This window comes from Mandrillus leucophaeus, unplaced genomic scaffold, assembly GCF_000951045.1.
Source record: "Mandrillus leucophaeus isolate KB7577 unplaced genomic scaffold, Mleu.le_1.0 Scaffold1090, whole genome shotgun sequence".
Classification (NCBI taxonomy): Eukaryota; Metazoa; Chordata; class Mammalia; order Primates; family Cercopithecidae; genus Mandrillus; species Mandrillus leucophaeus.
Genome location: NW_012099099.1, coordinates 165,899 through 237,987, shown reverse-complemented (window position 1 = coordinate 237,987; position 72,089 = coordinate 165,899). Strand labels below are relative to the sequence as shown.

Genomic DNA, 72,089 nt, shown 5'->3' with positions numbered 1-72,089 from the left:
GAAATGATAAATATTGGAGGTGATGGATATACTATTTATCCTGATTTATTCATTGCACATACGTATGAAAATATCACTCTATACCCCATAAATATATACAGTTATTATATATCAATGAAAAATTTAGAAAATTTTTTTAAAAAGAGAAGAACAGAGGGAGCAAGATTTTCTGGCAAATGGAGTTGAAATTAAGAGCACAGAATTGAAGGGTTGATCACCATTGAAGATGTAATATCAGATCCTTTGATGCTAGAAGGAAGGAGGGAATTGTTGGCATTTTCCACTTCCATGATGGTATGCAGGTGTTTTACTGTTATTTTTCCCTTTCTGTTATAGGTCCTGAATCTGTTCCTCCTTCTCTTCTTAAATTAGTGATGAAACCCATAGCAACTGTTGGAGAAAGCTACCAATATCCTCCTGTGAACTGGGCTGCACTTCTCTCTCCACTTATGAGGCTAAATTTTGGTAAATATCATGTGTTTTTAAGTCTTCAGACTTTGATTTTAGTATTTGACCTGAATGGAAAAACAGATTCTGTGTCACAATGTGTAGTGACTGGATAGACTTTTCAGATCTTGAAGTTTGTCATGTTGGATGGGATGGTTGGTTTACTTTCACTCAGTCATTGAGCCCCTGAGGGTGAGGAAGAAGAGGTCTAAAGACACAGGCCAGATACACCTGCCAAAATCAATGCTTGACTGAGGTTTGCACACCACTGGGAATGTGGTACAGGTTCCATTAAGCTTGGCCTTGTGGTTATCAAACTACATTTCCAGAGCCATAGGTTTCGAGAAGTACCATGTGGGATGCTGTATTAATTTTCTGTTGCTGCTGTAACAAATTACCACAGTGGCTTGAAACAATACAAATTTATTCTCTTTACAAGTCTATAGGCCAGAAGTCCAACATGTTTCTCACCAGACTAAGATCAAGGTATCAGCAGATTAGAATTTCTTTCTAGAGGTTCTAGGGGAGGATTCATTTTCTTTTCTAGCTTCTAGAAGCTGCCCACATTTTTGACTTGTGGCCCCCTTTCCCCATTTTCAAGGCAAGCAATGGAGGGCTAAGGTCTTCTCACACCATCATCTTTCTGGTTCTGTGTAGCCAGGAAAGGTTTTCCTCCTTTAAGGACTCATGTGATTAATAGGCTCACTTAAATAATCCAGGATAATCTCTCCATCTCAAGATACTTAACCTTAATCACATCTGCAAAGTTTCTTTGCCATATAAGGTAGTGTATTCACAGGTTCCAGGTATCAGGATATGGGCATTATTGGGTACCATTATTCTGCTTACTACAGTTATTTTGTGGTGAGAAGCAAACAGAGTGCACACCTCAACACCTTGAGTTCATCCACAGCAACCTATTTTATACAGAATAGAGTTACACATGCAAATATAATTTAATGTACTTTTTCCCCACCCTAACTCGAAAAATAAAAATAAAATAAGAATGAGGGGATGAAGAGCAATTTAAACAGTGTTGTAAAATTATGTGTGTTTGTGTGTGTGCCTGCCATGAGTGCTCTATCATTTATAGTAGAGTGCATATGATATGCAAAACATATGATATATAAAACAACTTGTATACTGTAATTTATGTGCAGTTTCAGAGATAAAGATAATTTTGACTATATACAATTTTTCACTTAAATGCTTTCATATAAACCTAATCTCTATGTAAGATATAATGTCACCATACTGGGTTTCCAGAGATTTCATTTGAAAAATGTGTTCCTCTGTCCCTCTCCTTCTTTTGTGTGCTATATTGAAATGTTTGTGTTTCAGTTAAGTCCTTAGAAAAAGGAAGGAAAATAAGGTGCTGACTGGAATCTTACTACTAGAAAGGCTCGATGACTAGAGAATGTGACTGTATCTTTAAGCCATTCCTTACCTTGATATATTTCTTCATGGTCTGCATATGAGATGGAGAGAAGGGAAAAACAGAGATCAAGAGATTACTAGCTAGAATATTCTCATATTTTAGATAGTGTTTGAGTGTGTAGGTTCCTCTGGATATCGTAAGAGAAATTCCCCTATCTAGTTCAAGGCTCTTGCTAGTTCCAAGACTTGGGACTGTGATGCCTTTGGATACGTTATTTTGCCTCATAATTAACAAGTCTCTTGAAATATCTCTTCTGGTTTACTGAAGTTCTGTTACCTGCAGAAGTCACATAAGCAGATGCTTTGATTTGAGATATTAAAGCCTGAAAATGAGTCAGGAAAGTAACTATCTATTCAGATTCTTTTCCTTTCTTGCCTTTCAGGTGAAGAGATTCAGCAACTGTGCCTTGAAATTATGGTGACCCAGGCACAGTCATCCCAGAATGCAGCTGCACTATTGGGCTTGTGGGTGACGCCACCACTGATCCACAGTCTGAGTGTATGTAGTAACTAAGGGTCTTGGCCAACAGGAAGATATCATTCTTTAGGAGGAGATTAACGTTCATTTGGGTGTGTGTTCTCAAAGTCAAGAGGAGACAGATGAGATCTTAACAAAAATTGAGGGTTTGATAGTAGCTGGCCTACATACTGGAAAATTATATAGTTCAGAACCCTGCCATAGCCATTACTATTCATGCTTTAGCTACCATTTATTACAAAAAGTGGAAAATGATGATCAGAGGTATTAAAGTTCATTTCTCAAGATCATATAGCTAGAAAGTTGTGGAATTATTTGTACTTATGTTTATTTGATTATATAGTATATGTAATTATTTCAGTACATATTAAGAGAAAGGAAATCCATATGTACTCGACTCATCCATGTATTATCCTTCCCTTTTCCCAGAGGAGGCAGCAATTAAACTAACCGAGCCATGATTCGGTTAGGTATCGCATCAAGGGGACCAGGGGATGTAGGTGGGAGAGTGTAGGTGGAGAGAATAAAAGATCTCTACTAGGCTGTTTAGCTTGAGCAAAGCGTTGAGAAAGAAATGACCCAGTCTGCTGTTTGTGATAGAGGGGCTAGCACCTTTCACATATAGACCAAGGACAGATAGGAATAATAGGGCAAGAGATTTTAAGATGTGAAGTTAGTAAAGATGTATAATTTTGATTAGGTTTCAAACTAGAACAGAAAAGCATATTCCATGATTCTTTAGAGGTTTACCAGTTGATATAAGTTAAATGCTGTCATCTTTTAATTGTCTCCGTAATCTGGCCTGTTCTTCTGTCCTAGGAGGCTTTAATTGTTTGAGAATAGTGCAAAGCCCTCTTATCATTTCCTCAGTCTCTTGGCCTTTGTCCCTGTTCAGCACTGTTTCTGTTTTTGTTGTTGTTGTTGTTTTTGAGACAGTTTCTTGCTCCATGGCCCAGGCTGGAATGCAGTGGCACAATCTCTGATCACTGCAGGCTCTGCCTCCTGGGTTCAAGTGATTTTTGTGCCTCAGCCTCCCAAGTAGCTGACACTATAGGTGTGTGCCACCACGCCCATCTAATTTTTGTATTTTTAGTAGAGACGGGGTTTCAACAATTTGGCAAGTCTGGTCTCGAACTGACCTCAAGTGATCTGCCCACCTCAGCCTCCCAAAGTGCTGGGATTACAGGTGTGAGCCACCACGCTAGGCCTGTTTTTGTTTTTTTAAACCTTTCCTACTCCTCCTCACTGTCTTTAATTGAAGGTGGATGCTATCAAGGTCTGCATCTTTCTGTCAGCTATTAACTTCACTCCACCTGTCTGCTCCAAGTGGCTCCCAGCTGCCTGCCACTTACTGAGCCCTTGCGGTGTACCTGGTACCTGCAAGCACTCAGTAATTACAGAAATCAGACCTAATTTCTCTACAGCCTGACAGAATAATTTTAAAATAGCTTTGTTGAGTTATAATTTATATAGCCTAAAATATGGCTGTTTTAAAGTATAAAATGTGATGAATTTGAGTACCTTTATAGGTTTTTCAATCGTCACCAAGAATATTTCCATCACCTGACAAGTTCCATTGTGCTTGTTTGTAGTCAATCCCGACTCCCAGCTTCAGACCCAAGCCACCACCAATCTGCTTTCTATCTGTAGCATTGCCTTTCTGAAACAACCTTTATTCTTATAATTTTATATAAATTATATATACATTTCATATCAATTTTAGAAATGCTTTAGAATGGAATTTTATATGATATGAATTTTTGTATGTCTGGTTTCATGTCTGAGAGATACATTTTATTATTTCCATTTTAACAGACTTATAAACTGAGGCAAATGGAGGTCAAAGCAAAGTTTGCCTAGCTAATAAATGAGAGAGCTGTATCTATCTGACTTCAAAGCCCTGTTCTATTCACTCTTTCTTCCTTTTGAATCAGACCCATTTCCAGCCTGTTGGGTTGGCCTCCAAAATTTTCCTAAATTTTACTTACCCTTTATCTTTTAGATCTGTGCTACTCTGTGCATTTGTCTTTGATTATTTGCCTTTATTGTTATCTTGGTTAATTAACAATTAAGTTTGTGAATTCATTTTCTTAAATATAAAATGATCTGAGATGGCATATTGTTTAGAATGAGGTCTTGAGAAAACTCATGCAACTACACCGATCTTTTTAGAAATTTGCAGAAAACATTGTTCTTCTGTCCCTCCCCTACTTTTGTGTGTTACCTTGAAAAAAAATAGCACACAAAAAAAGTTTTTGCCAGATTTTACTTTTTAGATCGCTTATTTTGCCAGATTTTATGTTTAGATCACTTATTTTAGACTTGCTGCCCCTTTAGTAGCATGCTTATATTCCTAAGAATTTTCGAAGCCCACTTGGTTAAAGTCTGTCGCATAACAGAGCTGTTGCTGACATGCCCTTTCTTGGCTCTCGTGAACTCTAAGGTGCCTGGGCAGTTCTACTTGCTCAGCTGGTGGTTTTACTTTGGTCATAAATGGTCCCAGCATGTCACTTCTCCTTATTACTTCCTTATTTTTCTCAGAAGAAGAAATTAATAGTATCAGATGCTCTGTTTAGTTGATTTTCAGCAGATGAGCCTTTCATCTTCTAGAGCTTTTCTTGCCAGAGAATGTGACCTTTTAAAACTGAAAAGTAACTGTCATGTACTTTCAGAAGTAGCATTTTATTCCCATCACTGAAAACATCCAAGGTTTAAGCTGAGTAGTTCACAGATGGGTTGGCAGATCCATATAAACACATGATTCACCCTGGATCAGAAGTAACTGCAGCAGCCAAAATTACATGCATTGGTGGCCCACTGGACCATGAAGCTGTGGGAAAATGAAGAGGGGAGGAAGTAACCTGAACCTTTTATCTCTCAGTCTACCCTCAAACACAGTGATGACCTACAGGTTTTGAACATTTCAAAACCAGACTTGCCTATTTACTTTCAACCTCTTCTGTTTTACTTCCAGCTGAATACCAAAAGATATCTCCTGATATCTGTACCTCTGTGGATAAAACACATCTCTGATGAACAGATCCTGGGTTTTGTTGAAAATTTAATGGTGGCAGTTTTTAAAGCAGCTTCCCCACTTGGAAATCCTGAGCTATGCCCTAGTGCCTTACAGGGTCTGAGCCAGGCCATGAAACTGCCCAGCCCTGCCCACCACCTCTGGAGTCTGCTCTCTGAAGCTACTGGGAAAATTTTTGACCTCCTGCCAAATAAGATTCGGGTGAGTAACAAAAATATTTACATTCCTGACAATTTATGTTTGGGATATTTTAAAGACTTTTTGGCAAAGTGGGGAGGTGTATGTTTTAAGAATGTGGGTGGGAAGGCTAGCAAGAAATAACCACATTCTTTACTAGGAGTGTGTTTGTTTCCAAGATCTAAATTGAGGTTGAATTTTTAGAACCAAAGTTTTGAGCAAGCTTAGAAGCAGTTTAACTAGTGCTGCACCAGGAAATTTGCTATTAGGTGTTTTTATCAAATGCCTCTTGTAGAAGACCAGAAAGCTCAGAAGTCCTTACACTTTACACCTGGAGAATCCTTGGGCATCGTTTCCCATATACTGTTTATATAAAACGATTTAGCATCAGCCCTTCCCGTTCTCCAAAAGACCTCTGAATTGTAATTTTACAAAGAGGTTAGAAATTTATTTGGGATAAAGGGATTTTGATAAGGAGAAAAAGGTATAGCCAAAAAGAAAAAAAACACACACACACACACAAAAACCCCCACAAAGTATCAGGAAATATGTCTTCAAAATGACAAAAATTGGCCAAATGTTTTGGTTTGGTTAAAATTAAAATCTCATCAGCTGCTGTTCATGGGGATAAGAAAATCTAATAATTTGTCAGAACATTTTGACCTGTTATTTTACACTGTTTGTTGACATGTTTGGCATTTTCCTTTATCAGAGAAAGGATCTAGAGCTGTATATCAGCATAGCAAAATGCCTCTTAGAAATGACAGATGATGATGCCAATCGGATCGCCCAGGTTACTAAGGTAATAACATATCTTTCTATACCTTTTTTCATTATTGAGGCAGAAATTACAATTGAAGAATTGATTTCAGTGTCCTTTTGGCTAAAGCAAGTTGTGCTTCATTTTTGTTATTGGTTAATTTTAGGAAACGATTTCATTTATATTGTTGAACCTCTTGTTCAGCCTACTGATATGGTTGGTGCTTAACAAATGTTGTATGGATGAATAACTTTTTAACCCAATTTCTCCCACTTTGTCCTTCACCTGATCCTGTCCTTTGGCGTGAAGAAGGTAGTTGATTGAAAAGCAAGCACTATTAGCCCTGACACAGGATAATTTATCTCCCACACCCATGCCCAAGTCAAATGATGAATGAGCAAAAAGTAGCATGTCTGTAAAGTTGCCAGATTTAGCAAACAAAATACAAGATACTTTGTTAAATTTGAGTTGCAGATCAATAATGAATCATTTCTTAGTACAAGTACATCCCAAATGACACACTTGCATTTGAATGGCATTTTTGCATACCAGCTAATACCAATGGTGTAGAGAACTGTGAGCTCCCTTACAGCTGGTGGACTTCGTGTCATTTACTTTACTTTATGGCAGGTTTGCCTATTCAATCATATCCTTGAATATCTATGTCATATTGCATTGGTTCTCCGAATGTGGTCTTTGCATGAGTAGCATCAGCATCGCCTTGGAAACGATTAGAAATGTGAGTTCTTGAGCCCCCTGCTAGACCTACTGAATCAGAAACTCTGGAGATGGAGCCCAGGAGTCTATGTTTTAATTGTCTCTCCAGTGATTCTGGTGTAAACTAAGGTTTGAAAACCACTGTTAAAGAATATTTGGGGCCGGGTGCGGTGGCTCATGCCTGTAATCCCAGCACTTTGGGAGGCTGAGGTGGGTGGGACCATTCTGGCCAACATGCTGAAACCCCGTCTCTACTAAAGGTACAAAAATTAGCTGGGCATAGTGGCGCACACCTGTAGTCCCAGCTACTGGGGAGGCTGAGGCAGGAGAATCGTTTGAACCCGGGAGGTGGAGGTTGCAGTGAACCGAGATCCCACCACTGCACTCCAGCCTGGAGACAGAACGAAACTCCGTCTCAAAAAAAATATATATATATTTGGAATATCAACATTTTGGAAGTTTGTTTTAAGCAAGGAGAAGCAACATAAGGAAATAGTTAAGAGGATGGACTCTGGAGCCTCATTGCTACAGTTTGAAATCCAGTTCTGCAATTTACTAGCAATGCGATCTTGGTTAAGCTTCATAAGCTCTGTGCCTCAGTTCCCTTATCTATAAAAGGCAGATAATAACACCTACGACTTAGATCTGTTTTGAGAGTTCAGTGAGTTAGTCCATGTTGAGTATTTGGAGTACTGCTTGGCTCAAGATAAGGACTCAGTATTTATTATCATAATTACTACATATATGTAACAAATTATATCCTATTATTACATGCATGTAATGTAATTGGAAATAAAGTATGTCATTTACTTCTTAGTACCTAGAGCTGAAAGTTGCTGTTACTCGCTTGAGTTTCTACCTAAAATACCATTCAGAACATTGTCACTGGAACATACTAAGTAGTGTTCTGATGTCCCCTAAAGAGGTAGTCTACTTCAGCAAGGTCAGAGTTTGTTTCTGAAAAGAATAGAGGTAAGAATAAGATAGTGGTAGAGAACACAGACTCCCGCAGTTCTGTTTCTTACTCTGCCACCTGTAGCTATGTGACCTTAATTTAAGCAAGTTGCTTAACCACTGTGCTTCAGTTTGCCCATCTGTAAAGGTGGGATGATAATAGTGATCTACTGCAGAGAATTGGTGTGAGAATTAGTAAATACAGCAGTTCTCAAATGTTTTAGTCTCAGGAACACTTTAGCTTCTTAAAAATTATTGAGGATTCCAAAGAGCTTTTAATTATAAGGGTCATATCTGTTGATATTTACCTTATTAGAAATTAAAGACTAGGAAAACTTCTAAATATTTACTTAAAAGCAATAATAAGAAAACCATTATATATTAACATGATTAATAAAAACATTTAAAGCATAAAAATTTAGTGAGAAAAGTGGCATTGTTTTACATTTTTGCAAATCTCCTTAATGTCTGGCTTAATAGAAGACAGCTGGATTCTCATGGCAGCTTCTTCATTCCATCTGTTGTGAGGTTGTTTTGGTGAAGTATGTGAAGAAATTCCAGCCTCATACAGATACGCAGGAGGAAAGGGGAAATGTGTGCTAATAGTCTTTTCACATAATTAACGGATATACTTCTTTTACATTTCACCAAAAAATTCAACAACTTGTAGTTCCTTTTTGTTAAAAATTTTTTTTAGACCGAGTCTCACTTTATCAGTCTGGCTTGAATGCAGTGGCACGATCTCAACTCACTGCAACCTTCGTCTTCCGGGTTCAAGTGATTTTCCTGCCTCAGCCTCCAGAGTAGCTGGGATTACAGGCGTCCACCACCATGCCTGACTAATTTTTATATTTTAGTAGAGACGGGATTTTACCATGTTGGCCAGACTGGTCTCGACCTCCTGACCTCAAGGTGATCCTCCCACCCTGGCCTCCCAAAGCGCTATAATTACAGGTCTGAGCCATCTTGCCCGGCCAGCAACTTGTACTTCCTTAAAGGTTAGTTGCAGTGTAAACTCTGAAACCATATCAATGAAACTTATATACTTTGTTACATTAAATTCCACTGGTCTGTTTTGTACTTTGGGTCTTTTACCCATGCAGGGTTTTGTAATAGCATACATTAGTCATTTGGAAAATATTGAATCACTGAGCTTTGAAGATCTTCCAAATGTTGACAATATAAAATAATCATACTGTTAATATCACTACCAGTCTCATCAGAAAAGCTTTTTACATATTGGGAAGCTGCCAGGCTCATAGAAGCAGAAACAAATTTTCCAAAAATCTAATTTTCTCTTGAAAGTTCAGATACTATCAGGTATTTTTCTTGAAGTGACAGGTTCACATCCTTCAGTTTCAAGAAAATAATCTGTCAAATACCCAGGTTGAATAATAGTTTTTCCATCAATTATTCTTTCAAGTAAATGGTGTTCTGTGAAAAAAGTGGCTATTTCACAGCCTAATCTTACAAGTGTTCTTCCTTGGCTTGAGACCACCATCATACTTGGGTATGCAGCACAATTCCCTTATAAGTATTTCTCAGTTTGTCCCACAGAATATTTTTAAAAATATTTATTCAAGGGCCAATGTTTAATGGAACTAATAATTATTTTTGTTTACAAGGATATTTTAAGTGAAATTGGCTTGTGAAAAAAAAATGTCAGTACAATATACAATGAATACTAGTACACTTTGGTGCTAACATAAAAATAGTTTTGACCTCACGGAACCTCTTACGCACCGTGGGGTTCCACAGAAGTTCTGTGTACCATACTTTGAAAACCACTGAATTAACACATGTTAAATGCTTGGAGTGATGCATGGCACACGGTAAGTACTGTATTTTTTAGTCATCATTTTATTATTATTTGTGTATGTTTACTAAATATCATCATGGACTAACTCCTGAACGGATTTATGGTTTTAATGAAGGAGCCAGGAGATGGCATTACAACCCTCTATTGTATGTTCATGTTAATTTAGCACACAGGCAGATGGGTCATGTGCTGTAGGAAATGAACAGAATAATGACATCCAACTCACCTTTTCTGTTTTGCCCATGCCATGAAATTCTGTAGCTACTTCAGTTAATAGTAACTAAACAATTTTTTTTTTTTTTTATAGAGCAACATAGAAAAGGCTGCCTTTGTCAAACTGTACTTAGTCTCTCAAGGACGATTCCCCCTGATGAACCTGACCGATATGCTGAGTGTTGCTGTGCAGCACCGTGAGAAAGAGGTGCTGGCCTGGATGATTCTGCACAGCTTATACCAGGCACGGATTGTGAGCCATGCCAACACGGGTGAGGACACCCTGGGGTGAATATCAGAAACAGGAATAGATCTGCCTGCTGTTCTTTTAAGTTGCGCTTGTGTTCTCAACTTAAAAATTAGTTTAGCGCTTATTGACACAGGTTAGGCCTTCTGGTGCCAAATGAGGAGTTACTTGGATAGAAATGAGCAGTTACAGCTCACAACATCCACTTTTTAGAAATAAGGATGGATTCTTTCGAGGGATTTTGTATTGTATTTGGCTCTGTAGACCCTCAAAGATACAAACAAATTAGCTGCTTCTGCCTGTTTAACTTCAGTTTCCCAAACACACAAGATGTCAATTGATTCTGCCTGATGGTTTCATGAAAATGGCTTTTGGGTAGTCATTTACCAAACAAGAGAAAACAAACAAAAAAAATTAGCTAGTTATTTTACAGAAGAACTTCTCTGGGGTAAGAATAATCAAATCCTGCCACCCTACCCACAGTAGCAAGCTTGAAACTCTGCTAATGAATCACATGATGCAATTTTTAGACCATTTTCTACGTTATGCTTTAACAATTACTGAATAAGAGAGCTCCCCCATTGCTCTATCCAGCTTGTTGGTCATATGCTTACAATTTCTGGAGACTACATTCAAGTTCTGAATGGCACCAGGCTCCTGAGGGGTAGATGTGGCTGGGACGCTTGTGTGACTCTGGACAAATTGCTTATGCTTATGTGCCTGGTTTTCCCCATCCATCTCTTGTATTATGATTTTGAAGAAAAACTGACAAGCATGATTGTAATACTCTGCAAGACTGTATCGCCTGTAATATCAGCACTTCAGGAGGCCAAGGCAGGCGGATCACCTGAGGTCAGGAGTTTAAGACCAGCCTGGCCCACATGGTAAAACCCTGTCTCTACTAAAACAACAAAAATTATCCGGGTGTGGTGGCGTGCACATGTAGTCCCAGCCACTCAGGAGGCTGAGGCAGGAGAATTGCTTGAACCCAGGAGGCAGAGGTGGCAGTGAGTCAAGATGCCACCACTGTACTCCAGCCTGGGTGACGGAGCGAGACTCCATCTTGAAAAAAAAAAAAAAAGAGAAATTTTGATTCATCATCCTCTGTGGCAGTCTGAAACAGTTTTTATGTCTGCATTAGTGCCTTTCCACTGAAAAATGAACCTATGATGAGAAACTGGACTTTTTTACTCTAAGCCAAAAGTGTATGTATCAGGAAGAAATCTAGTAGGGGTTTCAAATGAAGCATGAAGTTACATGCAATAAACTGAAATAAGTTTGATGTTGCCTTTGGTTCTAACCAGAACCAGCCGGCTCTCAAATGTAGTTCCTGTTTTTGAAACCCGTCCGTAGTAGTCTTTACTGTGCTAGGAATCCTGTTTTTAAAAAAAAAAAAAAAAATGAAAAGGGAAAAAAGTCAATATTTCTGCTAATGGAAATATAATGGCTGTATTTTGCTTTTCTTTACGTGTCTTTGGATTAGGTTTCCTCTGTGAGTTGGCATAAATTGGGAACACTTATGCAAAGGAGAACTGTAAAAACAACTAATCGTCAACAATTCAACATTGCTAGTTAGTTGGCATGCCAGATTTCTCCTAGTGTATTTAATGTGGAGAGAGAAACTCCAACAAATGCATTTTATCACTAGTGGTCAGGGAGATTTAAAGAATAAATTGGCTTTTGAAAAATCAAAGACCAAAATACCGTTATCTGATGTGAATAATGTCAAAGAACTCTCTCACAGGCAGTCACAAGTCTCGGGTATTGCAAGGGAACATGAAACTGGGTAATGGAGTCCTCACCCGGTGTTCTGCTTTGGTTATGATGGTTGTTACTGATCTGTTTTACATTTCAAAGGAAAACCATGGTCTAGTAAGAAAATACCCTTTTCATTTCAGGCGTTTTGAAGAGAATGGAGTGGCTCTTGGAACTGATGGGTTATATTAGAAATGTTGCTTACCAGTCAACATCCTTTCAGAATATGGCTCTTGATGAGGTAAAATCTAGAGGAGTAGTTTATAGCTTCCTTAAAATATAGAACTTATATTAGGTTGGTGCAAAAGTAATTGCGGTTTTTGCCATTACTTTTAATAATATAAAATATACCTAAAATATATGCTCCCAAAAGAGGAACACGTTGCTGTTTGCAGCTTTTCTTTCCCTCTTTCCTTTTATTTTAGACACACTTAATGATTCTCTGATGCCAAAAGGAAATCAGTATTCTTGCCAAGCTCTTGGAGACACCCAAGGCTGCCCTTTGAGAAATATTTTCAGCAAAATATGTTTCTTGACAGGCAGAACACAAAGGATACTCGGGAGAGAGAACCCAAGCTCCTATGTAGCTGGGATTGATCCCATAAAGCATGTGGGAATATAGGGCTCTGGCCTCCACACTGGCCCAGCATATGGCTAAAAATGCCTGCTTTGAATAGGTTCCTGGAGTGTGTGCAGATAATCTTATGTGTGCACATATGGAGGGGAGTTTTTATCACACCTGCAAAATTACCTATGACTCAAAAAAAGTGAGAACCACTAGTATTAGGTTTGCGTGAGTTTAAAAATAAAGGATTAGTAAATAAAATGAAGATAGCCCTTTCCTGCTTTCCTTCATTGTGTTGTCTTAGCTGGCAGCTGTGCATTTTGTAATAGTAGAATTTTTTTTCTGTAGGCATGCTTCGTGAGTATTCTGTTTACTATGTGAGTCAAATTTGCATAACCTGGGGTGTTTTTTGAAATTCTGCCCAGTTTTTCTGAAGAGTTGTATGTCTTGTTGAATTTTAATTTGTGAGTTTAGGAATTTTAAGAGATTAGGAAGTACTTTTTAAACTTTTTTTGAACTTGCATGATCTGTCCTCTTTCTTCTGATTTCCTAAATTTTTATTAACTTTCTCTGTTTTCTTACAAAAACCTTAAAACACTGAGAAAATACAGATAAGCAGAAAGAAGTGTAGTTTAAATCACAGTAATCGAACTACTCAGAGGTGGCTTCTGTAATCACCATTTCTATAATTGTCTAGATTAGTCTGAAATCTAAATGGATAGATCCTGGACAGGTTTTTAAAATGCTTGAAGAAGCTGGGCACAATGGTACATGTCTATAGTCCCAGCCACTTGGGAGGCCGAAGCAGGAGGATTTCTTGTGCTCAAGAGTTCAAGACCACTCTGGGCAACATAGTGAGACCCCATGTCTTAAAACACTTGCCTTAAAAAAAATGAAGACTTGCTCAAAAGTAGAATCAGAGTATACATATTTTTAAAAATTAGTTTTACCTACATAGCGATAAATATTTCTTCATTTTGTAAGCTCTTTGAAAACATTAAAACAGGAACGTTTGGATCTTGATGTGATTAGGAATTGAATAAACGATGTTTCTCCTGAAATGTTAGAGCAATAATAATGAAACTGTTGGGTCTTCTGCCTTCACATAAAGGTACCTCAAAATCTTCTAACGCCCAAAAACATCTCTTCATTAAACATGGAAACTCAGTTTAATGTTCAGTTCAGTTCCTCTTCTGGGTAGGGGTAGGGCAGGAGGGACTGGTTGGGTGAAGGGGAAGATGACATTGCCTCACGATGGGGGCTGTGTATGTGAACATGTGTTACTTTGAATTGTTAAAACATGTGACCTAACGTCATTTCTATTTTCATCATAGGCTTTGGACTTCTTCTTGCTGATATTTGCAACCGCAGTGGTTGCATGGGCCGACCACGCTGCCCCTCTCCTCCTCGGTCTCAGTGCCAGTTGGTTGCCATGGCATCAGGAGAATGGCCCGGCTGGGCCAGTACCAAGCTTCCTTGGCAGGAGTCCAATGCACAGGGTCACTCTGCAGGAAGTTCTCACTCTGCTTCCCAATAGCATGGCTCTGCTGCTGCAGAAAGAGCCATGGAAGGAACAGACCCAGAAGGTGAGGCTGGCAGCCAGCTGCTTAGCAGGGCAGGCAGCCATTGTCTCTTCAGCAGTTTCTACTGTAGAATTGAGGTGGGAGTTAAGTACATCTTGAATCACACCACAGGCTTTCCTACTCAGTCCCAAATCTCAGCCAGATGCAGAGTCTCAGAGTTTGAGGCTAGCCCAGGCTCGGGACAACTGCTGATTAAAAACAACAGTAAGGTGGCAACTTGCTTATAGCTGGGGGTGAGGTGGAGGAAAAGCCCATACTTTCGTTCATTTATTGAAGGCACGTGTTTTCTTGATCCTGGAGAGGAAAGGGTGAGTATGTCTCAGAGCTCAGAATCTCAAGGTGAGGGTAGACAGGAAGGCAAATTCAGAATTGCAAAGGGTGTGATAAGTAAGATACGGTAGTGATGAGCAAGGGAGGGAGTTGATCAACAATGCCTGGGTAGGTCAGGAAGTTTTCTGCCAGGAAATGTGGGTCGGGAGCATCCATCTTCTTGTAGCATCTTTAAGGTTCCCTGTAGCTTATTCCCTTGCACAGATATGCTCCAGGTACCCAATGTGCCCTGGTCTGTGCTAGATGCCAAACAGAGCTTTGTAAAGGTCTAATAGTGTCATCCTTGCCCTCAGGAAAACCCAAATTGTTTAGTTTGCTGTTCAGTCTAGTTCCTCTTCTGGAGTAGGGGTGGGGCAGGAGAAGGAGTTGGGTGAAGGGGAAGATGACATTGTGTCATGTTGGGGCCTTTGTATGTGAACATGTGTTACTTTGAGTTGTTAAAACATATGACCCAAAAGGAAACATTTTTTGGTTTTTAATATTGAGGTTCCCCAGGCTACTAGCTGTTCTGCAAAGCATGTGGTAATACTGTATTACTGTACTTCTCATTATATGTTTCTGACCTGTCCTTAATACAGTTGGTTGGAAGATTGTTTTTTGAATCTCATTTAATCAAAACTGGCTTTTTATGAAGTTGAAAGCTTAAAACTAACTTTTTGTTGCTTATTCTTGAAATCTGAACATTAATCTTTAAAAGCATTTCTGAACTGTAGACCCACAGTTTAGCTATGCACAACTCCACCAAGTGTCTCAACTAAAATGCCTCTTGTTTTTCTTAAACCTAATAAGCATTAGTATTGCTGCCCCAAATTTTGTGCTTTGTGTCCCATTTAAAATCAAATTTTGGCTGAGCACAGTGGCTCACACCTGGAATCCCAGCAGTTTGGGAGGCTGAGGCAGGCCGATCACCTGAGGTCAGGAGTTTGAGACCAACCTGGCCAACATGGTGAAACCCTGTCTCTACTAAAAATACAAAAATTAGATGAGTGTGGTGGCCTGTAATCCCAGCTACACAGGAGACTGAGGCAGGAGAATCGCTTGAATGAGGGAGGCAGAGGTTGCAGTGAGTCGAGATCCCTCCATTGCTGTCCAGCCTGGCTGACAGATGGAGACTCTGTCTCAAAAAAAAAAAATTTAAATGTGGTCTTCCCTTAAATTATTTCTGGACTGGGATACCACGTTTCCTTTGGACTACAATGTAGACCTCTTGCATTGATTATACATTTGTAGTGCTTGATTTTTTTGCTTACCAATAGGATATTATAGCACAAAACTGAGAAAAAGAAAATCAACAAAGAGAAAAAATTTGAATAAAGCAGGGAATTAGGAATATTTTCTTTTTCTCCCTATTTTACTCTTTCTTCAACCTAGCTTCTATATGTGAAACTAAAATGCCTATTACCTATCACCAGTATATGTGTTTCTAATGAACCAAGATTGGCAGCATTCAGTCATTGATAAAAGTACCCTGTATCCAATTCAAAAACAATTCTGGCTGCATCCTGAGAGATCAAACTCATAAATACTATGAGTGTCTACCTCATTTGCAGGATTTATTCATGGTTAACATGCTTGGCTCTTCCCAGTGAATTATTTTATGCCATTTCTCTTGCATTTCAACTTTCTGTTTCATATCCATTTGGGCACAACTGTCCTCATCTACAGAAACATATTTTATTTCAGAAACGGGGGCTTATATCTGATGTGTTTTCCATTTACTGCCCAGCGTAGGAGCCTAGACCAAGCTGCACACAGAACCAGGTGGGAGGCAGTATGATGCAAAGAAAGAGCATAGGGCTCTGAAGCCAAGTGTACTTGGGTTCAAATCTTAACTCGGCTATACATTGAGAGTGGACTTCGGAAAGGTTTTTAATCTCTCTGGGCCCATCAGAGTGATAAGAGATAATGTTCCTGGCACACAGGAGGCCCTCTGGGCCTATGTTTACCGCCCTCTTAAAACCTGTATCAGCAACTGGGCGTGGTGGTTCACACCTGTAATCACAGCACTTTGGGAGGCCAAGGCAGGCAGATCACAAGGTCAAGAGATTGAGACCATCCTGGCCAACATGGTGAAACCCTGTCTCTACTAAGAAAAAACTACAAAAATTAGCTGGGTGTGGTGGCATGCGCCTGTAGTCCCAGCTGCTCGGGAGGCTGAGGCAGGAGAATCACTTGAACCTAGGAGGCAGAGGTTGCAGTGAGCCGAGATTGTGCCACTGCACTCCAGCCTGACAACAGAGCAAGACTCAATCTCAAAAAAAAAAAAAAAAAAATTCCTGTATCAGCTCTCAAGGTATTCAGCAGGGATGTAGGTTTGACTTTGCCAGGTCATTTAACTAAATGGGAGCTGTGTCCAACTTTACCATATCTTATGCTTGGTTCCTGTCTCATCTGCTCCAGCTGGGGAAGGTATTGCCTAAGAACTGTAATCCCAGCTACTGGGGAGGCTGAGGCAGGAGAATTGCCTCATCTATGTAGGTCCAAGGGACTAACTGTTCTTTTGCTAATGGTAGGATTCTCTTCTTTGACTATTCTTCATTTTTACCCTAGTTCATTGACTGGCTATTCAGCATCATGGAAAGCCCTAAAGAAGCCCTCTCAGCAAAGTCCAGGGATCTTTTGAAAGGTATTACTTCCATGTTTTATGCTCAACATAGGGGAAAAACCATTATTGTTGTCTGCGGAGCAGAATGACATTCTAGTGGTTGCAGGTTGAGTATCTCTTATCCAAAATGCTTGGGACCAGAAGTGTTTTGGATTTTGGATGTTTTTGGATTTGGGTATATGTGAACGTATATAAGGAGAAGCTTTGGGGATGGAACCCAAGTCTAAACACAAAGTTTATTTATGTTTCATACATACCTTACATACATGGCTGCAAGGTAATTTTATGTAATATTTTTAGTAATTTTGTACATGAATCAAGGTACTTGGTGTTAAGTACTTATGTGTGGAATTTTAACACAAGTGCTTGTGTTGTCATATTGAGGCTCAAAAAGTTTCAGATTTTGGAGGATTTTGGATTTTTAGATTAGGGATGCTCAACCTATATTGCTTTCTGAATGGACTAATCTGGAGCTGTTTAGTGTGGCATTTTGAACCAGAAAGTAGACTTAAAAAGAATGCCAGTCCCTTTAAATTTAGCATTTATTTAAATTGTTTTAAAATGTTTTATTGTAATAGTTAAATATTATTTTAATTAAAATTCATAAAATTCAGAAAACTAAAAAGCAGCAAAGAGAAATCCAGAGTCCCATTGCCCAATGACAATTTTTATATTTTCCATAAGAAGTCTTTTCTCCCTTTTGTGTTGTCTTACATATTTATAATCATATAAAATTGAAAATACACATAACTCAAATACTGCCTTTTTAATTTTAACATTCTTTTTCAAACATTTAACCCTGTTCTTATACTGGCTTTATAAGTAGTGTTTTTAATGAGCTTCACAGTATCTTGCCAGGGAAACTAGACACTTCTCTTACTTTCCGGCATTTAGATGATTACTGTATCTTTTGTACTTCTCTATCGACTTTGTTAACTATGATTGTAGGATCCACAAACATGGAAGATCTTTCTGTAAAACTTATGTAGATTATTTTACTCAGATCTGAGAAGTCATTTGGGCATTGGCTGTATGGAATACAATAGCTCGTTCTTGTCCTTCATGTCTGGTGACCTGGGGGTCTGGAGCCTACCAGCGGCTGCCACTGATCTGATGTCTCTGACATGCTGTGAGATACTACACTGAAACTTTCACCTTCAGAAAGTTGCCTGTTGGCCTATTCTGGAATAATTTATCTGGTCAGCCTGGAGTCAGAGTATGATCCATATTTTACCTATTACTATGGTATAGTTTATTGTTTGCCAAACAAGTAAGAATTCATTGATTCTAACCTGTCTCCTCATAGTGGTGGGAGGCATGTGTGTGCTACAACAGTGCTCCCACATGATTCTGATAAACCACAGAACTTCACTGAAAATCAGGGCTATGGTCTGACATGTTTTCACATTATCCATCCCTAGAGACTTGCTGCTAGGGCTTACTCTGTTTGCCCCTGGGAGTTTGTGCTCATTTTTAATGGCCATAATAACGTTGGTTGCTCCAAAGATATACTCTCTTAGGTCACAAAGGTAACAACTCGTACAGATGAGGAAAGCAGTCATTTGGGCCAAGGAAGCTCATATTCACTTGATTATATAGTAGGCTTATTAGATTCACATACAATAATTGTGTAACTCTGGCTTACCTACATTCCTTCATATTATTATATTTCAAATAAAATCTCAATACATTTGTATTAATATTCTAAAATAAAATATATAAAAAAATTACTTAAAGGAAGTACACAGAACTTCCTATTTTAAATTGATCCCTGAGGGACCTGTGACAGATCAGAAATAGTTTGGACTTGGGGATACATGTTCAGATATACTTTAGTATGGTCATACTTGCTCCATTGAGTACATGAACCTAACTTTATTATAGGGTCAGGTTATTCATTGTTGTTTTTTAGCGTTAAGTAAATATTTAATGGAAATACCATATTCAAGTAGAAAAGAGCACAAATTGTAAGTAGATTTTTACAAAGGGAACACAGCCATGTAATCAGCACCCTCATCAAGAAAAAAAAAAAAAACATCACCAGCATCCCAGAAGTCAGCTTTCATTTTAATTCTGCAAAATTTCCCATTAACTGATTACAGGATAACTAAAAAATAAAAAATAAACTTTACCCCCAATATTTATAAATGGTTTTTTGCCATTAAAATTCTGCCAAAATCTTGATGGGACTCCCTAGCCTTGAACATTAGCCAAGTGAGAAAAAGACAAATTCTGTTCTGACACCTTTTTTGATCAAAATGACCTTTTCAAATGCAGCTATACCTATATTTTGTCCCCTTAGCCACCCTGCTGTCCTTGAGAGTTCTCCCAGAGTTTAAGAAGAAAGCTGTATGGACCAGAGCATATGGTTGGTGAACAGTTTTACAGTAACCAGCAGCATTCTCAGCTGGATGAGGAAAACTATATAAGTGGAAGAAGTTTTTCAGAATTCATGCCTGGGATTGCTGAGACATGATGCAGAGAGTTCAAGGTCATGAAAAGGTGGCCACATCACTGACAGCTTGACACATGTCTCCTAAGAGAGGAGTGCATTGCTTTAGTACCTGGGCCAGTTGAGACTGAAACAGGAACTTGGATTTTCTTTATTTGGCTAGAGTTCAATGTGGAGATTTTCTCTGTGAAAACTTGAATAGATTATCTTCTCCCTGCTAAATTCCAGTAAAATAATCTTGTCAATTTTGTGCGTGTGACTTTTGTTTTAAGGCATGGGGGAAGGTGCCGGCACCACTTGGTGACAATGGCATTATGATCTATTTTCCATGAATCTCCATGAGGATATTCATTGATTCAATGAGTCAAACAAATTTCCTTATTGATAAAACACTCTCTTGGAACTGCTATACACATTTAAATAATAAGTATAACATTGAATATTAGCTAAATCAGATTCATTAATGGTGTCTATAATTTCCTTATGCTTTGTTCTCTTGAATGCAAGTGAAAGTTGCGATTCCAAATAGCTTTAGCCAAAGATTAGTTCACAAACTAAGAAATTTAAGAGTAGATCCCATCTGACACAGCTGCATCCAGTGAATCCAGTGATGCCATCAGGCTTTGTTCCTCTCAGGATCATTCCTTGTAGCTGGCAAGATGTCTGCCAGTGGCCTCAAAGGGAAAGAAAGGTGTCTGCCCACATACAGCAGAAGCAACATGAGGAGGACTCTGGTTCAGACTGGATCCCTATACCCAGGGAGGTAGGTCACATGTGAGTCTCTGAGCAAGTATCTGGGCCCAGGGAGGTGGGGAATTCTAACTGTCCAGGCCTGGGTCATATGTCCACTCCTAAGTCTCTGGATAGAGAGGGGCCAAGGCAGACCCGCCCAAACCACCTGAACTGGGGTTCCTCCAGAAGAAAGATGATGGGGTGCTGGACTGGCAAAAAAATGACAGATATCTCCCCTGAAGATCAATTTTTTTAAATAAGTACAAATCTCTGTCTTAATCAGGGTGAGGAGTGGACTAATGTAAATGAAAGTTTGTGACAATATTCTCAAGGGTTGCATTTTATTCAATGGCTTGAGACTCAACCAGCATTTAAATTTTGGTCTGTTTGCTAATTACTCTTCTCACAGCCAGTATCAGGGCTCTGCGTTTAGCCAATCATATAAACGTACTGATGCATATATGGGATCATTGGAAGAAAAATTATGCCACTGAAATAATGTACCTTTGTGTCTGTCATGCCATAGCACAGTGCTGGGTGCTGCTCAACCACCATGGAGCTTCTAGCATTCCCCTGTGGCCTGTACCTTCATGTTGTCACCAATGTACTTGCCACTTAGGTTTAAAATAGCTTTACTAGTTTTGTTTTCCAAATATATTACTTCCTTAGAGGTTGGGCTAGAGGAAAATGAATTTGAAGGAAGCCAAGAAGATAGAAAATTTGCTCTAGAAACCAGCTTCCCTCTCCTTCCCATCCATATATACTTGCTTGTATTTCCTACTGATGAGAGGTTGAAATTCATCTAACATTCACTGCTAGGTGTCAGAAAACAGTTATAGAATATACACAAAAGGAAATGAGAAAGGTATTTAAAAGCTTCACTACAAAAAAATAAGCACAATAGATGACAGTCATGCAGGAAACAAGGGACAAAACACCTATAAAGCAGATAGAAAACAAATATCAAAATGACAGAACAGTTGAGCTTTCAGTTGTATTATATTATTTAACTCTTGCAACAGTATCACAATGAGGCATTTTCTATTTTAAAATGGTGCAAACACAACTAGTAAGTGGCAGAGAACCCAGTGCTCTTTCTATGCACGAGGCTCATCAGCTTCCCCTTTAAGATGAAAACTCCCACAGAGGATGAAACCTTATTCATCCTTAATGTAGATTGCTATAATCAAATAAAGAAACAACTCTGCCTCATATCCGTAGACCTCTGGAATTGAGAATTTTAGGTCTGTAGTGTAAATGAGTAGGTCTTCATGGGTTGAAGAACTTCAGATTCCTGGGCCAGCTTGCAACGTGAATGGCAAACAGGAGTAGTGAAGAGGAAGTGAGCACTGAAGAACGACTCTTTTTTGAGTCAGCAGCCAGAGACTGCCAATGCCCAAGCAAAGGGGTGAAGAATCAGCCTAGTCTTCTAACCCCAAACTGCCCTTTTCAGTTCAGCCCAGTTTCTTCTCATTCAAACCTTTTCCCTGCTTCTGCCCTTGACAAGGAAACAGAAGAGTACAAAAGGGAGGAAATAAGATGTTTATTCTTTTTTCCGCAGCTCCTTCTTTTTATTTTGAGCAGCATTGAGTATAAGATTTATAGTATTTTCTTATTCATGGGAACCTCTAAAGATTCTAAATTAAAAACTCCAAAGGTTCTTGCATCTAAACATTCTAAGATATAGATCACCAGAATAATAAGACCTTTTCTCTTGCTATCTGTATGACCTCAGGTGAGAATTAAATTATGACCTTAGGATTTTTCAGTTTATTCTCCAGAAACCAGAAGTCCCTGCATTTTTAGGCCAGATGTTCCTAACTTTATGGAAAGTTTCCTTACAAGTCATCTTCTGTTAGTTTTTAAAAACGTAAGTGGCCAAGACAAATAGCATGCTGAGATATACTAACAAATTAATGTGTGGGGTTTGAGCCCTGATAGGTTTCTCAGAACTATCTAAACACTCTGACTCTTGATTTGAAAAGTATACATTTGGAACAGATGTTGGGATCCATGCAAGTGCCTAAAATCCTCTTTGTGTTTTATTTGTAATGTAATGGCTCCATGGTAACCAAAAGGCTGTTAATAATCTTTTTTGAAGTTAATCGTAAGACATTAATGTCTCCAAAATGATTTTAACCAGAGATAGTGGTACTGTAATTATATAAGGAGTCAGATTTAAGGATTCAGTTACTATCTTGAAGTAACTTAGTAACGTTGAAAGCAAGCAGCAGTTTTAGAGGTTTAGCAAACACTTTAGTAAATTGCTGTTTTAGAAGAGAAATCAGATCATTTGGTAAAGAGATGGAGCCTTCATTAAAGCCCGAGGGTAGGTCCCTGTTTGGTCAGTTTGTACTTCTGACCCAACCAGCCTATTCATAGGAACCACTTCAAATGGAACTATGGGACAGAGTGTGGCTGGAACCATTCACATTCTTCATCACTTTTGTGGAAAGACACCCAACAGCATCATCTTCGTTTATGAATGTGTGTCATCACTGCTGTGGTCCTGGACGAGGTAACATGCTTTTATGTTTTCTGCGGGAAATACTTTACTGTGATCCTGGAAACTGTAAAATCTCATCTTAAATGTATGATATATATATAGTATTTATAAAGTTGTGTGTTATGTATTTAATCTGTTAATCTTCATAAATACTAAAAACTTCTTTAAAACTACAACTTAGCTCACCTGATTCTTGTCAAACATAGGGAGCTTGTAAGATCATTTCCAGATAAATTATTAAATATGAAACTGAATAAAAATGATTATTCACTGAGGTTTGGTTTTATTTTTTGGATGAAATGATCTACCTCAGAAAGTAGCTGTGAGGGTTAAAATAAATAATACAAAAATATGGTTTATAAATTATAAAATGTTATTGAAATGTAATCACTTTTGTGTTTCACTGCAAATAAATAGCTGTAATGCTTGAACACATTCTTGACATATGTGGGGACTTGGGAAGACAATGGAAGTGTATTAAGAAATTGTTCTTAACGATCAAAACATTCTAGAAGTAGCATGTTAAGATACTTATATAAGTTGAAAGAAAACCAAAACCAAAACTTATTAGTCTTCTAAATATAAGGTACCCTTTGAGATACAATTGAAATTCATTACCTAATTAAGCTGATAGATTTCTTGAAATATATTTCTAGATGCAGGGGTGGTTTTCTTTAAAGAGAGAGTTGCACACACAATTATAGGCATCTATTATGTGCCACTATACAAGTTTCTGGGGTACAATCTGAACCAAACGTGTTATCCCTGCTCTCATGGAACTTACGGTCAGAGAATATAAATCACCAAACCATCATGAAGTAAGAACAGAACATGTTATAAATGTCCTACTTCTGCAAAGCCCTTTATAATTTGCAAAAGTTTAATTTACCATATGTCATTTGGTCTTCATAATAACTTTAAACAGTTAAGGAAACTGGAACTCAGAGTCATTCAGTTAGTAAATACTGGAGCTTGATCTCAAATCAAACCTAGTGCTCTTAATTCCAGACCACATTATCTTTCACAAGACCCCATCACTCAGCTGAATACCATGAAGTAACAGTGGACACCTACATTTATGTGATGAAGTAAGGCATGTTTTTACTAATTGACTTTCATATGGAATTAACTAACCTTATTTTAGATGAGATTTAAAACTCCAGCTACCCTTAGCAAAAATAAACTAGTTAGTAATTCTTATTTGGCATGTTAAAAACATGTTCAGAACTACTATTTAAGGATTTTTAAAGCCATAAAAATTCATCTCTGTTGTGAAAACATTGGTGGCTTTTATATAAGTAGTTCTTATTAGCAGTTTTCTCTCTGTCCAAAGCTGAAATAATTTAGACTCAAAAGTAGTGGTTTTCAAACTTTTCTCTGCATGAGGCTCATTTGAGGAGTCTATCAAAAGGTAGGATCCTGAGCTTATTCCCAGAGCTTCTGATTCAACTATCTTTAGTGGAGACCTGGAATCTGCATTCTAAACAGGTGACCTTGTTAATTGTGGCTGTTGCTCCTTGAACATATAATCTGAACACTACCCTGGTGAAACATGTCATATCAACATTAGCATATATATAACTCAGACCGAGAAGAATATTAAAATTATCTGAACCAATGGGAAACATTATAATTATTACAAAGCAATAATAAATAAGTGGAAGATAGATACTGGGTAAAGGGAGATAATTTTTAGCATATTTTAAACTTAATTTTAAATCACTTTAACACTTTAGTATCATGAAATGTTTTCTCCATATATAAACTTAAATAATTGTAAGATTCTTTCTTTGGGGAAATATTTTGGACATTGAAATTATATCTATTTGTACTTCTGAAATAAATACGGATTCTCACATTTGACAACTTGCTCAAGGCGGGCAAAGTAAGGAATAGTTTAAAAAAAGAAAAACATTAACTTAGGGACCTTAGTGAGATGTAGCTACCATATTATTAGATTGAAATGTCTCGTTTTCAGCAAAAAAATAAAAATAAAAATAAAAATAACAAGGCATGCAAATAAACAGGAAAGTATGCTCCTTTCAAATGAAAACAAAACAAAAACTATCTCTGAAAAAGACTTGATGGTGGATCCGCTAAAGGCTGTACAACAACTGCCTTAAGGATGTTTTTTAAAGAACCAAAGAGCATGTGGAAAAAGTCAAAAAAAAAAAAAAAACAATGGATGAACAAAATGGTAGTATCAATACAGAGAATATCTAAGACGATACAAAAAAATTCAGGAGCTGGAAAGTAAGATAATTGAAATGAAAAACTCACTAGAGGTATTCAAAGGCAGATTTGAGCAGCAGAAGAATCAGTATACATGTAAATAGGACAGTGGAAATTATTAGAGTCTGAGCAACAGAAAAAAAATTGGAAAGAAGTGAACAGCGTATAAGGATCTGTGGGACCCATCAAGCAGACCAACGTACACATTGTGAGGATCCCAGAAGGAAAAGAGAGAAAGAAAGGGGCAGAGAGAATATTTGAAGAACAGCCAGATAATGACCAACAAACTCCAAGTAGAATGAATTCAAAGAGATCCACACAACTATCAAAAGCCAAAGACAAAGAGAGAATCTTTAAAATAGCATGAAAAAATCAATTCATCACATATAAGTGTGATGAATATCAGATTTCTCATCAGAAACTTTGGAGGCCAGAATGCAGTGAGCTCCATATATTCAAAGTGTTAGGAAAAAAATATATCATCAACCACATTTCCTGTATTTGGCAAAACTGTTCTTCAGACATGAGAGAGAAATTAAGACATCCCCAGATAAACAAAAGCTGATAAGAGTATGTTACCACTAGACCTGCCCCTGCCAGAAATGCTAATAGGGGTCCTGCAGGCTGAAATGGAAAGACACTAAACAAAAACTCAAAGCCACATGAAGAAATAAAGATCTCAGTAAAGAAAAATAATGGGCAATTAGAAAATCTACTACTTTTTGTTTTCTACATAGAGACTGTTGCATTTTTAAAAATTGATTTTGGACACACAGTGTATATAATTTTGTGAAACTTAAAGAAGTGATTGACAGAGATATAAAGAGCAGAATTTTTGTATATTTTTGAAGTTCAGCTGGCATAAGTCCAAATTACCTTCAGGATATTAAATGTCACCCTATGGCAACCACAAAGAAAACAGCTACAGAATATACACAAAAGAACTGAGAAAGATACTTAAATGCTTCACTATAAAAAAGTAAACTACACACAAAAGATGACAGTAATGCAGGAAATGAGGGACAAAGAAGCTAAGCTATGTAGAAAACAAACAGCAAAATGACAGGAGTAATTTCCTCCTTATCAGTCAGCTTCAAAAAGGAGGAAAATTCTGACATATACAAAATGGATGAAACTTGAGGACATTATGCTAAGTGAAATAATCCAATTACAAAAGACAGATACTGTATGATTACATTTATATGAGGTACTTAGAGCAATCAAAATCATAGAGACAAAAAGTAGGTGGTTGCCAGGGACAGGACAGATGGGAGAATAGGGAGCCATTGCTTAATGAGTATAGGATTTAAGTTTTGCAAGGTTAAAAAAAGTTCTGGAGATGGATAGTGGTGATGGTTGCACAATATAAATTACTTAATGCTACTGAACTGCACACTTAAGAATGATTAAGATGCAATATTTTATATTTTACAACAAAAAAATTTCAGAAACAAGTTGTCTTAGATATGCTTTCAAAGTATCTAATGGTTCCTATTTCATCTATGTTACTTAAATTTGAGAAAGTAAGCCTTTGTCTACATTGTAGAAAATGAAATAGGGATTTGGTGAACATACAGTTAAGACAGATAGTCAAAGAAATCAACTTTGCGATCTTGGTAACATCCAATTAACCAGATAGTTACTGTCTTGACTTCACTATGTCTGGCTTTCTTAACCTGGGGAACATGTACTTAAGTGGAAAAAGAAATTACATCTTTTTTTCACTAACTGATAATGAAATTTAGTATTCCTTTCCATTATGGATATAGGCAACCAACCACAGTAGTATTAACAATTGTGTCGTCGCCAAAGGAAATGGCAGATCTTTTTATGTTACAATTGTTGCAGATATCTCAAATTACTGTCAATTCTCATTTCTATTTTAAAATAATTATAAATTCACTTGTTTTTTTTGGTTTTCAATTTTAAGAAGTTTTTAAGGTAATCTGGTTTAAAAAAATTAAAGCATTACTTAATAATGAAATTTTAATTTATTATAATGACCCAGTAAAGTGTAGTTTCTCTAATTTTCTCTTCATTTTAGTGATTGATTGTACATGTACTTCAGCAGTGTAAGTAGCCATCTTTATTGGGAGTGATTAAGATTAACCACCTAAAATTTGCAAAGCGTTTCTGTTCTCCTTGCACACTAAAGCTTTTAGTAACTTTTCTAAAATTTAGAAGATAACTATAAAAGCAGAAAAAAAAATGTAGCTTTTTAAAAGGATAATTTTTTAAAATCCAAATATATTTATAAATATTTCAAGCAGCCTAATACTCAATTGTTTCTTTCCAAATGTTTACTTTAGTGGAAATAAGTGACCCGTTTTTTAAATTACATTTTTATTAATCCATTCTCACATCACAATATTTTTAATACCTTTTTACATAGTTACTAGATAAGATCTTTATAATTCTTTACCAAAAATTGAGTGATACATCAATGATACAGCAATGACTATCAGTTATTCACACATTTTTTTTAGATCTTCAAGGAAAGTATTTTTCAAAACTGTGAGAACATATGACTTACATTACAGTAACTAGCAATAATTCAGTAATAATCCAAAACATGAATTTTCCTTTTTAAAAAGTACTTACTATATTTTTATACCTTTTATCTTCCTGTAATGTATGTGTGTGTCGTGATTTTTACAATTAAAAAGAATACAGAATGGGGCATCATTTGTGTATTTGTTAAAGGTTTACTATTTTCATCAGGGTCTTCTCTTTTGAGCTAGAGTATCACTCCGTCACCCAGGCTGAAGTGCAATGGCTCAATCTCTGCTCACTGCAACCTCCACCTCCCAGGCTCAAGTGATTCTCATGCCCCCAGCCTCCCGTGTAGCTGGGATTACAGGCATGCGCCATCACGCCTGGCTAATTTTTGTATTTTTAGTAGAGATGGGGTTTCACCATGTTGGCCAGACTGGTCTTGAACTCCTGACCTCAAGTGATCTGCCCACCTCAGCCTCTCAAAGTGCTAGGATTACAGGTGTGAGCCACCATGCCTGGCCAGGGTCTTCTTTTAAGGCATCAAAGCCTAAATAACTTAAAAGATGTTAATGAATACATGACATTAATGAATACTCTATTAGAGCACTAGGGACTGAATCCTGGTATCCGCCATTAAATTCACATATTAAAGATCTAATCTCCAGCGTGATGGCATTTGAAGCTGGAACCTTCATAAATGGGATTAGTATCTTTACAATAAGAAACAAGGGAGAGATGGTTTTTCCCTCTACCATGTGAGCATATAGCAAAAAGGCATCCATCTGCAAACCATGAAGAGGAATCAGCTAGCACCTTGGAACCTCATCAGGAACTTAATTGTCTAGCACCTTTATCTTGGACTTCCTTGCCTCGAGAACTGTGAGAGATATATTCGTTGTCTAAGCTACCCAGTTTATGGTATTTTGTTATAGCAGCCAAGCTAAGACAGCAATTAGTACCAAGAAGTACAGTGCTGCTATAACCAATACATAAAGATGTGGAAGCAGCACTGACATTAGGTAACAGAAGCTGGAAGAGTTTTGAGGTACTAGAGTACCTGGAAGAGTACTGGAAGAGTTTTGAGGGACTAGTTTTTTTGCTAGAAAAGGTCAATATTGCCATGAAGGGACTGATAGAGGTGATTTTGGTGAGGGCTCAAAGACAAGAAGGTGGGAGAGAAAGCCTCCATCTTCATAGAGAACATGTAAATCACCATGAATAAAATGTTGGTAGACATATGGACAATAAAGGCCATTCTGATGAAGTCTCAAATGAAAATGAGGAACCTGTTATGGGAAACTGGAAGAAAGGTGATCTTTGTTATAATATGCCAAAGAACTTGGATGATTGTGTTCATGTTCTAGTGTTCTGTGGAAAGTAAAATTGTGAGCCATGAAATTAGATATTAAACTGAAGAGATCTCCAACCAGTGTTGAACCAGTGCCTCGGTTTATCTTGACTGCTTAAAGTAAAATGTGACCAAAAATGAAGACAGACTTGTTAACCAAAACGGAACCAGAACTTAAAGATTTGGGAAATTATCAGTTTGTCTGCATTACAAAAAGGTAAGAAAACATGTTTGGTAGAGAACACTAAGGGTGTAGCTGACCAGTCATCCAATTAGATTTGTGTGGGTGCGAACCACAGACCTAATCAGCCACCCTCGCAGGAACACTGCCAGTTTGTCTTGAAAGGAATGGAGATGGGACAGAATGAAGGAAGACTGTTGGACTTCTTGGATTTGGGACCATAGAGCTATTCAGCTGTAAATGTACACTATTCTTTAAGAAAAGGAGAGACTGACCTCAAACGGTGATTCAGAGGACATCAGGGGTACCTTCTCAGTTTCAAAAGGGGCAGTCATTGCCTTGGTTTCAACAGGCCTGACAGCTTCTGCCTGGTGATATAGGGGTCATCCTCCTCCAACATAGTCCTGGGGGCAATACCTCTGCCTCACTGGGTCTTGAAGCCAGAGTATCAGGCCAAAGAGGATTATTCCTAAGCCTGAGATCTCATGGTGCTTGCCTGCTAGGTTTTGGACTTGTTGGGGACCCATTACACCTTCCTTTTTTCCTGTTTCTTGCTTTGTGTGTCCCATCATTGTATTTTGGAAGCACATAACTTGTTTCATTTCACAGGTTCACAGCTGGAAAGGAATTTTGCCGCAGGATGAACTGTACCTTGAATCTCACTCACATCTGATTTAGATGAGACTTTGGACTTTAGCATTGAGGCAGGAATGAGTTAAGACTTTTAAGGCTGTTGAGATGGAATTTATGTATTTTGCATGTGAGGAGGACATGAATTTTGTAGGGCCAGGTACAGAATGCTATGGACTGAATCTTTGTGTTCCCCCAAAATTCATGTGTTAAGCCCTAACCTCCAATATGATGGTATTTGGAGGTGGAGCCATTGGGAGGTAATTAGGTCATGAGGGTAGAGCTCTCATGAATAGGATTAGTGCCATTATAAGAGACACAAGAGAGTTGATCTCTCTGTCTCATGTGAGGACGCAGAAGGACATCTATCTGCAAACTGGGAAGAGGGCCCTCACCAGGAACTGCATTAGCTAGTGCCTTGATCCTGAGTGGAATTCCCGGCCTCCAGAACTGTCAGAAGCGTTGCTGTTGTTTAAGCCATTTGGTTTATGGTGTTCTACTTATAGCAACTTGAGCTAAGATACAGGGCTTGGAAAGATACTTAATTTTCTAAACATATCTAATGTTTAGGGTGAGTATTGAATTATTAGCTCTGAAGACAGAAATCTGTCTATAAAACATGTTATTCTAGGCAACTGTGGAATATCTTTTCCATCCCTCCCCTCCTACAGATCTATTTGGGAACTCGGAAGTGAAAAAGAATACATGTAATTTAGGTTATCAAGTTTGGTTTCTTAATTTAATTGAATCTATTGCAGTTAATCTCCTATTTCTCATTAAACTTACAGGAAAATAATCAGACTACATACAATGTAAGTGTAACTTGTATAAAATGCAAATGAAGCAGGAATTTTGGTGAAGCAGGGTATGGAGAATATATATGTCTTAAAAATACAATGTGTGAAAAACATAGCCTGTTATGTCTACAGTTTTGGGGGTATGTGCAATCTTTTCATGTAATGGATTTTTATCAAACATAAGGTATTTTTCCACCAGAATACTTCCTGTGTTGTATTTACTGCGGTTGAATCCACAGCCTGTCTTTTCTCATGTCACACTGGAATGCTGTACTTCACATTTTCTTTTTTTTAATGGGAAAGATTCCGAGGATGTCTCTTCTTTCTGAGTATAGATGACTGTAGGTAAAATACATGCCTAATATGGAGAAAGAAGTTGCAAAAGTAAGTAACGTTAACTATCTCTCTGGAAGGAACAATGAGTTTAAAATACAGTCAGAGTGCTGCCCGAATCCAGGGAGAAGACACTGGCAAGGGAGATGTGAGAAGGAATGCTTAAAGAAGTGTCCAGATTTTATGCAGAAAGAGAGGTAAATAAAACTCTTCTATCCTACTTTTTTTAATGCAAGGAATTGTCTTCCTTTCTTTAGCATAGCTCTCTCCACCTCCCTCTAAAGTTTCACATTTTTGTCTTTTCTCTCTATATGTTGTTCTTATGTTTGATATCTGTTACCTTCTAGAGATAATCATTATTTTGGGGATTTGTGAAGGTTAGAGCTGGGAAAACAAAAATTTAATAGTGAAAGTTTTTTCCCCAATTTCCTGGAAAATGACTAGGTTTAATGATCAAATTTATTCAAGGGTAAGTTTTTGTTCCATACATTTTTCTTGAGTCTCTAACACCGACTTCCATTTGCCTGATAGGAAGTGCTAGCTTGAAAAGCGAAACAAACAAGAAACAAAACGGATATAAATGGAAAAATCAGAAATAGCCAGTTCTTCTTAGTTTGACATCTAGGTTTTATTTGTAGATACCTGTGCACATGGTCAAAACTTCTATATCTCATACATAATGCAGCTATGTTTTCTGATAGTAAAATTGTTCTTATTTGTACAGTGAAAGGGAAATATATGATCCCATGATGCCCGGCAAAAAGCATTATAACCTCCAGGGGCTTCACTAACAAGATCTAGTTCATCATGTCAGGCTTCCTCTTTGGTCTCTCCCATGTTTACCAACCTGTATATTAAGGTAGATGGCAAGCACTAACCAAAAAGCACAGGAAAAATGCAAAAACAAGACCAAAAAAGTCACTTACCTATAAAGAGCATCATGAGATATATTTTCAGCACATATGGGAAATAGATGGATAAGTCAAAGGGCAGCTTGGTGGAATAAGTGCCAAATGATTCAAAATAAGGCAGCGATTGATAGATGGCAAATGCTGTTAAAAAAGAAAAGCATCATGAAGGTTTTCCTCAAGTTGTTACAGGGATGTGTATATATGTCTTCATAGTTGTAGGATATTTTGAATTTGATGACAGTTTTGTAATAGTTGCTGAATCTTTTTGCTAAACCTAGTTTAATATAGAAATCTGCGAAATGATTCAGTTGGCAAGGTGCTTACAGCAGTATGACTTATTGAATGTTTGTCCATGGTATACTTTATCGTGCCTACAGAGGAAGAATTTACAAGGTTTTTTAAAATGTTATCTCAAAATACATTTGTCCACCTAGCCACAAATAGGGGTGATAGACAGATGAACTTGGAAAATGGTGCATATATTTTCCTCTTAAGAGTTGCACAACATGTATTAACATAGTAGAGATTGTGAGAAATTCTGCAATTAAAAAAAAAAAAAATACCAGTTAACCTTTCCTCAATCTAACTGGCCTTAGAATATCTGCTTCTTCCTCCTTAACCACCAGTTGTACTTAATAAGTATTTTGAAGAACTCTATGAGAAATGCTGGCCTAAATTATTTTGAGGGAGGGAGCTGGTATCAGGTAAAAAAAGATGAAAGTTTGGTAACATTGTATCCCATATATAGATATTTTTGGTAACATTTCATGGAATGAAATGGTAATATGCTAACATTATGTAAGATGTTATCATTAGGGTAAGCTGGGTGAAGGGTACATGGGAATGGTGTACTATTGTTGCAATTCTTATGGGTCAAAATTATCCCTACATAAAAAGTGTTTTAAAAGAGAAAGTGAAGAAAAGGCAGGAGTTCACAACTGTTAGAGCCGAGTGGAGGTATGAGTAGCATCATTACAGGATCTGCCACTGACACCAAACATGCAGTTTAAGGTTAACACAGGCTGCACCTATGTCTCTAGCATTTTATCAGTATAATTAGTTGATCTGGTTATTTACATAAGCTTTGTTTTTATCTTATATTTGTCAGATGGGAAATTATAGTCATTAAAAATTAGTAAAGTTATCAAAAGTTTAATAGGTTTACTTAACTGTGTAGTTTTATACTTTGGGACATCTAACATACAGAAACATATAAAGATAAAATTTAAATTACCTGTATTCCACCACCCAGAGTTAATCATTATTGACATTTTTGTCATATATATCTCTAGACTATTTTCTGCATATACCTTATTTTGTAATTGCAAGAATAAGTTTATGAAGTGAATAAAAGAATAAGGGTTGTATGGCAACCATATAAGAACATGGCTTTCCTAGAAAGGAAAAGGATTCGAATTATGGAATAACAAGAATGCAAAAGTTTCCTATACATTTATCCATCCCTTATTCCTAGGAAGGGATTAGTTATATTTCTACCTTATTATTTTATATATTCTTTTAAATGTGATTAACTTTTAATTGGCAAATCATAATTGTATACATATATGAAGCACAATGTGATGTTTTGATATATGTGTACAATATGGAATGATTAAATCAAGCTAATTAACACATCCATCACCTCACTCATTTCTTTGTGGTGAGATTTGAAATTTACTCTTAGCTATTTTGAAATATACATTATTAAGTAGAGTCACCCTGCTGTGCATTAGATCTCAAAAATGTATTCCTTCTAACAAACTTTGTACCCTTTGATCAACAACTCCCCATTTCCTTTCTATATTCTCTACAGTACTATGATGTAATAAAGACATGTACATGATATTTCAATGAGAGGTGATTTGATTCTTAAAGAATGGACAATCAGGTTTTATTTGTGGATTTCAAGACAATTATTCTCTAGATCCATTTGGCATAGTCTATTCCAAAATTAATAATTCTTCCTTTTGAATCAAAACAAACTTAGAAATTCTAACATGATTTACAATAACTTAAGCTCTTTTTATCTGCTCATCAGTAGATAGAAAATACATGTTTTTGTTTTATAACTGGCTTTTATATACTTTGTCAATGTCATCATTTTATGTTAAATCTATGTCCTTATGTTTTTCCCTTAGTTACCTTAACATGCTTTCTTATTTTATGCCTTCAATTTTCAAAACTTTAATCATGTCTTACAGAATGCTCCTTACCAGTCTACCAAATCCATTGCAGAAGAAACCATATGTCCTCCAAATATCCTCAAACTCTGCAAACTGATGTTCTGAATGATTTGATCTTAAGTTTTAGGTTTATATTTAGGCTATATAATTAGCCTACTCATATTATATTCAATAATTCATTCTGTGTTTATTGAGCATATATACTGGTGCATAAGAGGAAGGAAGGAAGCAAAGAAGACACAGACATCCTTTTACCCCCACGGAGCTTAGAGTCTAGTCAAGGAAATGGACATTAATCAAAGAATCATACAAATATGTAATTATGCTGAGATAAGCCCTATAAGACAGCAGCCCCCAACCTTTTTGGCACCAGGTACTGGTTTTGTAGAAGACAATTTTTCCACAGACTGGAGGAAGAAGGATGATTTCAGGATGGTTCAAGCACACGACATTTATTGTGTACTTTATTTGTATTATTATTACATTGTAATAAATAACAAAATAATTATACAACTCGCCATAATGTAGAATCAGTGGGAGCCCTGAGCTTATTTTCCTGCAACTAGATGGTCTCATCTGGGGGTGATGGGAGACAGTGAAAGATCATCAGGCATTAGATTCTCATAAGGAGCATGCAACCCAGATCCCCATGCACAGTTCACAATAGGGTTTGTGCTCCGATAAGAATCTGATGCCTCCACTGATCTGACAGGAGGTAGAGCTCAAGCGATAATGTGGGTGATGGTGAGTGGCCATAAATACAGATGAAGCTTCACCTGCTAGCCCACTGCTCACCTCCTGCTATGCGGCCTGGTTCTTAATGGGCCACAGACCGGGATCATAGCCCAGGTTGGGGGCCCCTGCTATAAAAAGATTCATGATGCTGTACCCAGGGGAACTCAGTTGAGGAAGTCAGGGAATGCCTCCCTCAGAAAATGATGATTAATCTCAAGATAGAGTTAACTAGTTGCTGAGAGAGGGTAGGATACATGGTAAATGGTAAGTGGGAAAGAGTTTCACCAGAGGGAACTGAATTTCTGTGCATTAAAAGTTAAAAATCATAGACTCTCTAAATGTTAACCTCTTTTTGGTGAGTAAGCAGACTCTGAGAGGTCAAATGAGTTACCCAAAACTCATACAGTGAGTTAATGAAGGGAAGGACTCAGATGCCGTTGCTTTCTGTCCAGTATTTTGTCTACTGTGCAGAGCTGCTTCCCTCTTCAACTTTGCCTCTTTGCATCAAGGGAAATATGCCAGGAAAGATACATTGAGTGAGCTAAGCATTCGCAAAAATAGTAATTTAATCATCAAAAACTTTAGTGAACCATTATAACTAGATGGTTTTTGTCAGTAAGCAATACAGCAAGTCACTCTTTTCTTACCTTCAGCGAGAACACACAAAGGATAAATTGGCATCCATAGGGTTTGACTGAGCCATGTCAAGACAGCATAGGATATTCCTATGACTGATAACATGCTATAAGTGTACCTGAAAAGAGATGAAAAGCTCATAAACATCATTTTCTGCTAATACCTAGGAAATAGGAGAAATGACTGTACTGTGTAATTAAATACAGAGATACAACTGGAAAGTGTGCAAATTATGTATTTTATTTCCTATAATTTAAGCAAAAGATTTTTTTTAAATGGGGGAAAGGGACCATGTCAATCTGGTTTGTCTCATGGGGTAGATCATGAATAATTATAAAGCTAAACAGAGCAAGTAAGTCTTACTCCCTCCTCAGAAAAATACAGTAATAAATTTCCTTGATTAGTGACTTCAATTTCATTAAAAACCAAGCCCATTTTTTGCACCAAGCAGCTAGGTTTCTTAATGACAGACATACTTGTAAATAGCTCAGGAATTCATTTAAAAATAAAATGTGACTTCCAAATCTTTATTTGGCAATTCTGCTTCTGCAGGTGTACTATCTATGTGATCAGTTAAAGAACTGGCCTTGGGAGCTGATTCGGGTATAGTAGGGAGCTTTAAGCCTACCACTGTGATGTAATAGATTAAGTAGTCTACATTGTGTTTTATTTCTTTGAATAGGACACTGGTTATTAGGCTTGAGCATATATCAGAATCACCTAGATGGCATGTTAAAACACAAATTGCTGGACCCTACTCCAAAGTTTCTGATCCAATGGAACTGTGGTACACCCCAGACTTTGTATTAACAAGTTCCAGGTGATGCTGATGCCACTGGTCTAGGGACCACACTTTGAGAACTACTGATATAGACAGACAATAAATACATGTGACAAAACCACCCAAACAACCTTGAAAACATGAATGGGGAAGAGTAAATCTCTCTCATTGCAGGACCTGAATTCCGCCCCTCAGAGACAATAGCCAATGTCAGTTTCTTAGGTATTCTTTCAGAAATGTTTTTGCATTTACATATCTATGTGCATATTTACTATATAAAATATATACCAGCAGTGGAGGACCTCACTGAACATAGCATATAATCAAGTTTTTGATCTTTACCAATCAAAGTGAAAAATGGTATCTCATCTTTTTCCCCTCATATTAGAAGAGTAGGTAAGCATCTTTTCATGTTTAAAAGTCACTTTTGGCCAGCCGTTGTAGCTCACTCCTGTAATCCCAGCACTTTGGCAGGTGAAGCCAGGCAGATGACCTGAGGTCCAGGGTTCAAGACCAGCCTGGCCAACATGGCGAATCCCCATCTATACTAAAGATATAAAAATTAGCTGGGCATGGTGGCAGGTGCCTGTAATCCCAGCTACTCAGGAGGCTGAGGCAGGAGCATCACTTGAATCCAGGAGGCGGAGGTTGTGGTGAGCTGAGATCGCGCCACTGGACTCCAGCCTGGGTGAGAGAGCAAGACTCTATCTCAAAAAAAAAAAAAAAAAAAAGCCACTTATGATGAGGTCCAATTTATCTTTTTTTCTTTTGTTGTGCTTCTGGTATCATATCTTATAATCCACCGCCAAATCTAGTAATCAAGATTTACTCCTATATTTTTTTCAAAGAGTTTCATAGTTTTTCCACTTATATGTGAGTGGTGACTTCATTTTTTTGTGTGTGTATATCCAGTTGTCCCAGCACCATTTGTTAAAAAAGACTATTCTTTCCCCATCAAATGGTCTTGGCATTGTCAAAAATTAATTGACCAAAAATGTGTGAGAGTTTATCTTTAGACTATCGATTTTATTCCCTGATTTATCCTTACACAATACCACATTTAATTATTGCTTTGTAGTAAGTTTTGAAATGGGAAAGAGTGAGTCCTTCAACCATATTCTTCTAAGATTGTTTTGGCTATTCTGAGTTCCTTGAATTTAAATATGAGTTTTAGGATCATCTTCTCAATTTCTGCAATGAAGTTATCTAGGTTCTAATAGGGATTACACTGAATCTGCAGATCAGTTTGGGGAATACTGCCATCTGAACAATATTAAGTTTTCAAGTCTTGTGGGATGTCCTTTCATTTATTTAGATATTTAATTTTTTCAACAATGCTTTCTCAACAATGTATAAATTCTGTGCATCTTTTGTTAAGTTTATTCCTCAGTACTTTATTCTTTTTGATGCTGCTCTAACCAGAATTGTATTCTTGATTTGATTTTGTGGTAGTTAATTGCAAATGTATAAAAAATAATTCATTTTTACATATTGATAATTTTTTATCAAGATATCATCTGCCAATAGAGATAGTTTTACTTGTTGCTTTCCAGCCTACATGCCTTTTATACCATTTTGTTTGTTTTCTGTTCTGTCTTATTGCCATGGATAGAACTTCCAGCACAATGATGAATATAAGTGGCAAGTGTGGATGCCCTTGTCCTGTTCCTGCGTGTTAGGAGGAAGGCATCAGTCTTTCATCATTAACTATCATATTAGTATGAATTTTTCATAGATACTTTTTGCAGGCTGAGGAAATTTCTTGCTCATTTCTTTAGGAAAAATAATTATAGGGTAGAGTGGGAAGATAAGTTTACCCCCATTTTACAGAGGAAAATAAAAGTTTCTAAAAGTTAGGTGCCTTGGAATTTCACTCCTAGGTATAAGGGAAATGAAAACATGTGCACACAAAAGCTTGTATATGGATGTTCATGGCAGTATTCCTCATGGCCAAACAGTAGAAAACACCCAAATGTCCATCAACTGATAACTGGATACACAGAAAGTGGTAAATCAATGCAATAGAATATTACTCAGCCCAAAAAGCAGTGAAGTACTGACACATGCCACAACACAAAGGAACCTTGAAAACATTACGCTAGGTAAAAGAAGCCTGTTACAAAAGGCCACAGATTGGATGATTCCATTTATATGAAATTTCCAGGATAGGCAATCCATAGAGACAGCATATGCGTGGTTTCCAGGGGCTGGGGGAAGAAGGGAGTGGGTACTCCTCATACTGCTACTCCCTCCTCATACTGCTACTGGGTATTAGGTTTCTTTTAGAGACGATAAAAATGTTCTAGGATAGTAGTGATTGCACATCTCTTTGGATATACTAAAACTCACAAATTTTGTATTTTAAAAGGGTGAACTTTATGGTATATAAACTATATCTCAATAAAGTTGTTATTAAAATAAGAAAGGTTAAGTGATTTGCCTAACATCACTTAGCAAGTAGGTAGTGGAGGTGGGTTTCATCCAGAGAGATCTTCTACCTTCATATTCAAAAGTCTTCCTATGACAGCATGCTACTTCTTTCAGTGCAAATGTTTTGTTCTCCAGTGTATTTATTGAGCTTCTCTGAGACTGAAAGAGTAAGCATACCCAAGACTAACATACTAGAAAGCTTCAATCCCAAATGATGTTCCATTGTCTCATGAATAGAAGTTACGGGCTACAAAAGTCCATGAAGTTTGCCCCAAGTCCACTAAACTATCAATTCAAAAATGAGAAATTACTAATTTATATACATAATTAAATTCATTTTACTTCAACAGAAGATTTCATTCTGATTCACTCTAGGACTCACCTTATTATTTAAACATATTTTAATCCAGTTAAGTTATTGAAAATATAATAAAATTACATACCCTTGGCTAAAAAACAAACTAGGGCTCTTGTGTCACCTCTCCAAATCCAGATCTCTCAAGTGGGAGGGACAATTCTCATTTGTGAAAGCTGACCTAGCAGTTAGGACACCTCCCCAGAGTGAGGTGTAAGCACTCACTGAGCAAAGGGGACTGTTTTACACCACCACTTGTAGAGGTAAGACTAGGCACATCTCACTGCAAAGTTTTAGAATTAGCAGTAAAAGGACTTAAGTTAGTCATTTAAACCCACTGGAATTGTAAATGAATGTGGGAGTGCATTTTCTTCCTGAAAGGCCCTATATTTAAAAGATTTTTGAATGCACAGAAACTAACTGTAAATTCTGGTGATATAATAAAAGACCTGCTTTGCTTATTAAAGCAACTGTACTAAAGCAACTGTGAGGAATGCCTTCGTTAGGAAACAGCTGAGGGTTATTCCAAGTTGGTTTTATGCCAAGCCTTCTGCAGAAACCTGAATGTGCTGATTTACTGTTGTAATACCATGGTAGGTTTTCATTATCTTTGATATGCCCATTATGGAGAACACTAAAAATACATTTCCATATCAAGATAAAATAATTTGAAAAGGGGATATGTTTTCCTGTAGTACCGAGTAACCAAATGTAAGCAGCTAGTACTGGTTTCACTGCAGAAAGCAATTTAGCCTTGTTTTAAGACATTATTTTACCTTCTTACCTAACCATATCCAATAGATTCCAAAAGATGAATAAAACACACACCACATATTTCCCTTGGACTTCCTCTTGACTGGTGATCACCACAAAAAGGATGATTATTCTCTCTGTGAGCTAACAAAGAAACAGCAAAGTCAGAAATTAGGATCATCTGTTAGGCTATGTAGGTAATTTTCTAATTTTAAAAACCAGATCTCCTTTCAAAAGTATACTTTAGCTGGAAATATGTATACTAAATTGTTAATAATGCCTCCCTCAGAGAGAGTAGGGTTATGGCTGAATTTCAGTTCCTCATTTGTCTGTATTTTACAAATAATATATAATGAATGAAAAAATGACATATATTTTATGTGAATCAGGATATTTCCTTTCTTCTTGCCACATGCATGTGTTTCTATTCACTTTGACAAGGCTTTATTGAGTGTCCACTGTGTGTCAGATGCCAAAATGAAAACACAGTCTTTGCTCCAGAGAGGGTAGCAGTGGTGGGAGAACTGAACAATAGCACAGTGTGTGCTAGATATGGGAGCACAGGTGAGCAAGATACTTTCTGCCTAGAGAAACAATGCAAAGAGATTAGTGTGCTAGATATGGGAGGCACAGGTGAGCAAGATACTTTCTGCTTAGAGAAACAATGCAAAGAGATTAATGAAGACAGGCTACATTTCTTTTCATCCAAGTTGGATCTTGAAAAATGAGTAAGAGTTTGTCAGGTAGACTGGATATGAGAGAGGGCATCCTAGGCAAAGGCAGTAGCCTGAGCAAAGAGGCATAGGTGTGAAAATGTAGGGTGCCCAGGGGAGTAATGTGAACCACTGGGGGGCTAGAGGGGAGGGTGCATACAAGGGAATAAAAGGAGATGAAATTGAAAACATGTTTGGAGCTGGGTTATGAAGGGTTTTGAATGACAGGCTGAGAAATTTCAATTCCATCCAATAGAGAAACTATTGTAGCTTTTTTTTTTTTTTTTTTTTTTTTTTCCTCCAGTAGGGGAGTAATATAATCCTAACCCTTATAAGCTAGTGGAAAATGAAAAGAATTCAATATATTCCAAGTCAGCATTTACAGATCATTGAGACTTCACACATTTTTGGCTCTGCCCCAATTACTAGCCTCAAAAAATAAAAAAATACATTCCTTTTTCCCAACCTAAATATAAAGTGCCTTCTTACATTATATTAATATATCCTGTACATTTTGTATTTTGTGTGTTTTTAATAGAATGTTTTACTTGCTCTTAATGGTCAAAGGAAAATATACTTAAGATTGAAGAGTCAAATTCGCAGTAAAGAGGGGAATGATTTATATTTTTCTTTATTTTTAAAGTGGATCAAGGAGAAAAGACGGGGATAACCTGTGACTTAGCATTTATAGGCTGCTAGTCCTGGAAAATCACCTAGTGCATAGAAATCCAAGATTTGCCAACAGCGGGCCACATGATCAGAAATCCACGTGTATAAGCTATATCAGCATGTTTATGACATGACTACAGTGGTGAGTCAAGAGGGTCTATGCTTGGCTAAGGGAAATTAGATATGATTCAAACCTTAGTCAAACTATGGAAGCCATCTACATAGCTGTTTTTTCTTTTTTCATCCTTTCTTTATAATATAATACTCTATTGATTTCGTTTCTATAATAAATTCTACTGAACTGCAATTATAATTACTGAACAATCCAACCTTGATGTCATGACACCTCTCAGCCTTCAGATACACAATCATAGCAGCAAACAAGTTCTTAGGCTCTACCTCTCTTATATTTGATCAGTGCTTGGTAATTAGGAAAACCTAGTTTTTGCTAGAAATCTCAGGAGATACACATACATGAATGGATACATGAATAAAATACAGATTTCTAATTACATGGCTGACTACTGAAAAATCTTAGACACCTCTCAATAAGATGATCTCTAGGGTCTCCTCTAAATAAAACATTCTGATACTAGCCCAGCCCCACCTTTTTAGAAATAAGGAATATGGGAACAGACCTGGAAACATATATATATATATATCCGAAGTCTCCTGGTTTCCAGAGTTGTAAGCTATCCGTGATGTCAGGTCACCCCTTAATTGAAGAGGACAGAGGGGAAAATCTCCTAAAAGGGAGAGACTGGAGCTGCATGATGAAACTCACCCTGTTGAAAATCATCACTTCACTGGGGCAAGGTAGCAATAAAATCCCAGCTGCACAGAAAGCAGCAACAGGATGGCCCCCCCAAACCAAACCACAACACACATACACACACAAGTGAAGACTCCTTCTATATTCGGTGTCAATGTAATTAGTTAACAAATCATCTGATGGTTATTTAACTCTAACTTGACCATTCAATGGCAATACAATGTGGAAATTTAGGCAGAGATGTTCTTAAATTGAAATAAAGCTTTTATTGTTTAGTTTGTGCCAGGTTCCAAATATACACCATCTCACTTTATCTCCATAATGACCCTAAGAAGTAGGTGCTATTATTGTTATATGCGTTTACAAAAGACATGCATTTTACCAACTGAAAGTGACTTACTTACAAGTCTAGAATCAACATCTAGACAATACGACTTCAAATTCCTGAAATACTAAGACTCTTTCACCATTGTTACTTGATATGAGTTACTCCATCACCTAGTATCCAGGTTATCGCCTATTCTTTAAAAAAACTTCCCCTTAAAAATTAAGCCTTAAAACAAGAGCCTCCTTGATTTTCTTAACACCAAAACAACTTTGAAGAAAAGGCTTTTAAAATTTATCAGTCTTCTGTAATATGACCATTTGGCCAGTTATTTAGAGCTTGACACTTGGAAGAATTTAGCCCTTTGTAATTTTTAACAAATCCTATGAAAATATGACTAATTACTAGAGAATGGTCTTGTTTAGTACAACTCAAATAGGTGGAGTAAAAGGTATAGTAAATATCCTACAACTTGGGTTAAATTAAACATGGTGATAATGTCATCTACCCAAAAGTGTGATAACTATATAATAAAAATGCTGGGCATTTTAAAGTTCTATTTGGGAATCCTCAACTCCAGGTTGAGCAATAATTGAAACTAAGTTGTTACTTTACAAATGGCAGGTAGCACTTCATTTATAAGCTATGGGAGGGTAAAATGATACTTCAACTACAGGGAGAATTTCGAGAATCTTAAAATTAGTTTTAGTCTCAAAGACTACTATTTTACTCAAATGAAAATCTAAACTCTCAATCCTCTGAACTTTTCTGAGAACTTCAGAAATCTATCTTTATATATTCAAAAACTACCAATTACATTCTTCTGTAAGACAAACGCATTTAAATCATTGTATTCATTTCTTTATTTATTCATCATTCAATAGATAATTATTGAGTGCACTGTTCTGGGTCCAAGGGGATACAGGGATACAGCTGTGAACAAGACCAAGCCCCTGCCTTCATGGTATTTATATTATACTTGGTGAAACACTAAACAAATGTAGCATAATAGTTGAGAGCTCAAGAGCCAAATAGCTTAAATGTCTGCTATAATATTCAAAACCTATGTGACCTTGCATAATTTACTTCTGTGTTAAGTAATTATAGTAGAGATAATAATTACCATCTGTTGTTACATAGTAATTATTATATACAGGAAAAGGTTGTTGTAAAGATTAAATAAGTTAATACATGTAAAGAACTAAGAAAAGTGTTTGACACACATAAAAGCCCAAATAAATGTAAGCTATGATTAGGAAAATGAATATTTAAATATACTTTAATGTAGTGATTTACAGTGTATTTACAGGAAAACATTTTTCTATGTAGATAATGACTGTGAATTTAAAAAATTCAATCTCAGCATCTGTAAAATTATGCTAGGAATATAGCTTTGTACTTATCACACTGAAGAACTACATGGATCAAATGTGAAAAACAGAGGAAAAATCTAAAATCTTACCTACAGAGTGAATTGGACATGTAATTCACTCTCAGGAGGCTTCCAAATTTGGAGAATGTTACAACTCAACACTATCTTTGGTAGTTTCTTCTCTAACAATATAAGCCTATTCCAAGCTCAAAACTGGTGAGAAAAATCTATGTGATTTTAAAGGAAAGTCAGATTATTTAGTCTAGCAACACAAATAAGCACCTGCTTCACAGCTAAAAAGAAATTAGGGTAAAATCTGGCTTTTTGCCTAAAAGGGTTAAAGATACTTTCCTTTGGGAATTCCTTCATATTTGTTCTCTTAAGAGTATGTGACTGTGAAATCTTTAGAGGGATTTTTGACAAACAGATCCCTGCTTGCCCTGATCAGAAATAGAAGTGTTACTGGCAAATACAGAAACAGTTTATGTGATTTGGGCTCATAAATGGAATCTCTGTAAGCACAATAATTTAGGAGTATTCGTTTTTAGTGTTTTGGTTAAGAAATTTTAAAAATTGAGTAAAAATGTGTAAAATTAATACTGCAGGAGTGTTTATTATGACACAGAGGGAAGGATGTGTAATTGAATCATTTTAATTCAATTATAAATGAAATATTTGCATGTAAAGCATTTCTCAAAAAGTGATGGAGTAATCCATTAAGGGTTTCCTATAGGGGATATCAGTCTAATGTTATGACACAAAGGTTAGTGTTGGCTATTTTCCCCTCTTCTTGAGTTGAAACATCCTAAAGCAGTATAAACAAAAATCTCCTTCTCAGGCTTCTGTACAAGCAAACTGAACAAAGCCCCTCAAAATCAACATTTCAGGGTTGATAGTGATTCTGTACTATAAAAGTCAAGTTGTTTTGATTAAGTTTACTGAAATCAACTACTTTTCCAATTCAATATTTTTTACTAAGCTAATAAAGTATGCAAGCTAATTTGGGAGGAGGGGATTGGAGAAGGGAGATACCTAGTTTTCATTTATATTATAATTTCCTTTATGCTTCATTTTAAAAAGTAAGTATCAAAGTTTACTATATTTTCTTATATGATTTTTATTGTCGTGTAATTATTTCAAAAATTGGAAGTCTATAAATAGCTACGCTATGGTTTTGCCCTTTTTCCCTAAGTGTATAAAAAAATAAAATATATGTCAGTTAAATGATTATTGTCTTTTGGTCAATCGTTTTTTTCCTTTCCTTTCGTATGTAATTTTAGAAATTCATAACGGTTTTTCCCTAGGTGTCAAAATAAAGATGTGCATGTAAAACATTTTAAAATGCACAGGGCAAACCGAATCCAGCAGCACATCAAAAAGTTTATCCACCATGATCAAGTGGGCTTCATCCCTGGGATGCAAGGCTGGTTCAACATACGCAAATCAATAAATGGAATCCATCATATAAACAGAACCAAAGACAAAAACCACATGATTATCTCAATAGATGCAGAAAAGGCCATTGACAAAATTCAACAGCCCTGCATGCTAAAAACTCTCCATAAGCTAGATATTGATGTATCTCAAAATACTAAGACGTATCTCAAAATAATAAGAGCTATTTATGACAAACCCACAGCCAATATCATACTGAATGGGCAAAAACTGGAAGCATTCCCTTTGAAAACTGGCACAAGACAGGAATGCCCTCTCTCACCACTCCTATTCAACACAGTGTTGGAAGTTCTGGCCAGGGCAATCAGGCAGGAGAAAGAAATAAAGGGTATTCAATTAGGAAAAGAGGAAGTCAAATTGTCCCTGTTTGCAGATGACATGATTGTATATTTAGAAAACCCCATTGTCTCAGCCCAAAATCTCCTTAAGCTGATAAGCAACTTCAGCAAAGTCTCAGGATACAAAATAAATGTGCAAAAATCACAAGCAGTCCTATACACCAATAACAGACAAACAGAGCCAAATCATGAGTGAAATCCCATTCACAATTGCTTCAAAGAGAAAAAATACCTAGGAATCCAACTTACAAGGGATGTGAAGGACCTCTTCAAGGAGGACTACAAACCACTGCTCAATGAAATAAAAGAGGACACAAACAAATGAAAAAACATTCCATGCTCATGGATAGGAAGAATCATGAAAATGATTCCTGAAAAATCATGAAAATGGCCATACTGCCCAAGGTAATTTATAGATTCAATGCCATCACCATCAAGCTACCAATGACTTTCTTCACAGAATTGGAAAAAACTACTTTAAAGTTCATATGGAACCAAAAAGAGCCCACATAGCCAAGACAATCCTAAGCCAAAAGAACAAAGCTGGAGGCATCATGCTACCTGACTTCAAACTATACTACAAGGCTACAGTAACCAAAACAGCATGGTTGGTACCAAAACAGAGATATAGACAAATGGAACAGAACAGAGCCCTCAGAAATAATACCACACATCTACAACCATCTGATCTTTGATAAGCCTGACAAAAACAAGAAATTGGGAAAGGATTCCCTATTTAATAAATGGTGCTGGGTAAACTGGCTAGCCATATGTAGAAAGCTGAAACTGGATCCCTTCCTTACACCTTATACAAAAATTAATTCAAGATGGATTAAAGACTTAAATGTTACACCTAAAACCATAAAAACCCTAGAAGAACACCTAGGCAATACCATTCAGGTCATAGGCATGGGCAAGGACTTCATGACTAAAACACCAAAAGCAATGGCAACAAAAGCCAAAATTGACAAATGAGATCTAATTAAACTAAAGAGCTTCTCTACAGCAAAAGAAACTACCATCAGAGTGAACAGGCAACCTACAGAATGGGAGAAAATTTTTACAATCTACGCATCTGACAAAGGGCCAATATCCAGAACCTACAAAGAACAAATTTACAAGAAAAAATCAAACAACCCCATCGAAAAGTGGGCGAAGGATATGAATGGACACTTCTCAAAAGAACACATTTATGTAGCCAAAAGACACATGAAAAAATGTTCATCATCACTGGCCATCAGAAAAATGAAAATCAAAACCACAATGAGATACCCTCTCACACCAGTTAGAATGGCGATCATTAAAGTCAGGAAACAACAGGTGCTGGAGAGGATGTGGAGAAATAGGAACACTTTTACACTGCTGGTGGGACTGTAAACTAGTTTAACCATTGTGGAAGACAGTGTGGTGATTCTTCAAGGATCTAGAACTAGAAATACCACTTGACGCAACAATCCCATTACTGGGTATATATCCAAAGGATTATAAATCATGCTGCTATAAAGACACATGCACACGTATGTTTGTTGAGGTACTATTCACAATAGCAAAGACTTAGAACCAACCCAAATGCCCATCAATGACAGACTGGATTAAGAAAATGTGGCACATACACACCATGGAATACTATGCAGCCATAAAAAAGGATGAGTTCATGTCCTTTGTAGGGACATGGATGAAGCTGTAAATGCTCATTCTAAGCAAACTATTGCAAGGATAGAAAACTGAACACCACATGTTCTCACTCATAGGTGAGAAGTGAACAATGAGATCGCTTGAACACAGGATGGGGAACATCACACACCGGGGCCTGTTGTGGGGTGCGGGGAGTGGGGAGGAATAGCATTAGTAGATATACCTAATGTAAACGACGAGTTAATGGATGCAGCACACCAACATGGCACATGTATACGTATGTAACAAAACTGCACATTGTGCACATGTACCCTAGAACTTAAGGTATAATAAAAAATAAATAAATAAATAAATAAATAAATGCACAGGAAACAAAAGCACAAGAAACAGAAACACAGTATAAAAACAAACCTATCCCCTGTGGACACACCACCACTACTTAATACCTGTAATGCTAATTGCTCAACTAGGTAATCAGTTCCTACTGTTGGTTGGAATTATTTCTCTAGATATTTTGGAGGACCAGTTCCCCCCAAGAAGAATTCAGTTGTCACTTAACAATCTTTTTTTTTCTTTTTTTTTTTGAGACGGAGTCTTGCTCTGCAGCCCAGGCTGGAGTGCAGTGGCACGATCTCGGCTCAATGCCACTTCCGCCTCCAGGGTTCAAGCGATTCTCCTGCCTCAGCCTCCCCAGTAGCTGGGATTACAGGCGCGCACCACCATGTCCAGCTAATATTTTTTGTATTTTTAGTAGAGATGGGGTTTCACCATGTCGGCCAGGATGATCTCAATCTCTTGACCTCGTGATCCAACTGCCTCGGCCTCCCAAAGTGCTGGGATTACAGACTTGAGCCACTGCGCCCGGCCCACTTAACAATCTCTTGACGGTAATATCAAAATCACATGACAACTGTATAGACATGGTTTTTCGGCTTACTTAAAAGCAGCCACTCTCTTAACTACAGTTTCTTCATTTAAAAATGGGGAAACAGGAAAACCAAGAATGATTACACAATCTGAGAGTTTTGTTTCATTATTTTAAAGCAGGGGCCTCAGTGCCATCCCATAATGAAGGAATTCTAATTGTCTGCATAACTCTAATATAAGAAGGAGGTAGAAAATGAAACTTTGGGCACAATGGCATGTTTCTGAACCTTTATCCAACACCATTTCCATTGTGGGAACCACAAAAAGGATGATAAATTATTAATAAAAGAAATAGGAGCCAAATAAAATCTCAAAGGAGATAAAAAGAGGAAGCCAAACAACCACAACAAAAATTGATAATACTCAGGATGAGAATAATTTTCTTCCCTAACACAGTGATCTCTGACTTATCTCTCCCAGTAACTGAAGACTTAAAAATCATTTGCACTCTGCTAACATCAGACTTTGCAAACTCGCCTTTGAATAAAAGGTGTCAATTTATATTTGCCACTATGTTTGAATTGCCAAACCAAGATTTGGTTCTTTGGTTACAGTTATATTTGTATAAGCCCTTAAAGTTTTAATTAGCAGTGATTAAAATCAGGTGTATATTCTGGAATTCCTGGAATTCCAAGAAATCAGCTTTCTAAGTTATATAATAATTTCTATTACTAAACAAGTCTAATTTTGTGAAGTACATAGGTGCACATTTTCTAGGCACATTCAAGCTGCTCAGTGAGTTTTCTTCCTTACAAAATTATCTATTCCCTTTAGGTGCATTCTCTACACCGGCAATAACTAAAATAACACTACTCTTAATTTTGAAAATGTTTACCATGAAACTAGTAGTAGCCACTTAGCCTAAAAAGGTAAAAAGTCCTTTGAAAAAATACCAATAGAAAACATAACTGAGATTTTAGATGAATTTAGTCATACTCCAAGCAAAATCATTCCAGATGATAGAATACAACTTTTATTTAATGTTAGTTGTTAATTTTATTTTCCAAGATTAGCATTATGGGATGCTGGTACTATATGTATTTTGGTTGTTTTGAAGTACACCACATTGTAAATAAGTAATAAACACCAATACATCATGCTCCCAGATACTATGTTGCTGTTGGGACAGATCTGTATCCCCGTTGATTTTGTACGGAACTATGTTAAAGGGAATTCCATCTAGGTCTTAGCTAGTTAACTGACTACTATGTTATTAGTTTATACACCATTACCCTAATTTTTATTTTACATTTGATATTTCAACATTTTTAATGTCTTTATCCTGATGGATACTATTTCTCTACACTTATTTAATAAGTAAAATTTAAAATATTCCATAAACTTGTAATGCTCAGTTGTTAAAAGCCTCCTTAGGATTATACTATTTATATCTTTTAAGCTTTCATGATATTTTAGACAAATTTTAATAAAAGGATCTATGCCACTCTTTCATTTAACAAAAATTTAAAGTGTACATTTACATTCTAAGCACTTTGCTAGGTGCTGGCAACACAATAAAATTCTGACATATTTTAATTAGTTTTACAATGTGAAATTGTCAAAATGATCAATTTTTCAAATTTATTTTGAGGATACCTAAAATTATACTCATGTAGATACCTATTTCTGTAGACTTTAAACTCATGTTCTTATAGTTGCCTGACCTTTACCGTCCCATAAGAAAGGGACAACTATATGAACTATATAAAATCTACAGAAAATATTTATTTTTATTTTTTATTTTTTGCCTTTATCCAGCAATGATTTTCTACATGGAGTCACTACTAGTAAATTTCCCATCTTCCTTCAACCTGCCTTTACAAAGAACATGGTAATCTAGGGCTAGAGGCATGGAAGAGGGAACAAAGAATAGTTAAGAAAATAGTAGTAATAGCTACCAAGTATTGTATTCTTAACTAAGTGCCAGGAACTTATCCATTTTCTCAGTTACTTCATAAGATACATGTTATTTTCATATCACATGAGAAAATGAAGTTCAGAATGATTAAATGACTTGTTTAAAGGTATACAGCTAGTGCAAAGTAGAACTGGGATTTGAATCCAGGTCTGTGTGTTCCCCAAGTCTACGCTTAGATGCTGTATTAGATAAATACAAATGATCTCCCCTTTCCATTGATGTTTAGTAAAAAAGAGGGAATGAGCAAGAATGGCCTAGGAGTACTCTATTCTCTGGATGTAGATGAAGGAAGCTTTTTGTTTTTTAATCATCTACTGTGTGCCAGGTATTATTTGTGGTGTCCTTTCCCTCAACAGCCCAATGGTTGTGGGTGGTATGATCCCATAGTGGTAAGCAGAAAAGCCAGGCCTCAAACCCAAGTCTCCAATCCTATGCCTTATCATTGTCTTCTACTACCCCAGGCAGTGATATGGTGAGAGTAGCAAGTGGCTATGAAATCTCCTTCCAGGATAGGACCAATGCAGTGCTGCAAGATCAGCAAGCATCACTGCCCTGAATGTTTCCAACTGGTTGTTCTAATTGTGCAGTTTTAGAATAAGGTTGTCCTTCCATGAAAGTAATTCTCCTTATCGGTGACCTAAGACAAGGGTTGGCTTTCTGCCTGCCAAAAAGTCAGGAGAAGCTGTACATAGAAAAAATGTAAATATGAAACAGATTCTATAATAATAATGTGATTCAAACCTACCTGCAAAAACCTTGGGAGAAGATGGTTTGACTCAATGCCAACATATATGTGCAGCAATTCCAGGAGAGAAACGGACTGGCAAAGTCGCATCACAAGTCCAATAGCATAAAAAGTGTCAACCATTGAATCTGTGTCCCATGGGTTAAAAATGCAGATATAGTAAGTAAAAACTGGATTATAACCCAAATTTATGCAGCACTTTGAAATCAAATGGAGAGTATTCACTTCCTTTTTCATTGTATATGTGAAAAATTCCTTAAGTAGCTACTAAATTATTAAGAATACAATGCAAACAAAAAAAGCACCCCATACTGTAGTGTATTTTAATTGCTTCTGTTACAAAAGAAGTAGAAACTTGAGAAAGATTTCATGGGCAAACGTACATGTAGCATTTATTCCCCACTTCTAAGATTATAAAGCAATTCCCACATAAGAGTAACCTCCTAGAATCTAGACCACCTCAAGTGTAGATAGAAGCAAACTTGTTAAAGACACTGTGCTCACAGTTCCTCCACTGACAAGGAAATGACAAAAATGAGAAAAAATATGATTTCACAGAAACTTTATGGAAATGACACTAATAATGCCATGATATCAAATAACATATGTATCTAGGATTTTGTTTCTATACATATTTGGTTAGTGCTTTTCTGGATTTTGTTAAACACTGGAACTTGGGCCTCCGATCAGGACTTTTGGGGTCTGCATTGCAGAGGGTTCAAATGAAATGCTGTGCACTTAGAGGGAGCTGAAATGGAAGGGAAACAAATGTTCCTCTACATAGGATAAATGTGTTGCTTTAAGTTTTAAAATGAAATCCTGCCATGTTTAGAAACTTGTAGGGAAGATTTTGCTCTCTTTACTGCCCAGTGGTAATTCACACAATGATAATTTATTGAGCACTAAGGATTTCTCTTCTCAGCAGCCCCACGAGATGGACACTATTATCATCATCCCCATTTCAGAGGTGGTTCCTGAAGCACACAGTCCATGCTCTTATCCACTGCCCTGCATTCACTGTACCAAAGCATTATGAATTACACAGCTCTGTGAAGGAAGAAGGTAGCAGGTACAACACGTTCCGGGTTTCAGGTTTCTGTTGAGCTACTTACGTAATTTATACATTGATTCAAAAATTGTACTGAATCCACGCTTGGTTGTTTTCAGTCCGTCTCCTGAATGAATCAGTTGTGTTTCTTTAATAATAAGTAGCTTCTACAATTATAATGGCAGGGTAATAATTGAGAAAGAAATGCGCCGAGCCAGGCACGGTGGCTCACACCCATAATCCCAGCACTCTGGGAGGCCGAGGTGGGCGGATCACCTGAGGTCAGGAGTTCAATACCAGCTTGGCTAACGTGGTGAAACCCCGTGTCTACTGAAAATACAAAAATTAGCCGGGCATGGTGGCGGGCACCTGTAATCCCAGCTACTCAGAAAACTGAAGCAGGAGAATTACTTGAACCTGGGAGACAGGTTGCAGTGAGGTGACATCGTACCATTGCACTCCAGCCTGGATGACAAGAGGGAAACGCCATCTCAAAAAAAAAAAAAAAAAAGAAAGAAAGAAAGAAAAGAAAAAGAAATACTCGCTGAGGCAACTTTTCTCACTGGAAAGGTAAGGCAGCATAAGAGAGTCCATGGCTTGTGTGGCAAATGACATGTAATATGCCTACACCGCCTCAGCAAACCTCAAAGGGCCAGAAGTGATGGCTTTTTAATAAAAATATAAAAGAAGTTTTAATAAAAATATAAAAGAAGTTTTCCCATCACCTGTGTTTTCCTCTGCTTGAAAACTCTCAACATTTGTAGTTGAAACTCAAGCTTTAGGTTATATCTTTGGAGGGCCTTAACAAAGGTGAGAATATAGCTGTAGATTTTCAGTAAGAAAAAGTAACATAAAATAGCTATGGGACCTTGCAAGTAGAATAACTTCTTATGATACACACGTCTGAAATGATGAGCACAGCATGACTTTTCCCAGCTACATTCTAAACATTTGTTTTTAGCTGAAGCCAGCAGTTACTTAGATTGTCAAGTCACTCAACAGTTGTAAACTGTGATGACACTTACCCATGTGCGGATGGAACATGAAGAGAATGTTATTTTGATAGTCATTTAGTCACCCAACAGTGACTTGACTTTTCAGGAAACTAGAGGAAGTTTATGACTTGAACCATTAATGCTGACTACTATATAAGTGGTACACATCTACAGAGTGTGTCATTTACATATTACTTCTTCAAGGGACCAAATAGAGGCCTGGGGAATATAAAATTTGTATTTCACTTACTAGTAGTCTCCAGTTACCTCAAACCTGGGGAATAATACAAACACTGGAAGAATTTGATTCATTCCTGATTTCTCTGCATAAAATGTTATGCTGAGATTTCCTCAAAACACAAGAAATCTGCTAAGGTTTGGTGCAGAATGGAAAAGGAACAATGAAATGATGCCACCCCAGTGCCATCCATCTCTGTTTTCAGGCAAACTGCCTACTCAGAGGGAAGCCAAATCCCTTTCCCTTACTTATCCCACCTTCCCCTTCTCCAAGAAGGTTTTGCAATAAACATGGTTGCTGAAAAATACAAATTTTAGAGAAGGATATTAGGTTGAGATGTATAGAAATTTAAGCAGGATAAGGCGAAAACAAAGATTAAAAGTTAAAAATAAAAAAACTGTTTTGGAGTTTTACCTTTTCCAAATGAAAAGAATCTGACTGTCATATTTGTAAATATCCAAGAGTGGCCACAGAACTGGATTAAGTAATAGATGAAAAGATAGGCATTCTTCCTATACCTAGAAATACAGGAAAATACCATTAAACACTTCTTTTATAATCATCCTTTCATACTGTACACATGTCCTTTAATGTACTGGCCAACCTGAGAGAGCAAAAGAAAACTGTTTCATATCAGTCTTTTATCTGGTTACCCCCAAGTACATATCAGATTTTGAAGGGAGCCATAGCCTACACTACCTGCTAAAGTAAGTACAGATGCTTCTTCACTTCCGATGAAGTTACGTCCTGATACACCCCATCAGCCGAAAATATCGTAAACTGAAAATATCATAAGTTGAAAATGCATGTAATACAGCTGACTTACAGAACATCACAGCTTAGCCTAGTGTACCTTAAACTTGCTCAGAACACCTACATTAGTTTACAATTGGGCGGAATCATCTGGCAACACAGTGCACTGTGGAGTACTGCTTGTTTACCTTCCTGATCATGCGGCCAACTGGGAGCTGCGGCCAACTGGGAGCTGTGGCCCCATGCTGCGGCCCAGCATCATGAAAGAGTATCATACCTGCACATCGCTAGACTGGGGAAAGATTAAAAATCAAAATTTGAAGTACGGTTTCTAATGAATACATATCATTTTCACACCATCACAAAGTTTAAAAAAATGTGAGTCATGGACCATCTGTAGAGTGAGTTTGCTTAAAACCAAATATAGTGCTTTTTCAAAATCTGCTTTCATCTTTGATAAAGTTCTAACCTTGCTGCTCACCAAGGAATAAAAGAAACCACTGCGAAGGCGGCTTTGAATATTCTTTAAAAAAAAAAAAAAAAAAAAAAAAACAAACTTGGAGAAGTGGATCACGCATATAATCCCAACACTTTGGCAGGCCAAGGCGGGTTGGATCACTTGAGGCCAGAAGTTCAAGACCAGCCTGGCCAACGTGGCAAAAACTCATATCTACAAAAATAAAAAAATTAAAAAGCCGGATGTGGTGGCATATGCCTGTAATCCCAGCTACCTAGCTACTCAGGAGGCTGAGGCAAGACAATCACTTGAACCTGGGAGGCAGAGGCTGCAGTGAGCCAAGATAGTGCCACTGCACTCCAGCCTGGGCGACAGATCAAGACTCTGTCTCAAAAATAAATAAAAAATAAAACAACAACAAAAAATCCATGTGTGCAGAGGGGTTGACGTGTCACTATGTGTTCCAGTAGCTCAGCTTGCTAAGTGCGAAACTTGAGACACAAGTGTTTTAGTTCTGAAGGGGGGTAGGGATGGGAGCGATCCAAATGTTTGATAATTCAGTAACTGGACACACCTGACTTTTGAACACATTATGTGATTGGGGTTAGTATTAACATCTTGCCACTGCCTATTAATATTTTGCAAGGGTAGATAGTTTCCTTCATCAGATACACATAGAAAGCAATTTAGTTGCTCATACCAGAAAAGGGAAGTCAAGCTGGGTTTAATAATGTGTTGTGAGTTGCTGGGGAGATGACTAAGAGAAGATTGACAGATACATGGTTTGAGGGAGTTAGGAAAAAGCACTGTTTGAAATGTTCCCTGGGTGTTCAGAAGAGTGACGGGAGTGGCCCTGCCAGTGTTGTCAAGATTTACTCCTCCTTGGAGATGCAAAACCTCCGAGAAACAAGGAAAATAAGCTGGGAGACAGAATGATTTTATCTGGGGACACCCCCCATAAGGCAGGAACTGCTAAAGAGTTTGGGAAGAGGACATGCTCCTTCAGCTTGTATCAGGATCACCTGGTTTGTGCGTTAAACATATACACCCCCCAGGCCCTACCGCTATATGACTGAATCTGTTCCCCTCCACAACAGGGCCCTGAAATCCATACGTGTGATAGGTGTTTCCAGGGCTGTTAGATCTAAAAATCACCCGCAACTCTGCATCTGAGAAAGTCAAGAGAAGGGCCCCTGGTGGGGGAGGGAAGTACTGGCAGAGGGCTCACAAGGGCAGGGGTAGCCATGCAGCCGGTCCTTCCCATTTCTTCATCTGTAAAATGGAGAAAATAACAGAGCCTGCTTCCTAGGGTGGTCAAGAGGGGTAAGTAAGCAAATACCTGCACGAGCTCCAAGGGGTGCCTGGGCACGGTAGCGCTGTGCCTTCCTGGTCGGTGCCGCCCGCCCGCCCGCCGCAGAGGGGAGCTCCTGCCCCCAGACCTTCCACCCGGGCCCCCTCCCCTCGGGATTCGGCCGAGCGCCCTACCTGGGCTGCAGCCAGGCGGGCAGCGCCAAGGGCCCCATGGGCCGCCGCCGCCAGGGCTTCCAGCGCCGTCCGGGAAGGAGCACCGGGAGGAGGCAGGGGCGGCCCCGCGGCTGGGCGCGGAAGGGCGGGGCCTCTCCACACTCAGCAGTTTACAAAAAGAAAAAGCCCGAGGTCGTGCGTCGGGGAAGAGATGAAAACGAAGTTCCTGAAGTTTCTGCAGCACTGCTAGAGCGCGTCAGGGCGAAAGGCTGGGAGGCGGCTCGCGTTCCCGGAGAGCTTACCAAGCTCTGATTACTGGTTCCTAACCGCTGTGTTGAGAACCCTTTGCAAGTCTTGTGGAAATTAATGCATCTGGGCGATTTCCGGGGCCTCCGAACTCGCTGAAGCCCATCCCCAAGCCTCCCGAGATGTGAGCCAGGTTCAGACACGAAGCTTGTTCCGGGCGCGGTGGCTAATGCCTGTAATCCCAGCACTTTGGGAGGCCGAGGCGGGAGGATCGCTTGAGCCCAGGAGTTCGAGACCAGCCTGGACAACATAGCGAAAACGCGTCTCTACTAAATATACAAAAATTATTCGGGCATGGTGATGCGGGCCTGTGGTCCCAGCTACTCCGGAGGCTGAGGTGGGAGGATCGCTTGAGCCTGGGAGGTCGAGGATGCAATGAGCCAAGATCAGGCGACTACACTCCAGCCTGGGTGACAGAGCGAGACCCTGTCTCAGAAATAAATAAAATAAAACGAAGTTTGTAGCACACCTCCCCAAAACTTCTTCAGCTAGGGGCCTGATTCCTCTTCTATCAGGCCTCCCTGCCCTCTAATCTCCCTTGGGTCCTCACTGGTGCCTGCAAATCTTTATTCACGTTGTGTTAATTTCTCTAACTTATGCCCAGCACTGCTAAAACCTCTTCGTGATCTCTCAGGCTTATGGCATCACTGTCTCCGTACTCAGATGACCCAACCTCCTGCTTTGCTAATAAGATCCAGCCCATCTTCCGGCTCCTCTACCCAGAAAAGGAAACGTTAAAACAAAAACAGAGAAACATCTAAGAGGGCACTTGCAAGTAAGTGGGACAATGGCGCCTGGTTTTGGAGTTGGAAGTTAGTGCTCCCATTTTTACCAAAAGGGAAGTGGAGGCATTTAAAAAATGTTAAGTCACTTACCACAGGTCACACAACTGATAAAATGGCAGTATCAGAACTTCCAGGTTGGGGGGATTTCTTGTTTGTTTCCCATTAAGCCATGGCTTCCTTTTTTCACAGTCCATTCCATTCACTATGCCTACCTCTCACCTCTACATTTCTCTGCACCTTCTCTCATACCCTGCCGTCAGTCAGAGGTTAACCCCACCCTTGTGTTTACCAGTCCCTTCTCAGAATCACTCCATCAGTAGTTAACCATCGCCTCTTCCTGCATCGTCATCCCCTCCTTTCCATTGGCTTTCACTGCAGTTTAGGGACATAGACAACTCTCTCTTACCATATAATTAAACATTTTATTCTTTCTGTTTCTCTCTCAATGGAATCTTCTCATAACTCCCTGCCTGCCTTCTCTAATCAGGTGCTTCTTTCATTTCCTACCATCTTCCTGTTCCATAATACCTTACAGTTTGACTCCCCTGACACTGCTCCATCAGGGATTATGTTTATTTTTCCCCGAATTCCCATCCTGTATCACCTTGCGGGATGAGGCCCCACAGTCCTTCCTTTTAGAGAACATTTGATGCAAAGAGTAAACTGCTGGCTAACCCATTATCAGTGCTGTCTCTGCTCAGGTTAGGCAACAAGAGAGAAAGTAAAGACCCAGATGGCCTGGAGTGGGGCAGGAGGGAGAAGGTGGAAAGCCTGCCCAGAAAAATTGATCCTTTATCACCAAACACAGCCCCTGCATCCACATGCTCACTGACAGGTCTGCTGTATTTTACCAATTCTGCCTGTCTTCTATTTACCCCTGAAGTTCTACATATTCTGCGTCTCTTGCCTTATGTCCTTTCTGTCTCTCTGGATGGGTCTTCTTCTGCTGAATTTCCTCAAAAGTCTGCCCTTAGTCACCATCTATTTGTCACCATGTTATCCCTCAGCACAGACAACCACACATGGCTTTATCTCCATGTGGACAACTTTTGACTATTATTTTCAGCCCTTTCTTCTTTTATGAACACTATCTCTGGCCTATGAATAGCTTTTGGATATTTCCTCATGAAAGTCCTATCATTTGGACTATCTTTTGAATAGGAATGTCTTCCAATTCAGCCTATTTAAAATAAGTACATTATCTCTCTTCCTAAATCATTGTGTTATTTCCCACAGAAAGACCACCATTTTTCTAGCCACTTGCTTTTAAAATTGGGGAGTCATCATTAAGCACCCCCATCCAATCAAATTCAATTGATCTCATCCTTTCCAGATCTCCTACTGATCAGTAGTGTTCTGTGTCCATTCTTTATTTTCCAGTACCTGAGTGAGGAGTAATTGGCCTCCCTCATCCCTCACATCCTTTCTTTACACCATAACTCAGTTGACTTTCCTGGAGCGTCTTGGGTTATATCTTTCTGCTGCACAAAAAGAGGCCCTTTTTAGTTGTCAAATAAAGAACAAGCCAATCAATCAAAAAAATTTTTAAAAATCCTTTCAAATCAAGCAGTTAGCTGATTCTACATTATTTCCCAAGGATAGAGTACAAAAAGAGCTTAGGAGAGAACATTTTGGATGAAAAGTGAAATTCTCCCTTTCCCCTGGTCAGTTCCCAGTCCTGCCCACATCCTGCCAGCATTACCAAGATGGCCTCCCCCAGCCTCCCTGCCTCCTATCTCTTTCCTCCTTCTACACAGACTGCCATCGATTAGTTAAGGATGACAAAAATATTTCTTGAAACACAGTTCTGATGTAGCCATTCTCCTGGTCTAAATCCTTTGCTGACTCCCTGTTGCCTGCTACAGTGTATCTCTTCTTGCCCCCAAACCTGTCACATGTTGACATCTCCTACCATCCTATCCCCTTACCAAAAATCACAGCAACTTGCTGTTCCATGACCACACCAGGCATGCTCTGGCCAATGTGCCTCTGTGAAAAATTTCCCCTCTAATTTTTCTATTCTACCTCCTCCCCTTATCAAAGCCCAGTATTTACCTGTCAAAATTCTATTCTTTAAAAGCCTTCCCAGAGGTTCCCTCTGGGAGCCACAGAGGCTAACGTATGTCTATCATGACATTTATCTTAGGGTATTGTTGTTGTCAAGGTACTTGACTATTAAACTAGATTATAGATTCTCAGAAGCTTCTCTCTCACTAGCAGTGAGAATTTGACAAATTTTAACCTTTAAAAATGAAGTTTCTTTTGCCCAAAGCACATAGTTATTAGAAAGATCAAATAAGAAAATCTATAGATGAAAATGGATAAAAGCCCCTCGTACAGTGCTTGGCATAGTAGGTATCCATAAACATATTGGATGAATGAATTAAATCCAGTATGAGTTTTCTGGAGTTTTCCAAAATTTTAACCAAAACAAAACATTCAGTGATAGTTCCATTACTGAAGTATGTATATTCAACTTCCAGTTATCCATTGGTACCGAAGTCAGAGTCCAAGATAATAACTGAATTAATATATTCTAATCTTTAGAAGAAATTTTAAAATTATTTGAACATGTCAATTTTGTTTTCCTTGGGCAAATGCTTCAATTTGTTTTCATTCCAAAGAGCACCAACTGGGAGGCTAAAACCTTGAAATATATTTCATGGCAGTAACAGACTGGCTACAAAAGAAATTCTTTTAAAAATTTTCAGCACCTTGAGTTTTCAGAGGTCACTCCTCTCCCTGCTATAAAAATTCTCAAAGAAAACACAGGATAAAACTCTTTGTGACCTTGGGTTAGGCAGAGATTTCTTAGGTATTTCATAGATACTTCTTAGAAGCCTTCTCAGATAGCTAAGCAAGCATTTCTTAGCTACTTCTGGCCTTCAAAAGACACTTTCAAGTGAGTGAAAAGATGCTATATAGCAGAAGAAAATATTTTAAAATCACATAACTAATAAAGAACTGGTGTGCAAATATATACAGAACTCTCAAAACTCAGTAATTGGAAGACAATAAACCCTCCAAAAATAGGCAAAGTACATTATAAAGAGAAATGTAGGGTTTTTTGTTTTGAGTAACTTTTATTATTGCTTATGATATAACATCCTGTACTTTTCAAGGGAAAAGTAAACAACACAAAACAAAATTTGTCAATAAAAAGAAACGCAATATCCTCCAGGGCAGACTCTTTGATTTATTGCCCCTCTCCCCAAGGCACCTTAGCGTACGGCATTTATACAACCTGTAGTTGGTGAAGACTGGGTCTCAGACCTGTACACATAGGCCCCTGGGTTGTCTTTTAGTTCATGATAGCTTCTTGAGGGGCTTGCTTGCACTGGTGTCTGTACACTAGATGTATCCTCACTCAATATGTTAATAGTAACCTAGGCCCACTTACTACCGATTAAAGACCCCCCATCACCTCCTGTCTTCTCTCTTTCCCTTGACAGTCTTCTTTTCCATCCCCAGGCCTCTGTTCATTCTTCATTCTCTCTGCATCTCCTCATCCCCCTGGCAGTTCATTCGGAAACTTCTGTGCAGGCACTGCCTTCTCTCTCCCACATTGTGCCCTGAATTTGGTGCTACCCTAAGAGCTCACAGGTTTCCCCGCATCTGCCTGAGAAAGGACACTAAACCTATGGCGTGTGATTCTTCCTTTAGACTTAGGATATTTCTATTACCACATCTCTGTTTTTGTAGCAGGACTGGGTAGATGAGGCTAGCAAGGCACCTGGGGTACGGACTTTGAGGAGGAGCTCCCATTCAGGCTTGCAGTACCCAGAGGGGATGCCTGCTTAAATTTTGCAACTTAGGCATCTCCTATTCTCACTAAGTCCCTGCCCTGATTTGTGGTTTGGGTTTAGTCCTGGGGTAGGGAGCTGGGGAGAAGGAATAGGGGCTTTGCTTTGTAGATCTTTCCATTCTGTATGTTTTTTTTTAAATTCTACATTCCATTTTTCCATGCTTCCTTTTTTAGAATCTCTTTCCTCCTATCCTAGAAAGCTTGCTACTAATTCCCTAGGCAGGTGTGTCTTCCTGTATTTTCATAGCCTAGGTTTTTGTTCCCTGTGGCTTATTGTAAAACTCAGTCCACAGCTCTCTAAGCTTTGCTATCCTAAGTCCTTTGGGGGAACCGAGAAATTCCTCTTACTCAAAACCATTGCTTCACTGGGGACTGCAAGAGCCCACTTTGATAGGTAAAAACCCAGCATGAACCCATTTCATTCCTTTACATTCTTCCTACCACAAGCCAAATTTCCTGAGGCAGAAAGGATGATTCTGGCAGGCTAGGAAGGTCATGCAAAGAAATGCAAAAAGAAAATCATATTACGGTCATCCCTTGGTATCCATGGGGGATTGGTTCCAGGACAAGCTACCTGACCCACTCCAAGATACCACAGTCCAGGATTCTCAAGTCCCTTATAGAAGATGACATAATTGCATATAACCTACACACATTCTCCCATATGCTTTCAATCTAGATTACTTATAATATTGAATACCATGTACATGTTATATAAATAGTTGTGATATAGTTTTTAATTTGTATTTTTTCCCAAGTATTTTCCATCTGCAGTTACAGAACTCCCGGATATGGAGAGCCAACTGTAAAATGTTTAAAAACTGTTATTCCTGTTGTATGTAGTTCAGGTTTTATTTAAATTCACAATTTTCATTTCTATATATTCTTGTTCAACATCATTGTCTATGATTACTGAAAATGACTTTTCTTAGGTTAACTCACTTTATAAACTGCTTAGAGGAATCACTCAGAGAAAACCAACTTATATGCTAATTCTTTAGAGTTTAGTTTTTTTTGGTGATGGGAATGTTATTTGGGTTGCAGATATAAATAGTTTCAAAAGAAGATAACTTTTATAGTATCTCAGATAAAATCATTTGTGTTATATTCTGGTCATTATTAAAGGCAGTGTTGCTTTTTGGTAGTCTAAGGTAAGAGGTTTTCCAAATGAATGAGGCGGTAAGCATTTAAGAGTTTGTAATTGTTTGATATACACAGAGTCAAGAAGCAAAATGGCAACTTTTTTTTTTTTTTTTTTTCTAGTAGAGACCGAGTCTTACTATGTTGCTCAGGCTGGTCTTGAACTCCTGGCCTCAAGCAATCCTCCCACCTCAGCTTCCTGAGTAACTGCGATTATAGGCATGGGTCACTATGACTGGCCCCTGCAACATCTTTTGTAATCTATTTTTGAATAAGGAAAGTTAAAAAACAAAGAGGTAATGTTAAAAGACATGATCTAAGCATTTAAAATTCAAAGTTATTGAAGGCCAGGCATTATTGCTTATGCCTGTAATCCCAGCAACTGTGGAGGCTCAGGTGGGAGGATTACTTGAGCCCTGGAGTTCAAGACCAACCTCTTTAAAAAGAAAAAAAAAATTATTGACTCACTGGATGTTTAAGTAGATGAACATAGCTCATATTATATACTTATATAAACTTAACGATGCTAGGAAATGCTGGTCCCAATAAAAATATGACCAGAAAAAATGCTTCCTTGAATAATGGGTTTCAAGAAAAAAGATTTACTCCTCAGACTCTTTTATTCCGTATTGCCTCCTAACTGTTGGCTATTCTCTCAATTCAGAGGGATTAGATAAGAAGATCATAAAGATTTTTATGATCTGGTTCTAATACTCTAAAATGCCATGACTCATTCAATTTCTCAAATATACACTTTCTATAAAAGCTGTTCCTAGAAAAGCCATCAGCTGTAAATGTTGTTAATGTTTGTACTTCTTCATTCATGCTTTGGTTTTACGTTTTCACTCTGCTGTTTGTGTATACTCTCCACAGACTTGTTTATCAAAAATATTGTGTAAGACCTGGGCCCTTATTGGATGTTTGGGAGATAACAAATGTAAAGGCAAAAAGACCTGGCTTCCATCCTCAAGAAGATTACAGTTTAATAACAGGCCAGATATTTTTATTAAATTATTCTCAGAGGCAGAAACAAACAGTTACGGGAAGCAAGGAATTTTCAGTCAGGAGACCTATTTGAGAGACCTGGGTTCAAGTGTAGGTTTCACTTCTCCGTGATGTTGGACAAGTATTAAAGCCTCTCTTGAGCCCCAGCTCCTCTATTTTTAAAGTGAAAGTAATGCTGTTACAGACCCTGTTCTACTTCCCATGTGAGCACTAACTGAGGTAACTGTCAGAGTTCCAATGATATGGAGGCCACGGTCCTGGCAAGCCCAGCAAACAACCTGCCTGAAGCAAGTTTGAAGGTAGAGCCCTGGATGCTGTCTGTCAAATTATGTGGAGCCCCGTAGAAGACAGAAAAGTGGGGGTCAGGCCATGGTAGACAAAGGAATTATCATCACAAATGAAGTTCAAGAGCTTAGACCTCAATACATTTTCTGTATTAAGAAGGAGTCATATTATAGAAGAGGAGGTAATGAGCAGATCAGGGGCAGCGCGACAAAGGGAAGAGACGAGATGGATTCAGAAGTGGAGGGTTCTGTAATGAATCAAAAAGTCAAGGCTGAACCCAGATAGGAATATCTGGGCTGGTTTTCTAGGTAAGGATTGACTAGACAAAAGCAGGAAGAGGAGGCAGAGAGATGTCATAGGCAAAGTATGCTTGTATTTGCCTATGAGGCAGATAGAAAACTGGTTTCACTGTCTCTAGCTAGGCGTGTTGAAAGTAGGTAGAGACTGGATCTCCTTAGGGTGTATCAGAGGATGGCTAGTTAGCTAGATAGCATCTCTACACATTAGATACCAGGGTCAAGGGAAGAGAAAGAAAACTTCCCCTGTTTAACACTAGTAGTGGGCTACTTAAGCTTGGCCTACTCAATGCAGGTTAACCCTGCTTTGAGATTTAGTCGGTTAATTTTTAAGGTTTATTAGCTCAATATAACTACATTTAAATGTCCACTTTTCAAGATTGTAATGGTTTCTTATCTCCTCATTAGGAATAATCTTTACTGCATGTAAAACTTTTAAGACCACAGTGCAGATGGTTACTTGTTTTATATTGCTCGTATAAAGTTTTATTCTCTATAGCTGGAGATTGCTTTAGTGGTGTCTACTGTATTGTCTGAGAGGACAGATCCATAGATGTGCTGGCCTCAGCCCCTGGGAAGCAGCAGGCATCCTCTCAGACCAGCCTGATGAGCACTAAGGCATTGAATAGAGGGCCAGTAGAATTTAGTTAAGGAAGAACAGAAAAGAACTGCAAAATGGGTGCCCAAATCAGAGAGTAGCCAGGTAAGGAAGCCACCAGGAGACAGAGATTTAGAAAAAAATGGGACTAGTTCTGTTGAATCCTGATTGATGATCTTGTTGGCTCAGACTTGCCTTTATGTGATGGGATAATCTCCTCTCACTTTTCCAAAAGGCTCTAGATATGAGCTTTAATCAAAAAAATTTTTTTTGATTAAATCCTTCCTCTATAAAAGCCATAACCAGGTAAAAAAATAGAATTATAAATTCCATTCACAATACTAACAAAACTGTAAGATCCCTAGAAATAAAGAAGATACACATGATTTAAGAAGGAAGATTTTAAAAAATCTTATTATAGGATATAAAAAGGTGAAACAGGTGGAAAAATATATCATGTTCTCAAATGGAATCCTTAATATTCTCCAAATTTAAAATTTCCCAAATTGACCTGTAAATCAAAGGTAATTCCAATCAGAATCATAAAGAGGCTTTAAAATTGAATTAAATAGGCCGGGCCCGGTGGCTCACGCCTGTAATCCCAGAACTTTGGGAGTCTGAGGTGGGTGGATCACTAGATCAGAATGAGACCATCCTGGCTAACACATTGAAACCCCGTCTCTACTAAAACTACAAAAAATTAGCCAGGCATGGTGGTGGGCACCTGTAATCCCAGCTACTCGGGAGGCTGAGGCAGGAGAATGATGTGAACCCAGGAGGCAGAGCTTGCAGTGAGCAGAGATTGTGCCACTGCACTCCAGCCTGGGCAACAGAGCGAGAGTCTGTCTCAAAAAAACAACAACAACAACAACAACAACTGAATTAAATAATCTTAAAGTTCATACAGCATTTCTAAGAATAGCTAAGAAATTAATAAAAAAGAGGAATGGTGAGAATTACTAATTATAGGATAATAGATCATAAGAAAAAAAGTTAAAAAAATATTATAAGACTGTATCATAGCCTCATAACATTGATACAGAAACAAACAAATTGAACAGAAAAAACAAGATCCCTATAATGAATTTTTTTATATATGGAAACTTAATGTTTCACAAAGGTGAAAATTTAATTCAATGAACAAAAGATTATTATCTGAGAAACGGCTTTTACACCTAGTTAATCCATCTGGAGGAAAGTAAATTTGGAAAGTTATCACACGCCACATAAAATTGAAGAATTACAGGTAAAGACAAAGGCAATAAAACATTTTATAAAATTTAGATGATTATTTGGACAACCTATGTGTTAGAAAGAGCTGTTCAACGAAGATAGGATTATAGATTTTTTAATGCAAACCAACAGGCAGAGAAGATAAATAAACAATTCACAGAAAAGATAATACAAATTTTTTTTTTTTTGAAACAGAGTCTCACTCTGTTGCCCAGGCTGAGTGCCGTGGCACGATCTCAGCTCACTGCAACCTCTGCCTCCTGGGTTCAAATGATTCTCCTGCCTCAGCCTCCCAAGTAGCTGGAATTACAGGCACGTACCACCACACCTGGCTAATTTTTGTATTTTTAGTAGAGATGGGGTTTCACCATGTTTATCAGGCTGGTCTCAAACTCCTGACCTCAAGTGATCCGCTCACCTTGGCTTCCTGAAATGCTGGGATAATAGGCGTGAGCCACCATGCCCAGCCAAGAATCCAAATTTATGTTAAATATATGGAAAGATGCTCAACTCTTTAATAGTCAAGGAAATAAACATTGAAGTAACAATAGCATATTTTAGATCCATCAGGTTGGCAAAAAATTTAAGAAGCTGTAACACTTTCTGCTAATAGGGATAAAATGAGCGCCAATCCAGCGCATTTGGTGAAATTTCTGCTATGTATTCCTGAAAGAGGAAAACAAGATATGACCAGGTAGAGTATATGCATCAGACCATCCCATCCCATTTTTATAAAACACTGATTTACACACCACAAGAAATATACACAAACAGTTGCAAGATGGTCCTTAGCCACAAAATAAATATCACGGTTTCATATACTATTGACAGTAGGCCATCTTCAGGGAATAAGTTGGCGCATTTAATGTTTTTTTCCTTTTTAAATTTAGCATCATTTCCATATAGTAAAATGTAAAAATCTTGAATATAAAATTCAATAAGTTTTGCAAAAAAGCGTACACCCAAGATAACTCACTCCTCATGAATATATAGAACATTTCCGTTGCCCCAGAAAGTTCTTTCATGTCTTCTCAGTTGACTGGTTCCTGTCTCATGTACCTTCCTTGTGACTTATTTCTATCACTACAGATTTGTTTTGTCTGTTCTAAAACCTATAAGTGGGCTCATTATGTACTCTTTCATATTTGGCTTTTGTTGAGCATAATGTTTTTGAGATTCCTTCAAGCTGCTGCATGTATCAGTGGTTCATTTTCTTGGTGAGTAGTATTCCATTTTATGAATATAGCACAATTTGTTTCTCCATTCTCTTGATAGACAGTTGGATTGTTCTCAATTTGAAAATATTATGAAGAAAGCTAGTGACATCCTTGTACATGTCTACTTGTAGAAATTTGTTTTCATTTCTCTTAGGTAAATATTTAGGAATGGAATTGTTGGATTATGGGGGTGTGTGTGTGTGTGTGTGTATAGTGTGTGTGTGTATATATATATATATAGTATTTAATAAAAACTGCCAAATAGTTTTCCCAAGTAATCGAATCACTTACATACCCACTAGTGATTCCATGTCCTTGGTAATATATGTAGTCAGTGTTTTTAATTTTAGCCATTCCGTATGTACATAATAGTATACAATTGCAATTTTAATTTCATTTCCCTGGTGAAGAATGTTAAGTGTGGTTTCATGTGCTTATTTAACCATTTATATATCTTCTTTTGTGCAGTATCTCTTCAAGTGTTTTCTCCATTTTATAGGGTTGCATGTCTTATTGATTGAAATATAGGAATTTGTATAATATGTATACAAGGCCTTTGTCAGATGTATGTATTGTGCATATATTATAATATACAACTATTCAGTTTTTAACTCAGATTCTGACAGATTCATTTTCTTAATGGTGTCTTTTGATGAACAGAAGTTTTAATTTTGATAAAGTTTGATTTTCCTTAATGATTAGCATTTTCTGTGTCATCTCTAAGAAATATGTACCTACCCTAAGATTGACAAAAATATTTGCCTGTTTTTTTCTTTTAGAGGACAATTATTTGGATATTGACCTTGTATTCTACTAAAATTCCACTAGTTCTAGTACTTAATTTTGTTAAATTCCTTAGAATGAGGTTATGCCATCTGTGAATAAAGTTAGTTTTATTTCTTTCTTCCAGATCTTTATGCTTTTTATTTCTTTTACATGCTTATTACTCTGGCTACAATCCACAATAAAATGCTGAACAGAAGTAGTAAGAGTGGACATCCTTGCCTTATTTCTGTTCCTAGGGAGAAATCATTAAGTCTTTTTCTTCATTATGTATGAGGTTAGCAGTTGATGTCTTGTAGATATTCTGTTAGATTAAGGAGATTTTCCTCTATTCTTAGTTTGCTGAGAGTTTTTTTGTTTTTAATCAGGACTAGGTATGGAATTTCATCAAAGGACTTTTCTGCGTCTGTTGAGATTATATTTGTTAATGTAATGAAGCAAGCTTGCATTACTGGGTCGAGCCTCACACTTAGTCAAGATGTGTCATCATTTTCAGGTGTTGATAGATTTGTTTGCCAGTATATTAGGCTTGAAGTCTACTTTGTTTGATACTAAGAGTTACTCTAAATTTTTCTTATGAAAAGTGACTGCATGTTATATATCATCCTATTCCTTTACTTTTAGCCTTTTTCTAACATTTTGCCTGTGTCTCTTATAAACAGCACACAGCTGGGTTTTATTTTTTTTAATCTAGTTGCCAATCTCTGCCTTTTAATTATTTAGTTTATACTTAAGGCAATTATTGCTATGATTGGGTTAATATCTACCATTTTGCTATTTATTTTCTATTTGCCTTGTTTAATTTTTTTCCCTCCTTGCCTGATATTTTTGGAATTATCAAGTACTTTTGGGAATCCCATTTTGTTTCCTCTATTGGCTTTTTAGCTATAAGTTTGCTTCTTTTAGTGATCTCTCTAGGAATTATCAGATGTATCATAATCATAACATACACTGAATATTATAGCACATCACATACACTGTATTGTAAGAAACTTACAACAAAATTCCATTTGTTCACTTTCATAATTTCTGCTGTTTCTATATTCTGTCATACATTTTGCTTCTACATATAAGTCCCACAATAAATTTTATTTTGTTTTAGAAAGTCAATTGCCTTTTATATAAATTTTTAAATAGGAGGAAATCTTTACCCCCATGTGTACCATTTCTGAAATTCTTCATTCTGTCACATAGATTCTCTTTTCATCTCATGCCATTTCTGTATTTTGTTATCCTTTTAAGAATATTGGGTTTTGTGCTAGCAGGCAGTTGATTTACTGGCAGGCAGCTTGATCCTGTCCAAGCTTGTTTTTGCTTAGGGCAGATCTAGAGCAGCCATTAGCCTAGGGTTAGAGTAGCCCTTCTAAAACATGACCTGTCTCAGGTCTCAACTAAATAAGCAGAGTCTTCAGTAAAGTCTTTTCTGGCTGATTGGAACTGCCACACCTTTCTCTGTGGAAAAGCTTCTGGAGTCTCTGGCTCTCAGCTTCTAGTAGCTGCTGTCAACCTGGCATTGCAGATCCCTGCCTTGTGATTGTATAGGTTAGCATTTGGCAAAAGACACAAGGGGACACCTATGAAGACATCTGGAGATTCCTCACTGTATGGCTCTTTCTAACAGCACACTTCTAGCCTCTTCAGCCTCCTTAAACTCCAATATTTGTTTTCTCTCTCCAGCGAGACTGCTGCTTTCCAATAGGAATTCACTTCCCTGTGCCATGACTTGGAAAGTTCCCCTAGGCAGAAAGCTGGTGTTATCCTTCTCTCAGGGACCACAGCCAAGGACTCTTTCTTGTCCAGTGCCGGAAGGATTTATAGAGTTGATTTATTGTTAAGTTCTATCATCATTTACAGTGTGATACCAATTATTCCATCCAATCCAGAATCATTATACAGGTGAACTCTCTAGATAACTGACACTTAAACTTCAATCACGGGAATCTTAAAAAAGTAAAGATTTCTTATAGAAGTTGTAAAATATAGTATACATTTTTCTGATTTTCAAAATGAAACACTAATACTATTTACTCCTTTATCAAGAACTTAGTCACAGTTATAAATAAACTTTATTCTGCATGGATCCCCTCAAGAGCTCGTGAAATGGGAACTTGATATTTATGAACTGTTACTATATTTTGTGTAGGACCCACACCCATGTGAGTGTTGGTCCCTATCTCTCTTCATTCCCCCTACCTTTTCCCACCATTTGACCTTCGGAAAACTAAATTATTCCTGTCTTAGTTTATGCATAGCATAAAAATAAATCTATAAGTTGTAATTATTTGGTGCATTCCAATGCTTAATATAACTGATTTTTGCTTTATCTCTTTAGAATCATCTCCTCTATTGTTACAGATTAAGAATCATTGAATGTTTCCATTTTATTTTCTGTATTATAGTGGGTGGTATACTTCTGTCCATTTTCAAAGGAGATTTAGATTGTTTTCAACTCTTTAACTTACTTTTCCACTCAATTCAAACCCACATTGTCACAAACCAATTTCATGCCAAGTGAGGTGCTAAGTGCTGGCATTTCAAGGATGGAGAGGAGTGTTGTGACTCCCTACAGAATGGAAAATCATGAAAACAGCTTCCTTGGTGTGTTTCTTACATAAAGACTCAGGGCTGATTTGTTGTTCTGTTTATATTCATATCAGAGCCCTTTCAAGGCCCCACAGAACTTAGGGCTGCTTATGAATGATATCAGGTTGGATATTTTATCAGATATCAATATTTCTTCCTTTTAATTTCTTTTACTGTTATTTTTTCCAATACAATTAATTTAACTTTTGTAGACCTTGTGATCCAGTACAGGTATGATGAAATGAACCTGAGCCTAATTTTTTTATTGCTTCAATTCTTACATAAAAATAATTAGAGTGCTTTGCAATTGTAATGCCCTTCATGTAAAGGTTTGTTCATATTTAACAGAGACTAGGCTGTGTATGAGTGAAAGTTTGCAAATTTTGCCGTAATTCTAGCTTGGGATAGGGCTCAAAGAAAATCATTTACTCATGTGAAGCCAATTTGCCTCATCTGTAAAATGAGGTAAGTAGTCTGACTTTGATAGAAACTGATCAAGAGCAAATGGTAATCATTATAATGCCAGTTACAGCTAAATAGATTGAGAGTTGACTCTTGCTAGTCACTATTCTGAACACTTTATGTGGATTAACTAATTTGTTCCTCTGGCAAAGCTGCAATGGGAGTACTATTTATTGTTTCCATTTTATAGATGAGGAAACTGGAATACAGACAATTTGAGTTACCCAGGGTTAGCACGGCTAGCAAATGGTAAAGCTAGTATTTTAACTCAGGCTTACTCAAATGATTGAACAGTGTTTTCACATATGTACTGTTTTACAAATGCTGAATTAAAATTTGCTTCAGAACTTTAGAAGGTAGTATTAACTAAACAGAATGTTTGGCTTGTCTTTACACTAATCTAAAATTCCAGTCTGCGTCCCATAGGATGTTCCCCTCTGCAACTTAATTACATCTGAAGCTATTCAGATACCCATCCGTCACCACTTCATTTTCCGGGGCAGCTGTCAGCCATAGTGGAAGATCTTCATATTAAAGCAATTGAATCTATCATCCTTAAGGCAGGTTAAGATGCAACTAAAGGCTCTTTCCCTTGTCTGTGCCTTCTGCTCCAGCTGTTGCCTTATCTCTCTCTTTCCGTTTACAGCCAAGCATGGCATGCTTTTCAGACCTCATCTTCCTGGCTTTTCTGCCAGTTGTTAACCACTTCCTGCTTTTGAGCCCTCAGTGCTCTACTGCTGTCCGCTACCCTATCTGCTTCTCCCTCTTAGGTCCTCATTTTCATTTCAGGCTTTCGATTTGCCATAACCTGTACTGATTGTATGTGTGCCTCCTTATCACCCTTCCAGCTTTCTGAGTACGGGAACCTTTGCATCCTCACCCCCACCCAGCACGATACTAGGTGTGGAGCAGCTACTCATGAACTGGGGTTTAATGTTGTTTGAAACAGCTACTATTGAGAATGCTGTCAGGTAACCCCATAACGACTCCTTGGGGATGGTAAAGAATCCTATTCCAGGAAAATGGTGGATATTACTATCAAAGTTCTTCTCCACACTTGGGAAGCTATGCATGTTTGAAGACCCAGCAAAAGAATGCTGTGGAGAATAAGTGATTAAATTTGCTTACGAAATAAAGACAGGATATTATCATGAGAGAGGGTGAAGGAAGGATGCCAAGGAATGCACAGGAGAGGGATGTGTCCTCACCTTCTTGGCTCTGCTCTTCCTTAACTAAGGTTCCTTATGTCTACAAGAGTTTCTTTGAACATCAGAAATTTTCTAATAGGAAAATTGTTAGCTCACCTAGAAGCATACTGTGTTGAAGATCTTTGGTGATTAGGCATTTAGCTTGTTTGGCTTTGATTTGAGAGATACCTTCAAGATGTTCGTGATTTCATCAAGGCACAAACTTGAGCTGTACACACAGGCTGGGAGGCTGAGTGCAGGGCTGTGTAAGCCTAGCTTCCCGAGCTCAGTGTACAGGCCTCTAAATGGGCTTGGTAGTGCTGGATGGACCTGCCCTTTATATGCATATGGGAAAATATACACAACACCAGTGTTGGGGCATTGTAGAGATCTTGAGGATGCAGTCCTCACAGGTGTTAGAGTATAATTTAGAAGAAGATAACATTGATGGGTGATAAACTGAAGAGAAAAATCTTTAAGATGATAACTAAGCCATAATGATTTATTGTCAAAAATGTTAAAGTCTTTTTAAAAACAATATGAATATAATGATCAAGTTAGAATTAGTGCCTAAGAGGCCTTGAGTGAGGTACTCATTCATCCCTTTAAGCCCTAGTCTCGTTGTCTGTGAAGTATTTGTTCTAACTTCACAGCATTGTGGTGGGGAAGAAGTCATATTTTGTTTGGTGTATTACAGTTCTTCCAGGAAACAATAGGACATGTAGAGAAATATATGGGAAGGGGCTTATTAGGGGAAATTCTCACTTAATTATGGAGGCTGAGAAGTCTGGTGATAGGCTGTCTGTAGGCTGGAGAACCAGGGAAGCCAAGGGTGTGGTTCTTCCAAGTCTGAACCTCAGAGCCAGGCAAGTCAATGATGCAACTCTCAATCTGAGGCCAGAGAGCTGCGGGGCTGGGAGACTGCTGGTGTGAGTCCCAGAGTGCAAAAGCTGGAGAACCTGGAGTTC

The 72,089-nt window shown here is 37.7% G+C and overlaps 2 protein-coding genes across 2 annotated transcripts in view; one reads left to right on the top strand and one right to left on the bottom strand.

The window, feature by feature from the left end:
• The window catches only part of FOCAD (focadhesin), a 339,855-nt gene extending 320,034 nt beyond the window's left edge, over positions 1-19,821 (top strand). The window contains exons 35-43 of the mRNA XM_011988811.1: positions 337-465; positions 2,268-2,383; positions 5,337-5,597; positions 6,286-6,375; positions 10,131-10,308; positions 12,182-12,279; positions 13,938-14,189; positions 17,067-17,142; positions 19,424-19,821. Of these exons, the coding sequence (XP_011844201.1) occupies positions 337-465; positions 2,268-2,383; positions 5,337-5,597; positions 6,286-6,375; positions 10,131-10,308; positions 12,182-12,279; positions 13,938-14,189; positions 17,067-17,142; positions 19,424-19,497 (1,274 nt within the window). The 3' untranslated portion in view covers positions 19,498-19,821. The remainder of the gene's footprint in view (positions 1-336; positions 466-2,267; positions 2,384-5,336; positions 5,598-6,285; positions 6,376-10,130; positions 10,309-12,181; positions 12,280-13,937; positions 14,190-17,066; positions 17,143-19,423) is intronic.
• A 7,554-nt stretch (positions 19,822-27,375) lies between these two features.
• Positions 27,376-55,573, bottom strand: HACD4 (3-hydroxyacyl-CoA dehydratase 4). Its single transcript, XM_011988782.1, has 8 exons — positions 55,458-55,573; positions 53,177-53,280; positions 50,482-50,609; positions 39,644-39,756; positions 35,305-35,411; positions 31,755-31,880; positions 27,925-30,853; positions 27,376-27,841 (listed from the first exon to the last, which is right to left on the bottom strand). The coding sequence occupies exons 1-7, from the start codon at positions 55,493-55,495 to the stop codon at positions 30,771-30,773; spliced, it is 699 nt and encodes a 232-aa protein (XP_011844172.1). The 5' UTR covers positions 55,496-55,573; the 3' UTR covers positions 27,376-27,841; positions 27,925-30,770.
• Between the last annotated feature and the right edge of the window lie 16,516 nt (positions 55,574-72,089).

Coding starts and splice junctions, on each gene's coding strand:
- HACD4 (XM_011988782.1), bottom strand. CDS start 55,495: ATGGGGCCCTTGGCGCTGCCCGCCTGGCTGCAGCCCAG. Junction 53,281..55,457: donor CCCGCCTGGCTGCAGCCCAG/GTAGGGCGCTCG, acceptor CTGTATTTCTAG/GTATAGGAAGAATGCCTATC. Junction 50,610..53,176: donor ATTCTTTTCATTTGGAAAAG/GTAAAACTCCAA, acceptor CATGGGACACAG/ATTCAATGGTTGACACTTTT.